Raw genomic sequence first — 71,571 nt, forward strand, 5'->3', positions numbered from 1 at the left:
GCATTACAAATTTTTCTGACTCATTTAAGCTATGAGGTATAAGCTATTCAGGTATTCAAATTATGATGAAAAACTGAAGAATGTTATATACATTGTGTCAAAATTTCCCCTCAAACAAAGGCACAACTATCTAGAAACCACTTGTCTATATTTTCATTTCCTCAACAGGGATACAAGCAATTGAGAAGGAAAAATTTCTGTTGCAAGAATACATTTTTCTCATTTCAAATACGCGTTGAATATACCAACTAGAGGATGACAATATTAAATTTAGATATTGATAATTCTGGGTTGAAATGTCTATCTATAGTTAATTAGGACAAAGAAGATGAAAACCTATTAGAAATGCTTACTTACAATATTACACTAGTTGAACAAACTGCAATTAGAGAAAAAAAAATGAAATCACTTATGTAGAAAAATCCTGTCAAATTATTTAAAAAGGGGTGAGATTATTTGGAAGAAAAAGTCACAGAAAAACAGACCGCTAGTGCAGAATTATAGAACTTTAAAAAGTTTGGAATATGTTTCATAAAAATAAATTCACAACTCAGCAATGACACCATTAACAAATTTTGTTTCTTAATATCTCATTGAAGATAAAAGATCTAATAATTTTATTTCAGTTAAGTTTTTATCAATATAAATTTATTCATTCAATATATTTATTTTGTTTCCAGTTTTTAAATAACATTATTTTCAGGAAAAGTTTATTTATATATTTATAAGCTATAATTTTACTGGATAGTTTAATGAACTTAGAGTGTTTTGTCTTTGAAATGTATTAACTATTTAGTTTTACTACTTCTTAATATTTTTCCAAAATGCATACAGAAATTCTAATATCAGTCTGCTTTTATAATCACCTTAGCTAACTGTCTTGTTTCATACCTTCCTATTTTTGTCCTTGCTACTTTCTCTGGTTAGAATGTCCTCCATGCTCTTTCGGCCTAACAAAGATGTATTTATCAACAAACTCCAGTTCCGATGAAGCATCCATTCAGAGGTGTCTTTCACCTGATTCTGTAACTTCCGTCTTCACCCTCCATAGCTCATCGGTTTTCAGCAGTGATCTCTTTGTGTGCTGTCCATTTTCTGTTCTTGTACACTTTATGCTGAATTATGATTTATTTATCTATCTACGTTTCCCTCCAGGCTCTGCGGTTCTTAAGAACAGGGACCTGTTCACTGTCACTGCATTTCATCCCCCTATCTCCAGGGTCTGCCACACCTCCAGGCAGAAGCCAAGCACACAGCAAACATAAACACAGCACATTCATTCCTTACCTGCTCCTGAGGACGGATAACCACTGTATTAAAATCGGGCCATTTGTCTACCAGGGCCTTCAGATTGAATGGGTTTCCACGGTTCATGTACATGACGGTCCCGTAAACCTGCCGTGTGCAGAGAGTGTGAGAGGGTCAGCTCATCAGGAAAGGACAGCAAAGTGCCTTCTCTGATCAGGACAAGGCTTATTTCCATGAAGTCATGGAATCTTATAGTGGAAAAAAGACAGATAGGGCATTATGTAAAAAATCTCCACGTGGAAGCTTTTATTTTTAACCTGAAATGAGAAATTTTTCTCCCCATCTAATATAAATCAAATTGCCAACATCTACTGGATCATAGAAAAAGCAAGAGAATTCCAGAAAAACATCTAATTCTGCTTCATTGATTACACTAAAGCCTTTGACTATGTGGATCACAACAAACTGGAAGATTCTTCAAGTGATGGGAATACCAGACCACCTTACCTGCCTCCTGAGAAATCTGTATGCAGGTCAAGAAGCAACAGTTAGAACTGGACACGGAACAACAGACTTGTTCCAAATTGGGAAAGGAGTACATCAAGGCTGTATATTGTTGCCCTGCTTATGTAACTCATATGCACAGTACATCATGTGAAATGCCAGGCTGGATGAAGCACAAGCTGGAATCAGTGTTTCCAAGAGAAGTATCAATAACCTCAGATATGCAGATGACACCATCCTTATGGCAGAAAGTGTAAAGAACCTAAAGAGCCTCTTGATGAAAGTGAAAGAGGAGAGTGAAAATGCTGGTTTAAAACTCAGCATTCAAAAAACTAAGATTATGACATCTGGTCCCATCACTTCATAGCAAATAGATGGGGAAACAATGAAAGCAGTGGCAGATTTTCTTTTCTTGGGCTCTGAAATCACCGTGGATGGTGGCTGCAGCCATAAACTTAAAAGATTGTTCCTTGGAAGAAAAGCTATGACATACCGAGACAAAATATTAAAAAGTAAAAACATCACTTTGCTGACAAAGGTCTGTCTAGTCAAAGCTATGGTTTCTCCAATAGTCATGTGTGGTTGTGAGAGTTGGACCACAAAGAAGGTTGAGCACCAAAGAATTGATCCTTTCAAAGTGTGGTGCTGGAGGAGACTCTTGAGAGTCACTTGACCAGCATGGAGATCAAACCAGCCAGTCCTAAAGGAAATCAACCCCAAATATTCATTGAAAGGACTGATGCTAAAGCTGGAGCTCCAATCCTTTGGCCACCTGATGTGAAGAGCTACTCGCTAGAAAAGACCCTGATGCTGGGAAGGACTGAGGGCAAGAGGAGAAGGGGTCGATAGAGGATGAGATGGTTGGACGGCATCGCTGACTCAGTGGAGGTGAGTTTGAGCAATCTCTGGGAGACAATGAAGTCTAGGGAAGCCTGGTGTGCTGCAGTCCATGGGGGCCCAAAGAGTTGGACACGACTGAGCAACTGAACAACAACAGATATAAATCATACATGCAAATGGCAAAATATCGGACAAATAAAGTTAGCGATCTTGACATCACTCTTTTTTTGGTAGGATTTATTGTTATCTTTTCACAGACTGTCTTCTAGTCACACCCATGTGCTATGCTTAGTCACTCAGTCGTGTTTGATTCTGCCACCTCATGGACCCTTGCCACCTCATGTTTGACTCTTTGCCACCCGCCAGGCTCCTCTGTCCGTGGGATTCTCCAGGCAAGAACACTGGAGTGGGTTTCCATGCCCTCCTCCAGGGGATCTTGCCAACCCAGGGATCGAATCCAGGTCTCCCACATTGCAGGTGGGTTCTTTACCATCTGAGCCACCAGAGAACTTCATGGACATACACAATTTTACAAACGCAAAATGATCAGATACATGATCTTTTCCCTCACTGAATTAATTGTGGAAGTACTTCTCTGTTCATAAATATAACAACATTTTAAATTATGTTCTAATTGCTGCAGAGGATTCCATTATATGGAATCAGACCACAGTTCATTTGTACATTTGCCTGTTAAAGGTCATTTCAGCTGTTTCCAAATTTTCATTTTAACAGATAGTTCTTCAAAAAGCATGCCTGCACAGACATCTTTGCATGCTGCTATGTTGCTTCGGTCGTATCCGACTCTGTGCGACCCCACAGACGGCAGCCCACCAGTCTCCCCCGTCCCTGGGATTCTCCAGGCAAGAACACTGGAGTGGGTTGCCATTTCCTTCCCCATTGCATGAAAGTGAAAAGTGAAAGTGAACTCATTCAGTTGTATCCGACTCTTCGCAACCCATGGACTGCAGCCTACCAGGCTCCTCCATCCGTGGGATTTTCCAGGCAAGAGGACTGGAGTGGGGTGCCATTGCCTTCTCCACATCTTTGCATGGGCACCTGCTATTTCCTTACATTATCCAGAAGGTAATTGCTAGTTGAAAGGTTATGGACATGTTTAAAACTCCTTCACATGTCTGCATAACCCCTTGGAAAGGCAATTTCCTCCCACCAATAAGCAAAGGCTACAGCAAAATGCTCAAGAGAATGGACTGTGGAATCTGTCGGCCTGAGTCCAGGCTTGGAACCCCAGCCCCACCGTGTGGCACAGGCTGTTGAGAGAGAGGGAACAGCAAGGCGAGAATGTGCGAGGGCACCCGAGGATCTTAAATCCTCTAGTTGTTTGGGGGTTGGGGAGGCAGCAGTGAACAAATTCTGCCATGGGCCTCATGACTCCTGTGGACATGAAACTTCTGCCAGTACCAGCATGGGAACTGCCAGAGACCAAAGTGAACAAAACAAAAAACAAAAACAAGTTATCCAGTTGAATGACTTCTACCATGGTTACTGATGACCAAAGACTTTTCAACATCTTTCCCTCCTTCTACTCTCCATCTCACGCGAACTACTGATGTTAGATCATGGAGAAAGAGGAGAAAAATCTATGTTCACTGGTCCGACCTGAATTTATTGTTTTCAGCCACGAATGGAGGCTTGAAAGAGAAACTCGGTGGAGTCTGGCAAAATACAGGCGTTTTTACGCATCGGCATTTGGGGGCTGCGCAACTACTTCACGTGCCTGTGTTTCGTCGCGCAGTCGCGTCTGACTCTGCAGCCCCGTGGACTCAGCCTCCCAGGCTCCTCTGCCCGTGGGATTCTCCAGGCAAGAATACTGGAGCGGGTTGCCATTTCCTACTCCAGGGGACCCTCCCGACCCTGCGTCTCCTGCGTCTCCTGCATTGGCAGGAGGATTTCTCACCACCAGCACCACCTGCGGAGCCTGTAAAAGCATTTTATATAATATACGATTCATTACGAGGTCTGAAAAGATGTGTGACTGTTGCTCTTTCTTACTCCTCTGGCTGAATTAAATAAAACCTGTTTTCTATTGAACTCGGAACATCGTGAGTCAGGCAACTACTCTAAATTGACTCAACTGGAGCTGACACACACAATAAAATGTACTGAATATTCAACACTTGGAAGGAAAGATGGACATTTTCTGAACTGAGACTCAAATATTGATTTCTAGGTTATAGTTCCATTAAAAGTACCTGGCAAACAGCCACTGTAGATTTGAACTAGGGCAAAATGTCCATCTCTAATATACAAGCAATGCTATTTTTTCATGAAAGGTGGGGACCCAAGAGGACCACCTTTTCTTAACACAGAGATGTTCCAAATAAGGGCCCTTAGGACCCTTAGGAAACCAACAGTTTTCTCGAAATGTTTGGAGTCCACTTAACTTGAGGAGAAAGTTTTAGGCTGAAGAATATTCAAAAATAGCTACTCACCATAAAAAATATCTTAAGCAAGTGTTCTTAAAACGTATAACTGATGCTATCTCCAAGAAAAATGGACTCTTTCTCTGAGAGGTTGCCTGGATCTTAGGGATTTATCAAGTGAAAGAAGTTCACTAAAACTAGGTAACAGAGATTTGTATTTAGTGGGACCCACTGAAGGGGGTGGTTTTTTAGTTTTAAATTAGTTGATCTGGAGCCATTTTCAGGCAGCAATTTAAAGACAGGGTGAGTTGTTTCATTAGCCTATTTCTCTCTTTTATAAAATATTTATTTAGTTGGTAGCCCCAGGTCTGAGCTGCGGCATGCACACCTCTGGTTGCTGCCTGTGCCCCTTTAGCTGTGACACGTGGGGGCCAGTCCCCTGGCCAGGGATTGGAACTGGGCCCCCTGCCTTGGAGTGTGGTGTCCGAACCACCGGACCATCAGGGAGTGCCCCCATTAGTCTATTTCTAACAAATGAAGCCATATGATCTAGAAATAAAATACTTCTAATATTTTCCACATTTATATACTGAAAGAAGGAGCAGAAAAATCTATTAGAGAGTGAGGGGGGTGAAAAATGCATTTCAGTTCAGTTCAGTTCAGTCACTCAGTCGTGTCCGACTCTCCGCGACCCCATGAATCACAGCACTCCAGGCCTCCCTGTCCATCACCAACTCCTGGAGTTCACCCAAACCCATGTCCACAGAGTCCTAATCTCAAATGTGTATATCTTGTAGGAGTGTCTGACGAAACAGTAGAAATCTAGTTTCTAATCTGACCAAAGAAACAAAAAATCTTTCAGGGAAAAACGATTGTTACACAGAACACACATACACGTTGCTGCTGCTGTGCAGTCACTCAGTCGTGTCTGACTTTTTGCAACCCCGTGGGCTGCAGCACGGCAGACCTCCCTGTGCTTTATGATGGCTTAGAGTTTGCTCAAACTCCACACAGACACGTGGTTGTGTTTAAATTCCACTGGAACGGACACCATCCCTTTCATTGCTAAGAAAAACTCAGGCGAGGGGCTCAGCCAATCAGTAGAGCTGCTATGGAACAGTTCTGGATGGGGGCATTTATGAGTATGCCCTATTTAATCCTAACGTTTCTGATTAACTGTACTAGGTGAACAGAGATCCCCAGTGTCAGCCTATCAAAATAGTCTGATGTGCAGTATGTTCAGAGAAACTGGGAAATTTAAGTCAAATAGAAATTGATTCATTGGTAATTTCAAAGGAGGCTCGTGATCTGGCAACTGCTCCTTTAGGGAGAAAAGCTAAAAATTAACATGCAGTCTTAGCTAATTTTGTAGGAGAGCTCTGGGCAAATTCCCAGTGCTATTATGGAATGTTTCTTGAAAAGGAGCAAGGGAACACTTCTTGACTCAGCTTGGCAATGCTAGGTCTCAGGCGTTCCTATGTTCATACCATAGCACTGCAGCTCACTGTCTGTGGGGGATCGGGCAAACCACTTCACCAAGCCTCCGTCTTCACAGCAGTGATGTGGGCACAACAGCGAACATCGTGCAGAGAGGTTATGCGCAGTAAACCCGAGGGAACATGCTCTAAGGCCTGGCACAGAATAGGTGCTCAGCAAACACTAGTCTCTCTTCATTCGCAGGAACTTCCTAGGCCTCACAACCCAAGCGGAAAGCTCCCCAAGAATTTGCTGTTCTCACCTTTAAGGACGTAGGAAGGCTCTTCCTCAAGGATTTCTCCAGCATCTGCAGCATCTGGGAGCCTTGCAATGGGAACATCGTGCAAGACACCTGAGCCTAGAGAGACAACCGGGAAACAGCCATGAGTGACAGGAGCTGGAGGAGATTCAGGAGCAAGAGTGGCCAGTTCTGTGCTGGTTGCCAGAGCCCTCTTCCGAGTCTCTCTTCTGTTCCTCACGTGTGCACAACGATAGTCTAATCATCTCTGGTTAAAAACCGATTTATACACATTGGTATAGAAAAACCACGCAAATACACAGTCCCATTTCCAATACCTAACAAAGAAATGTCTATTTTGATCCAAGTGTCAAAGAACCGGCTCGTTCATTCACATTGTGTTTGTTCTAATATCTTTGTTGGCATGTCGCTGACTGACAATACTGTGATCGTTTCTCCTGGACGATGACCCCGGCTTGTTTCTTACTCAGACAGAACAGTCACTCCCTTCTCTCTGCTCTCCTAAGTGCTTTGCATACCTGCATTACAAAACTAGTTACTCTGGGCTAGAGTTTACTTTTCCGGACTGTATTCTCCTCTGGCACGAGAACCTCATCTTATTTATCATCCTGTTATGTTTCTTGCACTCAGTTCAGTTCAGTCCCTCAGTCGTGTCCGAGTCTTTGACACCCCGCGGACTGCAGCATGCCAGACCTCCCTGTCCATCACCGACTCCCAGAGTTTACTCAAACTCATGTCCATTGAGTCGGTGATGCCATTCAACCGTCTCATCCTCCGTCATCTGGCACACAACATGCCCTCAGTAAGTGGGTGATGAGGATGATTTGATGCAAGAAATGCTGTATTTACCTGTTTAGTAACTCCACCTTCCAGAGCCATAGAGATTAATTAATCCAATCAACATATATGTATTGAGTACATAATATATGTACTGGACACGGGAAAGGTTTCCAGTTGCTTTGTACTAAGGTATGTCTTGAAGAAAAGTCCAGACCCTTGTCGTGTATTGGAGGATTTTTTTTTTTAATTTATTTATTTATTTTGGTTTTACTGGGTCTTCGTTGCTGTTCAGGCAGTGAGCCGGGGCTGTTCTCGAGTTGCAGTGCGTAAGTTTCTCCCTGTGGTGTGCGAGTTTCTCCCTGCAGTGCGCGGGCCTCTCCCTGCAGTGTGTGAGTTTCTCCCTGCGGTGCGGTGCGCGGGCCTCTCCTTGCGGTGCGCGGGCCTCTCCCTGCGGTGCGGGAGTTTCTCACTGCGGTGCGCGGGCCTCTCCCTGCAGTGTTTGAGTTTCTCCCTGCGGTGCGCGGGCCTCTCCCTGCGGTGCGCGAGTTTCTCACTGAGGTGCGTGGGCCTCTCCCTGCAGTGTGCGGGCCTCTCCCTGCAGTGTGTGAGTTTCTCCCTGCGGTGCGCGGGCTTCTCCCTGCAGTGTGTGAGTTTCTCACTGCGGTGCGCGGGCCTCTCCCTGCAGTGTGTGAGTTTCTCCCTGCGGTGTGCGGGCCTCTCCCTGCGGTGCGCGGGCCTCTCCCTGCAGTGGCTTCTCTTGTCGCAGAGCATGGTTTCTAGGGTGCGTGGGTTCAGTAGTCATGGCCCCAGTCTCCGGAGCACAGCCTCAGTAGCGGTGGTGCACAGGCTTAGTTGCTCCCTGGCATGTGGGATCTTCTAGGAACAGGGGTAACACCGTGTCGCCTGCATTGGCACGAAGAATCTTTACCACTGAGCCACCAGAGAAGCCCTAGTTGAAGATCTTAGGACCGTAAAAAGGATAGCATTCCTGAAGGCTATCTTAACATTTATCTGGAGGCATCTCACAAGGAGGTTACCCGAGTATAAGATGACCCCTGTGAGGTGAGGTCAGAACAGCCATCATTAAAAAGTCTATGAATAATAAATGTTGGAGAGGGTATGGAGAAAAGCGAACACTCCTCCACTGTCGGTGGGAATGTAAATGGCTGCAGCCACTATGAAAAGCAGTATCAAAATAGGGTTGCCCTCTGATCCAGCAATCCCACTCGTGGGCATATATTCAGACAAAATTGTAATTCAGGAAGATACATGTCCCTGCTGTTCATAGCAGCACTGTTTACACTAGCAAAGACGTGACAACGGCCTGAACGTCCTTCGAGAGATGAATGGATAAGGAAGATACGATATGATATATGCACACACACGCATATATTTATATATATATATATATTACAGTGGAATATTTTTCAGTCATAAAACAATGAAATAATACCATTTGCAACAACACAGACGGATCTAGAAATTATCATACTAAGTAAAGGAAGTCAGAAAAGTTAGAAAGTTAAGTCGCTCAGTCGTGTCCAACTCTTTGCAACCCCATGGGCTGTAGCCCACCAGACTCCTCGTTCCATGGGATTCTCCAGGCAAGAATACTGGAGTGGGTTGCCATTTCCGAAAGAGAAAGATAAATACCCTGTGATATCACCCAGAAATGAAATCTAAAATGTGACAGGAGGGAACTTATGTATGAATCAGAAACTGACTCACAGACGTAGAGAACTGACTTGCGGTTGTCAAGGCGGGGGGGTGGTCGGGAAGGGAAGGATTGGGAGTGTGGGATTAGCAGATGTGAACTATTACATATAGGATGTCAGGATAAAAAACAAAGTCCTACCATATAGCACAGGGCACTATACTCAACATCCTGTGATAAACTACAGTGGAAAGGAATGTGAAAAGGAATATATAAAAATATATATGTATTCAATATGTATAACTGAATAATTTTGCTGTACAGCAGAAATTAACACAACATTGTAAATCAACTATACTTCAGTAAAGTTTTTAAACAATCTGTGGGGTGTAATATCACCATATTTCCTGAAAAGCATGGGGTTTAGAATCATCCTTCAAGGACGCACAGGAAGCCACAACCAAGCTTGGTGGCTAGACTGAAAACAACTGAGCCTGAGATCCATAAATCAAGTAGACGGAAGGCAATGGGGACAGGAGTCTGGACACACTACAGGGCTTTGGACACGCTCACCATGAGCTGGCAAAACTGGGTGACAGGCAGCGTCCTGGGGTGTGAAATCCGAACCTTTGACTCAGTTATTCCCAGAAGAAGAAATTAACCCAAAGAAAACAATTCAAAAGGAAGAAAAAATGCTCTCAGCAGCAACTGATAAAGCTACGTGAACATAAGCAAGGATTGAACAAAAGCGCAGTGTGCAGCCAGAGGAAGGAAATATAAACTGTGATACACCTCCATGGCAGCCACCGCACTCCTCACACACAGGGACAGGCGAGAAGCAGTCAAAATAAAGTGAGAAAATGTGGGCCGCGAAACAGTTCATATACCACATACGTGGGCATAAATCAAAAGAGAACACGAAAAGATGGATTGTGGTAGTAGCAAAATAGGTGAATTCCTAAAGCAAGTTTATTACAGCAGATCTGTTCTGTATTCTTGTCCTTACTCATCGGCTCGCTTCCCCTCTGACACGAAGGACAACAACTTTCTTATCATTCGAGGAGACAAAACGCTGCCCATCTTCAAATGCGACCAGAGGATCGAACAGGGTGGTGTGCAGAGTGTCTTCACATATTAGGTGCACACTTAATGGGAAGTGCTCAGATCTTTCCTCACTCCCTTGTCATTTCAGATCTGGAAAATGCAAGATTTTTCTCATGGTGCTTAACAAGGTGCGTTTTCCAGAATAGGTGCCGGATACACTGTTCTTAGGTTGAAGCTATTCCTCTTCCTTATAGCTGTCCTCGTATTCGGAGCATAATACAACATGAGCGCTTTGATTTGTCTTACTAATGTAAGTGGAGAAGATGTCACAGACCCGTGAGTATCCTTTTCTTCTGGAACGGGTACTTACCTGGAAAGCTCTCTTCACACCAAGCTTTGCAGAAACAGCTGAAGAGGAGCACTCTCTGGATGATGAAAGTTCCCTTTGATGCAGTCAGTTGGCTGGTGTCTTGCTGAGTGCCTTTAGGGAGGTTTTCTGCAGAAATTGCTAAGCGGAGGCTTGCGATGCAGACTTTGCACTGAGGCAAACAGTCAGGAGCCAGTGTTCACGAAATGCAGGCCTTGCTGTCTGGGTCTCGATTTGTGGGAACTGCTCCTGAAAGGTTGGCAGGCTGCCCGCGTACCACGTGAGCGTCTCTTTCTGAAACCCCAGGCTGCTCTTTGCCCACAGGCCCTGCCGTTCCTCTGAAATCCACGCTGCGTGAAGCCAATAGGCTGGACCCGGGGCACACTCGGTAGACGGTACCTCCCTCCTCCCCTTCCCGCTCTGTGTTGCTGCTGTTGTTTATTTGCGAACTCACGTCCGACTCTTTTGCAACCCCATGGACTATAGCCCGAGCTCTTCTGTCCAGGCAGGAAACTGGAGTGGGTTGCCATTTGCTTAGTCAGGGGATCCTCCCCACTCAGGGGTCGAACTTGCATCTGCTGCATTGACAGGTGGATTCATTACCGCTGAACCACCAGGGAAGCCCTCTGCATTGTGAGGAAGATATTAGGAAAGAGAGTTCCAGTCTGATTTACATAGTTTGATCTCTCCTTTTACATATACGCAGAGCAGAAGATCATTCGCAAGAATCCTAAAGCTGTTGGGTCCCTCCTTTTCCTAGGATGAGCTGCGTTCTCTTCCCTGTCCATCCTGAGGCTGTAGCTAAACGTCCCCACAGTGGTTCAACTTGGCCCTGTGTTAGTTTCACTTTGATAGAAAAGGAACGTAAGGCTCAGTGTGGCTGAGTTAGAGAGAATTCAGTCCAGAGCCTTTCACTCCAAAGTGCCCTGGATCCCGCGGGAACACTTGTCCTACCATCTTCAGAAAGGAAGGTCGGGTTCGTAGAAAAGATAGTCCACTGGGTGAAACGACCAAGGAAGGATGTTTGACGTTATCTGGCTCTTTGTCCCTGTCACTGTTATCCTTGTTTACGGGTTAGTGGACAGTTTCTGTATAGAAGGAAGGAGTCACTCTGATCAGAGGAGCAGGGACAAGGGTGATTAGAAAGTCGAAGAAGCTTGTACGCTCCTTCAGTCCATAGACCAGCACAGCACATGCTTACACATGGTTACCTCTGCCTTCCTAGAATATTGTTGCTCCGTCTTGTCTCCTGCGGTTGAAGTTTACTAAATTATTCATTGCTCTTCCTCCAACGTTAAAGGCTGTTGAAGCACTTTTGTCTCAGAATGGCCATCATCAAAAAGTCTACAAATAACGAACGTTGGAGAGAATGTGGAGAAAAAGGAGCCCTCCTACATTTTGGTGGGAAGGTAAGTTGGGGCAGACAGCATGGAGGATGGTATGGAGGTTCCTTAAAAAAACTAATGGAGTGACCATATGATCCTGCAGTCCCACTCCTGGTCATGCATATGGAAAAGACAAAAAGTGTAATTCAGGAGGATACGTTCACCTCAGCGTTCATGGCAGCACTATTTACAACATCCAGGACATAGAATCAACCTGAATGTCCGCTGTCAGATGAAATGAAGAAGATGTGAAATGTACATATATACACACGTATAACGTGGAATACATATATATGGAGTGTTACTCAACCATAGAAGGAATGAAAGAACACCATTTGCAGCAACATGGATGGACCTAGAGATTATCATAGTAAGTGAAGTCAGCCAGACAGAGAAAGACAAGCACAATATGGTACTGCTTATACGTGAAATCTAATAAAAATACGATACAAACACACTTATTTATAACACACTCTCCAAACCGTAGACACACCAACTCAAAGCTAAGAAACAGCTCAGCCCCCCTTCTGAGAAATGCAGAGACCTGTGGACAGGATCCTGCACACCAGGGGAGAACGAGGCCAGCATACTGAAGCCAATAGGGAGACACACGGCACCTTCTCGCCATCACCTCCCAACCAGGCAGCACAGCATTTCAGGCTGGGAGGAAGACCCCAGCTTCCAGCTTGTCCCTGGGGACAGGAGAGGCCTGGACCACGGAGCCAGGGGCCTGACTTTTCAGCAGCAACTGGAGGGACTTATCTTTCCAACTCACCTGAATCTGAGTATCGAGAGGAAAGAGCCCCGTGTTTGGAAACACTGAGAACAAGGTGCTGGTTTGCGCCTGTGCACACTCACTGGTCCCGCCACACCACCCCGGGGTGCACAGCGCCAAGCAGGATTCCAGCTTTCCCCAAAAGCAAACACTCAGCAGTGTTCCCAAGGATGGAGAGAAATCCAACCACTTGTGTGCTGTTGGTAGGAATGAAAAATGGCGCAGACACTATGAAAACCAAGGCACCAGCTTCTCAAACACGTAAAACTAGAACTACGACATGATCCAGCAATTCTGCTTCTGTGTGTACAGACAAGAGAGCTAAGCCCGAGATCTGGAACAGCCCTCTGCACTCCCACGTTCGTTACAACATTGCTTACAATTGCCAAGACGGGGAAGCATCCCAAGTGTCACAACAATGGATAAAGAAAATGTGGCACATACCTACAACGGAATATTACTCAGCCTTGAAAAGGAAGAAGTGCAGCAATATATGACAACGTGGATGACACTTGAGGACTTCATGCTGAGTGAAATAAGCTAGTCACAGAAGGACAAGCAGTGCATGACTCCATTTACATGAGGTATCTAAAGTAACGCTGCTCGTAGAAGCAAAGAGTGGCGTGGCAGTTAGGAGGAAAGGGAGACAGGATGAGCTGCTTAGCATTGAGTATAAAGTATCCACTGTGTAAGATGAAAAAGCTCTAGACATCTGCTCTACGATACCGAGCTCACAGATAAAAATCCTGTCCCATACACTGAAGTATTTGTTAGGATCTCACATTATTTTTCAACTACAGTAAAATAAATACATAAAATTTACAAGTAGGGGGACAAAGCAGTCAGAGACACAAAAGACACATTTCATTGAGGGAACAACGAACTGCAGTTGGCTTCTTATCACTACGAAATAAAGCACTGCATCAACAACATAAAAAAGGCTCCAGGTAAAACATTGAAAAAATCCTACTTTCAGTGAAAATATCCTTCAAAATAAGCAGTTAATGTAGTTTATTACTGGAATCTGTGCTGTTTCACATTTTCAGTACTCGGGAAATCCCAGCGACATGATGATGGTCACAGATGTAACGTAGAAATCCTGTCTTAGACCAGCAGAGTTTCAGTTCATCTTCCTGAAATGAGGAAGTACTTCTTCCTCGAAGTATCGGCTTGGAGAATTTTTTTCTTTCCTGCCACTGACACATCCCCAGTGTTTCTTCTCCGATAATCATATCTGTGTTACACTAATTCATCAGAGCTGTGAGCATTTTGTTGTTGTAAGGTTTTGTGCTGTGCTGTGCTTAGCCACTCAGTCATGTCCGACTTTTGCGACCCCGTGGACTGTGGCCCGCCAGGCTCCCCTGTCCATGGGATTCTCCAGGCAGGAATACTGGAGTGAGTTGCCGTTTTCCCTCCAGGGGATCTTCCCGACCCAGGGATTGGCAGGCGGGTTCTTTACCACCGAGCCACCGGAGAAGCCCTGTATACACTCTAAACAGAGATAAATACGATGGTGCTGGAAACAATAGCGGCACCGCTAGAATAGGGAGTTGCATTGTCCTTTATTGATTACGGGCCCTTTCCTTACTAGCCATATGTGTTACAGAGACTCATGAACTTGTACAATAAGCCAGACAGAAATAGGAAGACTGCCAGATGATATCACTGGGACATGTTTTTAACATTTCTTCAAAGCATTGACTTTATTTTTTAATTTATTTCTTAATTGGAGGAAAATTGCCTTACAATGTTTTCTTGGTTTCTGCCATACAATAGCACAGATCAGCCATAATTATACATATGTCAACTCCCTCTTTATACATGGGGTCTTGAAAAGAAGTTGAAGTCATAAAAGCACAGAATAGCGTGGTGGTTGCCAGGGCTGGAATGTGGAGGAAGCAGGAAGGTCTGCAGGACCCAAAGGAAAGTCCGTGGGAACAGGGACAGGGACTCCGGGGTTCTGTTGACCGCGCCGCGCTCTCCCAGCCCCAAAGAGCGCACGCTGCTCCCCCGCTGATGTCGAGTCTGTCTTCCTGCCTGCCCAGCCCTCTGCTCTCTGGCCCCGTGTCCAGCCCGCCTGGCGCTGTCTCGGGGGGAGGCCCGCTTCACAGGGGCTCACAGTTCCACTGGTTCCACCCACGGGGGATGGCGATGTGATGCAGGTTGTGACTGATTCTCTGAACGATTTTGTTGGCTTTGTCCGTGTGGTTATATGCGGGGATGCCAAGCTGGTCCAGAGCCCGGGTGTGGACAGCCAGAATTTGGGAGATGAGCCCGCGGCCCCGGTACTCAGGCAGCGTGGCCCCCATCCGGATCTCTCCCGTCTGGTCCATCAGGGACCAGGAGGCAGGGGTCCCCTCGGGCCCCAGAAAGCAGAAGGTGGGGAAGGTCCGGATACAGCGCTCGATGAACCTCTGGCTCCTCTCATTGCCACCAAAATGCCAGAATTTATTCACCAAAGTGGCATGGGCAGGACCCATGGATGAGAGCTTAAACATCTCTTGGTTACTATTGAGATGAAGGGAAAAAAAAACAAACTCGTGAGTCACACATACTGTGAAGTATTATATATTTTTTTGCCCCCAAATTGTCTTCAGATGATGCATTTGAGAGTGCAGGGAAAGGTACAGATTCTGCAACGAGGCTCCCCAGATTCAGAATTCAAAAGCTGTGTGATTTCAAACGGGCAACATACTGTCTCTCTGCCTCCTTCCTTTATAAAGTGAGCCTATCAATTGTACCTTCCTCAAACACTGATATAAGAGCAGTGACACCATAAGCACATGGGACTTGCACCTACCTGCAGTGAGAAGTGCCTAAAAGTGAAGTATGGTTGCTGTCAGCAAAGCAGAGACTCGGCGTTTAATGAGGGCATGGATAATACCCCATTTTACCGATAAGAAAATTGGGTAAACAGAAAACAGACAAGCGCCCCAAAGCACATGCTAGCGACTGCGGGTGGAACCAGAGCTTAGGAATCATGGAATCGTAGGGTGCCGGTGTCAGAGGGTCCTGTCCACCGTGGGAGCTCAAGTTGAGGCGGGGAGTGATGTGGAGTGCAGACAGCCCCCGAGGCACGGACCCTGAGCCTGACGTTGTCTTCAGGCTGTCGGGGGCTTTGGGAGGGGTCTGGTGATGGGGAACTAGGGGATCTGTACACCCTCAACTGTCCACATGACCTGAACAAGCTATTTCATCATCCGAGCCCGTTTCTGTCAGGAAATAGGGAAAGTATCTCCTGTCTTGTCTGCCTCCGGGGTGGACAACAGAATCAAGTGAGACTGTAGATGGGGCGGTGTTTCCAGGTGTAACGTGGGATCGTGGCTCCATCGCTAAGTCATGTCCAACGCTTTAGTGCCTCCACGGATGTAGCACGCCAGGCTCCTCTGTCCTCCACCGTCTCCTGGAGTGTGCTCAAATTGAGGCCCATTACATCAGCAATGCTGTCGAACCATCTCATCCTCTGCCGCCCCTACACCCCTTCATGGATCACAGCCTTGTTGTGGCGAAGGGGCTTATGTAACTCAATGAACCTATGAGCCATGCTGTGCAGAACCAGCCAAAACGGACGGGTCATAGCAAAGAGATCTGATATAACATGATCCACTAGAGAAGGAAATGGCAACCCACTCTAGTGTTCTTGCCTGGAGAACTCCATGGGCAGTGATGTATGATGCTGTGAGTGAAGCTTTTCCAGTCATTTTAACACAGAGAGAGGGCCACAGGTCTGGGCCTCTCTGAAGAAATGGCATCTGAGAGCATGAATGACAAGAAAGAGGCAAGTGTATGACGATCAGAGGGAGGACATCATGGGAAGACAAAGTGCAGATGGAGTGGCCCAGAGCCACGTGTGCTGTCTGCGGTCAAGGTGCATAAAGAGGGTCAGAGCTGCTGCTAGGAGTCAGCAAGAGCAGCAGGGACAGTCCGAAGGTGACGCGTTCCAGGTCTCACAGGACCGTGGAAGTTCATAAAGGAGTTCGACTTTATTTTCTTGGGCTCCAAAATCACTACAGACGGTAACTGCAGCCACACACGCACGCACACACAAAATCTTTCTCATTGGAGGAAAAGCTATGACAAACCTAGACAGCATATTAAAAAACAGAGATACCACTTTCCTCACAAAGGTCCGTCTAGTCAAGGCTATGGTTTTTCCAGTGGTCGTGTATGGATGTGAGAGTTGGACTGTGAAGAAAGCTGATCGCCGAAGAATTGATGCTTCTGAACTGTGGTGCTGGAGAAGACTCTTGAGAGTCCCTTGGACTGCAAGGAGATCCAACCAGTCCATCCTAAAGGAGACCAGTCCTGGGTGTTCACTGGAAGGACTGATGCTAAAGCTGAAGCTCCAATACTTTGGCCACCTGATGTGAGGAGCTGACTCATTGGAAACGACCCTGATGCTGGGAAAGTTTGAGGGCAGTAGGAGAAGGGGACGACAGAGGATGAGATGGTTGGATAGCATCACCAACTCAGTGGACATGAGTTTGAGCAAACTCCTGGAGATGGCGAAGGACAGGGAGGCCTGGCGTGCTGCAGTCTGTGGAGCTGCAAAAGGTCAGACACCACTCAGCGACCGAACAGCAACAGCGAGCTGAGAAACCTCAGTGGCTTCTCCCAGTGAATGGACGTAAAACACATCACACCTTAAAAGCATCGACCTGGAAATGGATTGCAGGGGCCAAGAGTGAACACAGGGCGAGAAGTCGGGAGGCTACTGCAACGGTGAGCATGCTTTCAAACTCACAGGGCTGTGGGTGCGCCAATTCCAACAGGTAAGTTCTTTGTCTCCGGCAGGGAAGGAAGCAGTCTCCTCGCTGTCTCAGGCATCACGTAGAGAATGCACTGTGTGTGCTCGACCTTAACAGATTTACTGGCTGCAAGATTCTGTATCACCTCATTCAGACTGGACTGTGAACCTAGAGAGGGGTAACGTTAGGCGAGAAGTAACTGCCCTTGTAGATTCTCCGGGAAGCTTCCCAACAGACACGTCCAGGACTGAGAGTCAGCAACTTTGCTTCTGGTGTTGCAAGTGACCATGTGACCACGGCCACATCACTACCTCAGCCTGTTTGCTCTTACCCAATACAGAGATAACACTAGAAATACTGTGGAATCAAGGGCACGTGGTATTTAAAAAATCGTAGCCAAACTTGGGCTTCCTTGGTAGTCCAGTGGTTAAGAACGTGCCTGCCAATGCAGAGGTCACGGGTTGGGTCCCTGATCTGAGCAGATGCCTCGGAGGGACTAAGCCTGTGTGCCACAGCTGCTGAAGCCCGCTCTCCTGGAACTTGTGGTCCACAACAAGAGGAGCCAGGGCCATGAGAAGCCCACACCTCAACGGAGAGCAGCCCCTACTTCCTGCGACTAGAGAAAGCCCATGGGCAGCCACAAAGACCCAGCACAGGCAAAAAAATAAAAAAGCAGTAGCCAAGCTTGCATGTATACGGATGACATGTCCTGGTACTGGTCTGATACTGCATTTAATCCTTACATTAACCGCATGTATCTCATGCATGCTCAGTCATGTGCAACTCTTTGCAACCACAGGGACCACAGCCCGCCAGGCTCCTCTGTCCATGGGATTCTCCAGGCAAGAATACTGGAGTGGGCTGCTTCCTCCAGGGGGATCTTCCCAACCCAGGGATGGAACCAGGTCTCCTGCATCGGCAGGCAGATTCCTTACCACTGTGCCCCCGGGAAGCCCAGCCACAAGTTTAGGTACTTCTGTTACCCTCATTGTTTATATGTGAGGGGACTGAATAATAGATACGTTACACTACTTGCTCAGGATCATGAAGCAAGTAGTAGGCAGAACAGGGATGTCACCCACGGGAGTCGGATTCCAGCAGTGACGGGTGTCCCTGTGACTGGGGACGTGCTCTATGGCACACGGACTTATCATTCCAATCGTGGCTCAGTGGCAAATAATCCACCTGCAGTGCAGGAGACACAAGAGCCTCAGGTTCGATCCCTGGGTCAGTAGGATCCCCTGGAGAAGGAAATGCAACCCGTTCCAGTATTTTTGCCTGGAAAATCTCATGGACAGAGGAGTCTGGCGGGCTGCAGTCCCTGAGATTGCAGAGTTGGACACGGTTTAGCAACTAAACAACAAACAACAAGAAGGCCAGAGGGGGAGCTCTGCTCTCACACCCAATCACCCTAAGGGATCTTCACTATGTCTGCAAAATATATCAGGAATCCTCATCTAACCAGAACTTACTTTACTCACATGTCCTTAAAAGAACCGTATAGTTTGCAATGCTTGAATTCAACTCCACTGAAGAGGTAGATGGTGCTAGCTGAGACAGGGAGTGACCATCAAGCTGACTGTCCGGGGTCTAGTAGTAAATACTGATTGTAGGGGATGTACTCAGGATAAAGGGACGCTCCAGGTATAGATAGAAGCAGTCCCCGCAGTGGGCACATCCCAGATCCCTTACGTACTTTGGATCTGCAAATGTTGTTTCCAGTTGATGACATCTGATGTGGTAAGGGACTCTTGACAGTTCTTGAGATCCTTAGAATAGATTTGGTAGGTGTTGGTGTAATGATCAAAGTCATCTGCCATCTCCTGCATGGTTGGGTAATATAAATATATCAAACTGATCATATCCAGTGATCCGAATCCTCGTTTGGTATTTCATTATACAAACTAAATACCGCTGTTCTCCTTGGTGAGCCATCATCATCCCTGAGTCATTTTCACCATACGACCAAGTCAGGGATTTAATGAATGATTCCACTTGCAAGTAAGAAAAACTTGATGAAGGTATTTCTATGTTGCATGACAATTTCAAATCAACCAAACACTTACCAGTTTAGAATGCAATCTTCAGTGATTCTACAATCCTCAGGAGAAAGAAGGAATTTTGGTTAAAGACAAGCTTCCATTGCAAGAGTAAACATTACTCTGTTTCAAAGAGTCTTAGAACAAATGGATTATGAGGACAGTATTGAAATGGACACAGGTAACCTTGCATCTGGTCCCATCACTTCATGGCAAATAGATGGGGAAACAGTGTCAGACTTTATTTTGGGGGGCTCCAAAATCACTGCAGATGCTGATTGCAGCCATGGAATGAAAAGACGCTTACTCCTTGGAAGGAAAGTTATGACCAACCTGCTGCTGCTGCTGCTGCTAAGTCACTTCAGTCGTGTCCAACTCTGTGCGACCCCATAGACGGAAGCCCACCAGGCTCCCCCATCCCTGGGATTCTCCAGGCAAGAACACTGCAGTGGGTTGCCATTTCCTTCTCCAATGTGTGAAAGTGAAAAGGGAAAGTGAAGTCGCTCAGTCGTGTCCGACCGTTAGCGACCCCACGGACTGCAGCCTACCAGGCTCCTCCATCCATGGGATTTTCTAGGCCATAGTACTGGAGTGGCTTGCCATTGTCTTCTCCTAGATAGTATATTAAAAAGCAGAGACATTACTTTGCCAACCAAGGACCATCTAGTCAAGGCTATGGTTTTTCCCGTGGTCATGTATGGATGTGAGAGTTGGACTGTGAAGAAAGCTGATCGCCGAAGAATTGATGCTTCTGAACTGTGGTGCTGGAGAAGACTCTTGAGAGTCCCTTGGACTGCAAGGAGATCCAACCAGTCCATTCTAAAGGAGATCAATCCTGGGTGTTCATTGGAAGGACTGATACTAAAGCTGAAACTGCAATACTTTGGCCACCTCATGTGACGAGTTGACTCACTGGAAAAGACTATGATGCTGGGAAGGATTGGGGGCTGGAGGAGACAGGGACGACAGAGAATGAGATGGCTGGATGGCTTCACTGACTCTATGGACATGAGTTTGAGTGAACTCTGGAAGTTGGTGATGGACAGGGAGGCCTGGTGTGCTGCGATTCATGGGGTCGCAAATGGTCAGACACGATTGAGTGACTGAACTGAACTGAACCGAACCTTGCATTAGAATTCTCACATGTGATAAAGCTATGCAGAATGAAGACCCAGGATGCCTTTCAAATGTAAACTGCAATGCACTGTTTAAAAAATAATTCATATTTCAAAAAAAGCTAAAACACAAATTTTGCTCAAAGATTGTCTCAAAATTAACAAATAAAAGATGATGAGATTATTTTGAAGCTGAAGGAAGAAATCAAAGAACAACTACCCAACAAGGGAAGAATAGCTGGAAATTGTTGCCCAGAAATGCCCTTCCCATTAATACCACCAACAATCTGTTTTTTAAAGACTGCATAAAAAAGTGAATATTATTCCCTTTTTAGATTTCAATAATTAAAGTATCTTTACTTTTGTATTCTGTTTAATTTGGTACTTTTAAAAAAATCACCACAGATTTAAATTTTACTTCCAAACAATTCATCAAATGATAGTATATGGTTTCATATTTTTGCATGTGGGAATTTTTATACTTTATTTTCAATATGCTTATAACATTCATATTTGAAACAGATTAACAACTTAGTTTGAGTGATTTTTAAAAGTCTAGTTCAGTTCAGTTCAGTCGCCCAGTAGTGTCCGACTCTCCGCGACCCCATGAATCACAGCACGCCAGGCCTCCCTGTCCATCACCAACTCCCGGAGTTCAGTCAAACTCATGTCCACAGAGTCGGTGATGCCATCCAGCCATCTCATTCTCGGTCGTCCCCTTCTTCTCCCACCCTCAACCTTTCCCAGCATCAGAGTCTTTTCCAGTGAGTCAACTCGTCGCATGAGGTGGCAAAAGTCTAGTACTGAAAATATATTCCCAAATACAAGCATCATAATTTGTTCTTTTTATTTCCCTAACGTTATCATCAGAGAAGGAATTGGCAACCCACCCCAGCGTTCTTGCCTGGAGCATCCCATGGACAGAGGAGCCTGGTGGGCTGCCGTCCATGGGGTCACAGAGAGTTGGACACGACCGAAGCGGTTTTGCACACAACGTTGTCATATTTACGTTCACACACATTGGGGTGTTCCTTTCTCTGCTTAGAACACAGCCTCTGTTCTTGTCAAAAACCTATCATTCTTCAAAATTCCCTTTTGGCAAAACGTCTTCTGTGAAAGCTCTCTGCTCCTTGCCCCGCATTTGTCTCTTGGCCAGGGCTACTCCTGTATCTCAGATATATACGCTACACTGTCACACCTTGCTGCATTTGCTTTGCTTGTCTGCTTCCCTCCAGACTCTGAGGATCTTGAGCACAGGGACCTGCTCACTGTCACTGCATTTCGTTTCTGTATCCCCAGGGCCTACCACATTGCCTGGCACATGGTGGGCGCATAGCGAATTCAAACACAGATGCACGTTCGTTCTACCCCTGGCCCCTTACCTGCTCCTGAGGGCGGATAACCACAGTCTTAAAATCAGGCCACTTGTCCACCAGGGCCGTTAGGCTGAATGGGTTTCCCTGGTTCATGTGGAAGACGGTCCCGTAAACCTGCCATATCCCGAGAAAGCGAGAGGGTCAGCTCATCAGGAAGGGATGGTGAAGCCGCATGCTTGCTCAGGACAAGGCTTATTTCTATGAAATCAGGTTAAGCACCTAATAGGGCCTTCATTTTGGTCTTCAGTTCAGTTCAGTTCGGTCGCTCAGTCGTGTCCGACTCTTTGCGACCCCATGAATCACAGCACGCCAGGCCCCCCTGTCCATCACCAACTCCGGGAGTTCACTCAAACTCATGTCCATTGAGTTGGTGATGCCATCCAGCCATCTCATTCTCTGTCGTCCCCGTCTCCTCCCGCCCCCAATCCTTCCCAGCATCAGTCTTTTCCAGTGAGTCAACTCGTCGCACGAGGTGGCCAAAGTATTGGAGTTTCAGCTTTAGCATCAGGTTCTACTTTATTACTCCAAATGGAAATAGACTTTGGGGTCAAACAACGAGAACATTATATAGTGTGTGTATGTTAGTCGCTCAGTTGTGTCCAGCTGTTTTTGACCCCATGGACTATAGCCCGCCAGGCTCCTGTGTCTGTGGAGTTCTCCAGGCAAGAATACTGCAGTGGGTTGCCATTTCCTTCTCCAGGGGATCTTCCCAACCCAGGAATCGAACCCAGATCTCCTGCCTTGAAGGCAGATTCTTTACTGTCTGAGCCACCAGGGAAGAGCGAATATTTTATTAGTATATGAAATTAAAATTATCTACTAACACATTATAGAATTTAGTGTTATATCTTTCCGTTTTATTCCATTTATTTACACACACACATAGTTTTCAGGGTTCCCTGATGGCTCAGTCAGGGAAACTAAAGAAACAGCCTGAAACGAACGAGACCCGGGTTCAATCCCTGGGTCAGGAAAATTCCCTGGAGAAGGAAATGGCCACCCACTCCAGTATTCTTGCCCGAAAAACTCCATGGACAGAGAAGCCTGGTGGGCTACAGTCCACGAGGTCACAAAGAGTCAGAAATGATGGAGTGACTAACACACACACACACAGTTCTTAAACATGAATTTAATTACCTAATGCGTATTAATTTAGCATCTGTTTCCCCCCCACATACACACACCCACTATGCTATGAGCATGTTTCCACATTAATAAACACAAATCTATATGATCATCTGTAATGGCTGCATAATATCCATTATACCGAAGGACTACAAGAGAAAGCAAGAGAGTTTCAGAAAAACATCTATTTCTGCTTCATTGACTATGCCAAAGACTTTGACTGTGTCGATCACAATAAACTGTGGAACATTCTGAAAGAAATGGGAATCCCAGACCACCTGACCTGCCTCTTGAGAAACCTGTATGCAGGTCAGGAAGCAACAGTTAGAACTGGACATGGAACAACAGACTGGTTCCAAATAGGAAAAGGTGTACGTCAGGGTTGTATATTGTCACCTTGCTTATTTAACTTATATGCAGAGTACATCATGAGGAACGCTGGGCTGGAAGAAGCACAAGCTGGAATCAAGATTGCTGGGAGAAATATCAATAACCTCAGATATGCAGATGACACTACCCTTATGGCAGAAAGTGAAGAGGAACTCAAAAGCCTCTTGATGAAAGTGAAAGAGGAGAGTGAAAAGGTTGGCTTGAAGCTCAACATTCAGAAAACAAAGATCATGGCATCTGGTCCCATCACTTCATGGGAACTAGATGGAAAAACAGTGGAAACAGTGTCAGACTTTATTTTGGGGGGCTCCAAAATCACTGCAGATGCTGATTGCAGCCATGAAATTAAAAGACGCTTACTCCTTGGAAGGAAAGTTATGACCAACCTAGATAACATATTAAAAAGCAGAGACATTACTTTGCCAACCAAGGTCCGTCTAGTCAAGGCAATGGTTTTTCCCGTGGTCATGTATGGATGTGAGAGTTGGACTGTGAAGAAAGCTGATCGCCGAAGAATCGATGCTTTTGAACTGTGGTGTTGGAGAAGACTCTTGAGAGTCCCTTATACTGCAAGAAGATCCAACTAGTCCATTCTAAAGGAGATCAATCCTGGATGTTCATTGGAGGGACTGATGCTAAAGCTGAAACTGCAATACTTTGGCCACCTCATGCGACGAGTTGACTCACTGGAAAAGACTCTGATGCTGGGAAAGGTTGGGGGCGGGAGGAGAAGGGGACGACGGAGAATGAGATGGCTGGATGGCATCATCGACTCTGTGGACATGAGTTTGAGTGAACTCCGGGAGTTGGTGATGGACAGGGAGGCCTGGCATGCTGTGATTCATGGGGTCGCGGAGAGTCGGACATGACTGAGCGACTGAACTGAACTGAACTGAACTTCGATTTTACTGTGTCTTATTGCTCATTATTTCAATGTTTTCTCATTTTTAACAGTTTATTTTTCAATGAACATTGCTTTTGCATAAACCTTTGCAAATATGTCTGATGTTACAAATTCTAGAAGGGGAATTTCTGGGTCAAACATCAACTGTCGTTTAAATATTTCATTTTTCTTGCACACATCTCTGACACCTTCCATAAAGGTTAAGTGAATTCCGATCTATGTAAAAAGTAGAGACACAGCGTAGTGTTAACAGCATAAGCTTTGGTGGCCAAGGACCAAGGGCATCACTTATTGGGCAATTTTTTTAATCTTTGCAAGCCCCTGTTCAAACATTGGTGACCTCAAAACATTAAAGAGGCTGAGAAAGAGATTGTCCAAACTGGAAGCCACGTGGCTGTGGGGAGACGAAAAACAGCAATCCATACAGGGTAGACCTTAGGACCTAGATGCATTGAAACAAGATGCCTTAGCAGAAGGCGTGGAAGAATGCCAAAGGCCAGGGCCCGATGGAATGGTGACCGCTTCCGTGACAAAGGACTGCCTCTCAGCCTGTGCTGTCCTACTCTTGCCATGAAACGTTCATGCCAGACTAAGGGGAAACAGGGAGGAGGTGACCTTTGTTTTTCAAACTTTGACTTAACTGACATTTTATAAATTACATTTCTGCCATTAGCAGACGCTCAATATAGAAATTAAATGCAGTTTTAAGGAAAATAAAATCCATGCTTTTCCACATGATGTTTGGAACCAGTGACATTTATATACACATTTCTGTGTACACGGTAGCGTCATTTCACCGGAACACAGTGGCTCAGGCGGCCACCACAAATTGAAGGAACTGAAGCGAACGTGAAATAAACCTGCTTAGTTTCCTCTGCATGGGAGACAGATGGGCAGTCCTTCAGGCTGCGATACCCAGGTTTTTCTCTCACCTGAGGCTTATTAGCAACTAGTCAATGAGTCTTAGGTCATACATTTGTAACAAGAATAAATTTTACAAATATCCAAGATTTCTGCTTGTGGGGGAAAAGCTATGTCATCAAAGATTCAGGTGAGTAGAGAGGAAAAGATCCTCATTAAAACTGAGGATCTCATCTTGAGAGTTACTTTGCCTTACAGCAGAGTTGGGCTAAGACTAGTAGCGCCAAGAATTTTCTCCAAAAAGTTGGGATCCACATAAGACAAGAAGTGAATAACAATTCAAACCCCAGACATAGAGCATAAAAGAAAACAATTTAACTTGGAAAATTTTTCAAAGTAGACACTTAAGATAAAAATAACTCAGGCACCTAACTGATTTAGTTCCTCCTCCTCCTCCTGAAAAAATTCTTTTGAGGTTATGCTGAATACGTGGTATAGTTCCTGATATTCGGTAAGTGTTGAAGAAGTATTGGTTATTAATTTTATCATATCTTATTTAATCCTCCAAACATCTCTGCAAGGTAATGATAACCCTGCTTAGGGCTTCCCTGGTTTCAGATGGTGAAACATCTGCCTGCAAAGTGGGAGATGTGGGTTTGATCCCTGGGTCGGGAAGATTCCTTGGAGAAGGAAATGGCAACCCACTCCAGTATTCTTGCCTGCAGAATCCCTTGGACAGCGGAGGCTGGCAGGCTGCAGTCCATGGTCTCAAAGAGTCAGACACGACTGAGCGACTGACACACACGACCCTGTTCAAGCTTGAGGAGTGTCTCCCAAGGGTATTTACTTTCTGGTTTTACTCATTTTACCTGCAAGGGCACTGAGAGTTTTGCAGTGCTACCAGAAGACAATGAATTTGTGCGATCAAAGCCGTCTGACTCCTGACCCTGTTCCTCTCAAGAGCTCCCTACCCTACCCTCAGTGTAGCGTGCCTCCGGCCTGTGGCTCAGTCCACACGTGACCCCTAAATAAGGTGTCAGGGCACCAAGGAGAAGTTGTGTTCAACTCTTTGCCACCCCATGGACTATAGAGTTCATGGAATTCTCCAGGCCAGAATACTGGAGTGGGGAGCCATTCCCTTCTCCAGGGGATCTTCCCAACCCAGGGATGGAACCCAGGTCTCCCGCATTGCAGGCAGATTCTTTACCAGCTGAGCCACGAAGGAAGCTCCCCCCAAGCCCCTGGCCAGAAAAGGATAGAATATGGTGCTATTCCTTTCAGGTTTCCCATCAGCATGATCAGTATCATTAACTCTACTAAATTATACATCATATTCATGCTGCCCTGAGAAGTCTGGAGCTGTAATTCATCCATAAAAGTGAAAACATTTATTTTCAAGACAAGCCTGTGTGCTAACAGTTCATACTTAAGGTTTCTTGTTGTTGTTGCCTATTGTTTCTGTCTATCTTATCAATCGCCTTGATTTTTAATTCCAATTGTCCATTGCTAGTACACAGAAAACCAAGTTTTGTATTTTGTATATTCACCCTAAGGCCTTTGTTAAACTTAGTTGTACATCTAGGAGCTTTGGGATTTTGGTAGATTCCTTGAGATTTTTCTCATTAGACAATTATACCATCTGTGAATAAACACTATTTTATTTTTTTCCAATATGTATTTCTCTGGTTTCTTTTTCTTGTCTTATTGTGCTGATTAAGATATCTAGTACCATTCCCACCAGCAGTGGTGGGAATAAATATATGTTTCCCTTGCTACTGACCTTAGGAGGAATATTAACCCTTTCACTATTTAGTTTAATCTCAGGTATAGATTTTGCCAGTACGTTTTTATCAGGTCGGCATTCCCTCCTGTTTCTAGTTTGCTGAGAGCTTTATTTTTATCAGAAATATTACATTCTGTCAAACATTTTTCTGCATCTATTGAGAGAAGATCTATGGCTTTTCTCCAGTCTGTTGATAACAGTGAATTGAACTGATTGATTTCTGAATGTTGCATCTGCCTTGCCTTTCCAAGATGAACTTCCCTTGGTTATGATGTGTTATCCTTTTGATATGTTGATGGATTTGACTTGATATTATTTTGTTAATGGATATCTCTGTTCACAAAGAATATTGTTCTGTAGTTTTCTCTTTGGTATCAGGGTAATTCTGGACTCAGAAGATGCTTTGGGAAGTGTTTTCTCCTCTGCTCTGTTCTGCAAGGGTTTTCGTGGAAGTGATATTTTTTCCTTACGTATGAGGTAGAAATTGCCACTGACAATATCTGAGCATGGAATTTTCTTTGATGGAAGGTTTTAAATTACAAAATCAATTTCCCCAATAGATACAGGGCAATTTAGGTTGCATATTTCTTCCTCAGTGACCTTTGGTAATTCATGCTTTTCACAGAATATGCAATGTGAAATTTATGGACTTAGTATTGAAAATTGTTTTCACTGGAAGTGCCAAGTCTTAACTACTGGAATGCCAGAGAAGTCCCTAGACTGTTATTCTTTTTCAGTAAAAGCACTTAATGCTATCCGTTTCTCAGTTATCAGCTGCTTTAGTTGCATCCCAAAGCTTTTCATACATTGTATTCTTATTTTCATTCAACTAAAATGTTTTCTAATTTTCCTTGTAATTTAAACATGACTTATTTAGAAGACGTTGTATACTTTTAGAAATTCAGGTATTTTCCAGATATATTTCAGGGTATTTTTTTTTTAGTTTAATTCTATATTGTTCAAGAACAGACTTGCTATATTTCAATTCTTCTAAAATTTTTAAAAATACGGTCTATTTTGCTAAACATCCCATGTGCACTTGAAAATATTATGTGCCCTGCCATGGTTGTGGGAAGTATTCTGTAAATGTCAGTTTATTCAAGTTGGTTGATGGTATTTCATATACAATAAGTCCATATATGTATGTATAGGTTTTCTGCCGACTCTACAGATTACTGAGAGAGAAGTGTTGAACTCTTTATACCTGTGTGTTTCCCTATTTCTTCTTTCAGTTTTATCAGTTTTTGTCTCATGTACTTTGAGCTTCTGTCACTAGGTGTATACATTTCAGGCTTTCTTATATCTTCTTGGTGAATTGATTCCTTTATCATAATGCAGTGGCAGTCTTTATCTCTACTAACAGCCTACTCCCTTTGTAATATATATTATTGCAAGAAAAAACACTTCCACTTCTCTATGGTACAAGACCATTCCTTAAACATAATTTCCATCTCATTCAAAGTTAAACATCATCCTTGGGGTTTGACAAAAAACAGAATTTGACTGATTATTAATTACAAAGAAGAACCATAATGGATAACTTTTCATCAGGTACTTGATTGTTTGATAAGAATAAACATTGACTTTGCCAATTCTGGAAAAAAAAAGAAAACTTCCAGAGTTACATAACATGAGTTCAAAGGGCACAAGGGAAAGTTTTGGCATCATCACACAACAAAGATCACAACGGGTTCGAATCATCGCACTGCCACTCACTGCTGGCACGATCTTGGTCAAGTCACGGAACCGAACCTCCCTTTCGTCTTTGGTTCTACAGACACGGTACAGCTGCCCTGCAGACCGGTGTGGTAAACTAAATGAGCAGCCCGGCGAGTGAGCTTGGCACAGAGCAGGTGCTCAGGGATTCCTTGTTCTCTTTCCCACCTTTCCTGAAGCTGCTCCTAGCCCTTTTCCCCTTAAGAATGCTCCACTCTCACCTTTAAGGACTCAGGGAGACTCTTCCTCAAGGATTTCTCTAACATCCGCAGCAGTTGTGGGCCTTGTAAGTGGAACATCTTGGCAGGTCCCTTAACCTAAACAGAGGACCGACAGACAAGCCATGAGAAGTGCTGGAAGACACACAAAGATGCCCAAGTCCTTGTTTCCTGGGAAACAGCAATGGTTAGAAAACAAAACAGAACAGAACCCCCAACTCCCTTCGTGTTTCTGAGTGTCTTCCTGAAGGAGCTGCCCTTCCCCCTTTGGGCCTAAGATGCACCACGGCCCTCACGCTATCTGCGCCAAGGCCGGGTGCTTACCCTTCAAACCCCATCTCCAACAGCTCACACGTGAAAGTGAGCATGAAGACGCTCAGTGGTGTCCGACTCTCTGCGACCCCGTGGACTACAGCCCACCAGGCTCCCCAGTCCATGGGATTTTCCAGGCAAGAGTACCGGAGTGGGTTACCATTGCCTTCTCCAGGGGATCTTCCCGACCCAGGGATTAGAACCCGGGGCTCCCACGTTGCAGGCAGACGCTTAACCGTCTGAAGCACCAGGGAAGCTCATGCAGGTCAACGTAAAAAAACTCCAAACAAAAAGCCAAACAACCCCATTAAAAGGGCGTAAGAACTGGATTCTTTCCAACTCTGTTTCCTCTCGCTTCCTACATGGTTCGGTGGACGGCTTATCCCCACTGACCAATGGCAACAAAGTGTTCTAACGCCGAGCAAAGGTTATTGGCTTGACAAACATTAATCCGTCTCCCCTCCCACACACAGTCCTCTGCACCGGGACCCATCCTCAGCCCAAGCCAGCACTGGCATTCAGAATGATCCTCCGTGAAACTTTGCTGACTCCTTTCCATGAAATAACCCTTTCTGCCTGACCTTTCAGATGTTTGTAGATCTTACCGTCTGAGGGGGCTTCTGTTGAAATAATACCCTCTTCCTATTTCAGCACTCCTTTTCCCTCTTGAAATAATTCTTTCAAATAAAGACTCTCCTTTCCAGAGTCTGGCTTTGATTTTTTATTTAATGGTATTTTGGCATAGTTTCATTATAATTTAAATAGATTTTTGTGACTAGCCTGGAAACCTAAGTATTGATTTATTCATCTATGCAGTCATTCACTTATTCAATCACTCAATAAGGGTTAATATTTATTGAGAACTCAATGTATTCAATGAATGAGGTGTCACCTAGGCTAGGCTGAACTACATTTCCCAGAATTCCCTTCCCTTTATGTTTCCACTTAGGGTGGACACAGAGATTCTCTGGTAGCTCAGCTGATAAAGAATCTGCCTGCAATTCAGGAGACCCCAGTTCGATTCCTGGGTTGGGAAGATCCCCTGGAGAAGGGCTAGGCTCCCCAATCTAGCATTCTTGCCTGGAGAATCCCCATAGACAGAGGTGCCTGGCAGGCTACAGTCCATGGGGTCACAAAGAACTGGACACGACTGACTGACTAAGCACAGCACGGCACGGAGAGATTCCCATGGAAAACCTGGCTGTTGCTGTTCAGCTGCTCAGCAGTGTCTGACTCTTTGTGACCCCATGGACCGTAGGACACCAGGCTTCCCTGTCCTTCAGTATCCCCTGGAGTTTGCTCAAACTCATGTCCATTGAGTCAGTGATGCCATCCAACCATCTCATCCTCTGTTGCCTCCTTCTCCTCCTGGCTTCAATATTTCCCAGTGGAAAACCCGGAGAGCAGAATTAAAGCAGCGGGAATTTTGCAGCTAACCTCAGGGATTCCCAGGTGGCTCAGTGATAAAGAACCCACCTGCTAATGCAGGAGACTCAGGAGACGTTGGTTCGATCCGTGGGTCAGGAAGATCCTTTGGAGGAGGAAATAGCAACCCACTCCAGTATTTCTGCAGGAAAATCCCATGGACAGAGGAGCCTGGCAGGTGGCACAAAGTTGGACGTGGCACAGTAACTCAAGACATAAGGTGGTAGCTGGGCTGGAAGTGCTTCTCTGTCCCCTGGGTCTGTCACCTGGGACAGGGGAATATTAACCCCTTAGTGGTTTGCAAATGTTTTCTCCCATTCCATACATTGTTCATTTTGTTGATTCTTTTGCTGTGCAGAAACTTTTTAGTTTGATATAGCCCCGTGTGTTTATTTTCTACTTTCAATACTTGAGCTTTTTTTGTCATATACAAAAAAATCATTGCCAAGACCACGGTCAAGTTTCCCCCCATGTTCTTCTAGGAGGTTTATGATTTCAGGTCTCCATCCATGTAAGCCTTTAATCCATTCTAGGTTAATTTTTTGAAGTGGTCTTTGTATGTTGATTGTAGCTGCTGTGGGCAGTCACTGAGGCTGGCAGGAGTCACTGAAGTCCTGTAAATACATGTTTTCTTTACTGTGAGGTGAGGTGCGCTAGTCTCCTCTGTTGTCCTTTCCCACACAGGACCACAGAGTATTTCTTTAACTCAGTATCTGATTTAACAACTCTGGACTGTCTTCATCTTACTTAGGCCCTAATTCCAGAAGACCTTCAAAATCCAGGTTTTGTTCCTGCTTCAAAGTCTTACCCAAATCCCCCTTTTCTCTCTACTGACTCCCTTTAATTCCTCAATCCAAACAGAACAGACCACTCTCTTTTCTGTACTCCCCAGAGATTATGGACACATTTCAATCAAAACTTGTTGCAGCAAATTACAGTTTGCCTTCTAGATCATCAGTCCTCTAGGCAGGGTGGTAAATGACTTATTCTATTACTCTCAGTGTTTATCACACTGTCAGGCACACAGTAAGAACTCAGCGTTTACTGATTTAATGTATGACACGCTTGCATAAACATAATCGTCTCTTTAGTCACTCTGCTTACCGAGGGAAAGGACGCATTCTTTCATTCAACAGGTGTCAGTAGAAGAACCAACTACATTCTGGGCTTGGGCATCTCTACCAGATGTTTCTTTGAAAAAAAGGCTCAGACCAGAATAGAAGTACCTGTGCCATATCTTGGAAAATATCAAGACAGTAGAAGTGTATCGTTTCCAAACATTAATTAGACATCGCTAAGTTGCTTCAGTTGTGTCTGGCTCTTGCAGCCCTTATGGACTGTAGCCCGCAGGCTCCTCTGTCTATGGGATTCTCTAAGCAAGAATACTGGAGTGGGTTGCCATGCCCTCCTCCAGGGGATCTTCCTGACCCAGGGATTGAACTCCTGTCTCTTATGTCTCCTGCATTGGCAAGTGGGCTCTTCACCATTAGTGCCACCTGGGAAGCCCATTCAGACATTAGCTAGGAGCATTTCACAAGAAGATTGCATGAGAATAAAAGAAGTTGCATTTGATGCCAGGTTACTGGGGATAGAATATTAAAGTTCTGACAAGTGCATTTGGGAAAACTTTCTGCACTTGCATATATGCACACACACACACACACACAAAATTCACACAAATATAACGTTCAATAAATGCAGTTGAGTAAAACTGAGGAGATTCATTTTAGGGGGTTGCCAGCTTTGATAACAGCCAAAGTCCTGTGAAGCACAGTTTGAAACCTTTGACAAATCCATTCCAGTACTGGGAATTTATCCAAAGAAAACAGTTCAAATGAAGAAAAATACACTGAAAAGGTTTGAAAGCAATACAATATTAACTCACAGGGATGCACAGGACACATCTCAGTGTCCTGCTAGAAATATAATTCACGGAAATATGATCATTATTTTACAACTCTAAAACCCACTTTAACATGAAGGCTGTATCTTGCCATATGAGAGAGTCTTAAAGATGGACATGACACTGTAAAAAGAACTAGAGGCCTTTTTGTGTGCATATTTACATAAATCACAGACGGTAAAAATTTAGAAGGAAACATCAAATTATATAGGAGCATTATAACTGAGATTTTAAAAATTACATTTCTTTTTCATGGTTTTAAATTAATATTAATCTTATCTGGATTGTAGTCTGTTGACTACAGTCTACCTCGTCTTTTGGAAACTTTAAGAAGGGCACTTAATTTCCCTGGCCATCATTTATCCAAGGGCGGGGGTGGAGGGGTGGGGGTGGAATCTGACTACCGTATAACGTTACTAGGGAATTGAATAAGATCACGTTTGCAGACTATGTCTACAAACTGTTCCATAAATATCACCCAAACCCACATACTTCTTCCCAGAAGCTGTTACCTTTTCTGGCAGGCCAGCTATTAACAGGAAGCTCCCAAATCCCGCCACATTTATGCATCAATTCAGAACAAAAGCCTGTCCTTATCCAGAGAAAAGTTCTCACAGAATCAGGACACTACCCCGTACACAGTCCATGCCTGATACAGGTTTCTCAAAGGGAACCACTTCCTTTTCGCCTGGCATAACTCTCAGCACTCAGAAATTCTTATCCACGACAGCAGCAGCGCCTCGGTTCATCCGCTTCGGTGAGGAGACGGCCGAGGCGTCTCGGAGCAGCGACCCTCCTTGGCTCTCACCTGTGACACTGTCTCCCGCTCAGTCTCTGCGGAGATCCCCCCCCAGAAACAAGAGGCAGAAGGTCATTCGAGAAGATGACACGTGTCCTTTGGCTACTGTGGTCCTGAAAAGCGTGCTTACGGGTCTGATCCCCAACCTGCTGAGCTGAGCGTCTTAACTGAACCCAGGCACCAAGCTGCACTTCCGGCGGCTGTGTGTGGGGATCCCTCCTCCCAGGTCCCGGTTTGGCAGAGTGCCCCCCTGAGGCTCGTGTTTTTCCAGAGGTCTGAGCTGCTTTCTGATCCCAGAGGTCCTTCCAGTCCTCAGCAACTCTGACTGTGAGATCCCAGAGGCAGGATCTCTACATGTAACGCCTGCTGCGTTCCCTGCTGCAAAAGCAAGAGAGGGCGACTGTTTGAACTTGATGTAGAGAATCAGAGCTCTTTTTTTAACCGTAAGAAAGTACTTACTTGGAAAGACTAAAGGGCCTAGAAGGTACTCCCCACCCCCACCTTTAGGATAAGTTTGGTAAACCCCAAACGGAATAAACAGAAGGAGAACCACCCCCAGGCACATCATAATTGAACCATTGAAAATCCCAGATAGAGACAGAAGCTTCAAGGAAGTCACAGGAAACGCGCGTCCAACACAAAAGGGAGCAGAGGCACGAACTGGCTCCCTTTCAGAAGGTGCACGAGGTCGGGGAGACAGTGGTGTCACTGAGCTCAGTCCCACACTGCGTGCAGCTCGGTAGTCTAGTCAATCGAGACAACAGTCCCGGCAAGGAACTGACTATTCACAAGGCCAGCAGGCCAAATGGCAGTGGCTTGCGTCCCAAAGAACCATCTTGGCTGAGCCAGAATCCAGGCTTCTGTTCTACTTAAACGGGAGGGATTAAAATCAAACATTTCCTAGTTTGGATCAGCCGCTGGATGGGACGTGTTCATTTCTTCCTTCCTACAGTCATTCACAGGTGGGTCTGGTCACGATGTTTCCTGTGAGCTTAACAAAAGTATTTTAGCTTGAAGCTCATTATCTGGGAGGCAGAGATAATAGGGAATTATGCAAATGATACGTAATGCCCCATCTCTCATTCCCAGAGACACAATTTAAGCTTAAAGGTAGTACTGCTTTAGTGATTAAATTGTGATAGAATACAAAGGTTCTTCCCTGTTAGGTTTCTCCACTGTCAATGTTCATTCCACAAACGTGTGGGGAAAAGGATTTCCTGCCAAATGGGGCGACGAATATTTCTTAGAATCTTCAGTCAGTAGTAAAAGTCCTCTTTCCCTTTTTATCTGCAGCCGTGTGAATCTGCTAACACCCTTTAGCGCTCTGTCCCACCAGCATTACCATCTCTAGGGCTGACCTTCCAACTCCTGAAACAAGGCATGTTGGCACTTGGCTCCATCGTGTTGTCCCTGTTCTAGCCAGAAATTGCACGGACGCCACGGTGTCAGGGTTGGAGTCCATTTTCTTCACGCAAGTGCTGAATTTCTTAGCAACTTCCTCATCTCTCCTGGCTGTGAAGTGGCTCAGTGGGATCTGTCATTAAGTCCAGCAACTGGACATGTCACACCGAGAATGGAAGCTAGAAGGGCATGCCCAAGGATCTGCCCGTTCTTGGAGATACCTCCTTCAAATTCACCGGCAGCAACAGCAATCAGGTCAGCATCATCAGTCTCAGATGGCCCGTGATCAGGACACTACCCCGTACACAGTACATGCCTGATACAGATTTCTCAAAGGGAACCACTTCCTTTTCGCCTGGCATAACTCTCAGCACTCAGAAATTCTTATCCACATCCAACAGCAGACCTTTTTGATGAGGTCTCTGTGTCCTGGGGCATCAGTGATGGAACTTGCTGGTCTCAAATGTCCACAGGGAGATATCAATGGTGATATCATGCTTGCGTTCAGCTTTCAGTTTGTTCAAAACCCAGACATCCTCTTCAGAGACTTCCTGTGCAAGTGGGATACGCTTTCACCCACACTGAAAAAAACATCCACAGATACTAGTGGCTATCTTTTCACAGACCCAGGAGGGAGTGTGGTCAGTGAAGCGGGGAAGAGCTCTGTCTCCTTTTCTGGGGTTTTCATGAGCGCCATCTGTATAGGCTTAAAGTGCTGTCTGGTGTGACTGACGCCAAACTGTCTTGGTGAAAAACTTCAGGACAAGGTCTATCACCAGAAAGTTCAGCAGCCCATCCCGCACCATTTTACCCTGGGCTCCTGTGGGGAATTAGGCACCTCAAGCCCAAGGGAGCCCCGGGCCTTGTCCTCCACCACCGTGATCGTGTCTACCGCAGGAGAGGCTCTCAGCTGCCTCCTCTCTTCTGCTGCTTCGGCCTAGGGCGGTCAACCCTTCATGTTGTCTTTCTTGCCGTAAGCGCACCGTTCCTTCCTCAGTGGTGCCTTCCTGTCTCCAGGTTACCTGCCCTTCAGATGTTCAATGCTGCCCCCAGGGAAGCGGCGTGTTGCCTTGCATCTTTCTTCTGTTGTTCCCTGTTGAACACTTTCTAAGCAACGCCGACCAACTGAGAAATGTTCATTCTAAATGTAGCACCTAATCTTTGCGGCTTTCTTCTGATCGAGGTACCTGCTCAAAAAAGGTCCAATTTATCTTTCTAATATTTTCAGGGGCTTCCGGGTCTGCATTAGCATGGCATCTGGGTGTGTTAGTCGCTCAGTCATGTCTGACTCCTTACGACCCCGTGGACTGTAGCCCACCAGGATGCTCTGTCCATGGGTGTCTCCAGGTAAAAATATTGGAGTGGGTTGCCATTTCTTTTTACAGGGGATCTTCCTGACCCAGGGATCAAACCTGTGTCTCCTGCATTGGCAGGCAAATTCTTTACTGTCTGAGCCTCCAGGGAAGCCCTGTAGTCTTGATAAATCCTTTCTAAAACTTGAGCGAGGTCTTCATTTGTTTTGCTGAGTTTCTTGAATATTGTTCAAACTCTTTAGCTTTGGTCTCCCTTTTCAAAGCCCCGCCCTGATGCATAACAAGTGGTGCCCGAACAAGGGCAGTCTGCTCTCCTCAGGTCCCAGTGTGGTTCAGCTGTGGTTACTGCCAAGCATGCGTAAGGTGTCAAGGACCCTCCCTATAAGGACGGCTGTTGTCTCGCCACTTTAAGATGCCTGAGAAACCCAACAGGCTGGATGGACATTTGCATTTAGCCTCCCGTATAATATTGATGGGGTTCTCAAGAATACTAAAGTGGTTTGCCATTGCCTTCTCCAGTGGACCACGTTTTGTCAGAGCTCTCCACCATGTTGAAAGTGAAAGAGGACAGTGGAAAAGGTGGCTTAAAAATTAACATTCAGAAGACTAACTTTGGCATCCAGTCCCATCACTTCATGGGAAATAGATAGGGAAACAGTGGAGACTGTGACAGACTTTATTTTCTTGGGCTCCAAAACCACTGCAGATGGTGACTGCAGCCATGAAATTAAAAGACACTTGCTCCTTGGAAGAAGAGCTATGACCAACCTAGATAGCATATTAAAAAGCAGAGACATTACTGACAAAGGTCCATCTAGTCAAAGCTATGGTTTTTCCAGTAGTTATGTATGGGTATGAGAGTTGGACTATAAAGAAAGTTGAGCACTGAAGAACTGATGCTTTTGAACTGTGGTGTTGGAGAAGACTCTTGAGAGTCCCTAGGGCTGCAAGGAGATCCAACCAGTCCATTCTAGAGGAGATCAGTCCTGAATATTCACTGGAAGGACTGATGCTGAAGCTGAAACTGCAATACTTTGGCCACCTCATGCGAAGAGCTGACTCATTGAAAAAGACCCTGATGCTGGGAAAGATTGCAGGGGCGAGGGGAAGGGGATGACAGAGGATGAGATGGCTGGATGGCATCACTGAGTCAATGGACGTGAGTCTGAGTAAACTCCGGGAGTCGGTGATGGACAGGGAGGCCTAGCATGCTGCAGTCCGTGGGGTCATTAAGAGATGAACACGACTGAACTGATGAGATAACAGCCCTTGGAGAAGGAAATGGCACCCCACTCCAGTATTCTTGCCTGGAGAATCCCATGGATGGAGGAGCCTGGTGGGCTACAATCCACGGGGTCACAAAGAGTCGGACACGACTGAGTGATGTAACGCGCACACATGAGAAAGCCACGGAGACAGCCCTGCCCTGGGAGCGGCTCTTGGCCCAAACTGGCTGCCCTGTTGGGTCTTAGATGGTAATACCAGGCCAAGTCCCTGTGCCCCAGAAACTAACCCAGGGTTTTCTAGGCGATCCCTAGTAGGAGGGGAAGTCCTGAGCCCTGGTGTCAGGAATTGGGGCTGCTTAGGAAGCGAAGGTGGTGGAAGGGGTGGACGTATTAGCAGAGTAGCAGGAGCGGCTGAGACATCTAGTTCAGCCACAGGACTTCAGGTCTGAAGCACCGTATCCTCACACTCGTTTCCTTTGTTTTCTTCCTTTCCCTGATGTAACAGCCCACATGCTTGCACCTGAAGGATCTCATCATTCTTCCTTGCTTCTTCACAGAAGAGCCATAGGGGAGAAGAGCTCTGTAAAGCTGTAAACAGACATTGGTCCTTTCTAACCATTAAAAGGATACCCTTTTGCTTTGGTACCTGTAAGGTCGGACCCTGGTGGCCTTCTTGGCTTCCCCTTCCCGGTGGCTATCTTGTCTCCTTCTTCCCCTCTCCATCCCCCCGCCGGAGGGAAAAAGTCCCGCCAAACCGCTGAGGAATTTCTAACGTAATAACCCTCTGCCGAGATCTATCTCCTCCTTCCTGACCTCCAGAGTGACCAACCTGGTCTAGCTGACCACTCACAATCTCGCATTCCCGAGCTTTACCGTATCTTAGGCCTGTCCAGGTTATATGATGCCACTTCCTGCCCCGAAGGCATAAAAATCGCACCCTGCCTTTGTTCGGGGCAGAACTCCTCGTGGTCATTCTTGCGGTCAGTGGGTTCTGCCCGGGAGCGCACTGCCAATAAAGCCTGTTACTTTCCCTTGGTGTCTGGGTTATTTCCTTACAGCTTGAGACGCCCGTTTCCGTGACCTTACAGTACCAAGCAACCGGGTGGAATTTTAGGATGGGGCTTTTGGTGACTTTAAGAACCAAATGGAACCTTTCTCTTTTCCCTGAGAATATCCCACTCTTGGACAGGAGGAGCTTTTTTCCCCCCAGTCCTTTCCTCCATTTGACATCAGTAAAAGTTTTGAATATCACAAAATTGATTTGGCTGTAAAAGGAGAAAAGATTGCTGTTGCTTAGTCATTAGGTCATGTCTGACTCTCTTGCAGCCCCATGAACTGTAGCCGGCCATGCTCTTCTGTTCGTGGGATTCTCCAGGGGCAAGAATGCTGGAGTGGGTTGCCATGCCCTCCTCCAGGGCTTCTTCCCAACCTAGGGACTGAACCTGCCTCTCCTGCATTGGCAGCCGGATCGTTCACCACTGAGCCACCCAAGAAGCCCTGGAGCAATAGCACCAAACAAAAAGAGACGAGAACCCTTAAAGGACAAACAGGAAATCCTGGATAAACCTTCGGGTCTGGTCTTGTGGTTTTATATGTACCAACAGCACCGGAGAGCACAAACTATGCAGTTAACACGCAAGGTGGACAGTACGCGGTGCACAGGGCCCCGTGCTAACCCCACCTACACCCCCTGTGGCGATCCCAGCAGGCACTGCGGCCACACCTTGTTACAGTAAAGTATCTTCCTCTCAGTCGGGGGTTCGTGGCCCTCGTTAGATCGCTCACCCAAAGTGTGCCCGGGGGGAGTCTTCTTCAGGGACAGTGCAACATTCCCCAGTTTTAAAGACAAATTCAAGACGGACAAAACACAAATGGCACACAAATGTTAACCTCAGGAAAAGAAGGCAACAGAGAACAGAGAACTGGTTCACAAACTGGGTAAAAGTTCAGCAACTGATTCCTCTTTCCATGGGGTAACCCTCCTCAAATACAAATGAGACTGACTTATTCTGAAGAAAAAGCCCCTGCCAAGAGGAGATAAGGTTTATGGGTGTGCACACTGGCGTGGCCTACCCCACCGTAGGGAGTCTGACCTCTCCCCAGTGTGGATTCCTTAAGGGCCACCTTGGGGAATTCTGACGCAACGACTGTGTCCGCAGTTGCTAAGGGCCTCACCCAGAAGCCTCCCGGGGTGGCGAGGGGACCGGGGCATCTGGCCACAGGCAGCAAGGCCCCTGGTTGGCTCCCCAATATTTGTTACCTAGTTCAAGCTTGCACTGCTTGCTGTGTTGCAGCCACGTGTTCCGGGAAACAAACTCACTCAGAAGGACGATGCAGATAGTGGAGTGCAGTTTATTACACCGGCAGGCCCAAGGCAGAGTCTCCTCTTAGCCAAGGACTCCGACCAGTTTTTGTGAAAATCTTATATACCCTAAATGTACGTGCCCAAACCCACCTCCCCAAATTCCCTGAAACTAATCTGAACAAAGGAAAAGAAAGACACAATCAAAGTTAACCCATGTACCTCAAGCCTAGGGAGTTAACCGTGGACAATTATCAATAGGCCTGTGGTCACACCCCAATAAGCATAATAGAATTTATGATTCTATTTGGTTACACAGATAATTAGGGTATTCTTTTAGGCAATGGACAGTCTAGGTACGAGCCCTGGGGTTCTTCCATCCAGGGGGCCTGGTTTTCCAGTTGGTATGTTGTTTCCATAGATACTGGGCATAGAGCTCACAGTTCACAGTCCGTCCCAAGATGGAGTCCTGCTTTCAAGATGGAGCCTGTTCTGTTTCCTCCTTCATTAACACTGTATGCCAACAAATTGAGAAACAAGTTGTTGGGACAAGGAAGAATGACTTTATTCAGAAAGCCAGCAGACAAGAAAGATGATGGACTCAGGCCCCAAAGAATCCTCTTTCCTGAGTTAGGATTCAGGATGTTTTCATACTAAAAGGGAAGGGAGTCAAGTCAAACATTTCAAGGTTCCAATCAGACTCAGAAGGGATGTGTTCATTTGTTCCTTCCTGCAGCCACTCACAGGTGGGCCTGGTTGAGGATGTTTCCTGTGACTAAACAAAGGTATTTTAGTTTAACACTCCCTACCTGGGAGGCACGGTTCCCAGAGTTGGGCTATTATATATAATACAAGCTTACATGCAACATCCCTTTAGAGATTAATTTGCAGTAGTATACAAACGTTCTTCCCTAATACAATAGAAGGACATTTTTTAAATGCTGAAAGCCTGAAATTTCATATCAAACAGAATATCCTTGCAAAACACAATCAAAAAAAAGTTTCAGATAAACAAGGCATATCTGCCCTACAAGAAAAAAATTGTCTGTAAACCAAAAGGAAATTAAATTCAATGATATTTTGAAACTGCAGTTAGAGAGACTATTGACAATATAAGTGGTTTAAAGCTATGTTTCTTTCTTTTCTTAAATTCTTTACAAACAATTGACTATTTTAAATTCAAATATGGTAACTGTACAGGACTTCCCAAGTGACTCAGAGGTAAAAGAATCCACCTGCCAAAGCAGAAGACACAGGTTTGACCCCTGAGTCAGGAAGAGCCCTTGGAGTAGGAAATGGCAACCCACTCCAGTGTTCTTGCCTGGAGAATCACATGGACACAAAAGCCAGGCAGGCTACAGTTCACTGGGTCGCCTAAGGGTCGGACACGACTTAGAGACTAAACAATAAGAACATAATAACTGTATACCAGAGTTATAGTAAATGCAGAAGATGATACTCTAACAATAGCACAAAAGGGAGCAAATGGAATTGTTTTACCTTCGGTGTGAAATGGGATAGCCTTCATGAAAGATAGAACGTTGTGGAGAAATGAACTGACAACACGGAGTCAGTCAGGCCCTCCTGTCCCACTGTCTCACAGCCTCACCCTGCATTTTCACGTTCTGTAAACAGCGACACTGCTGACCTTGGGAGCACTGGGCCATGGGGCGCTTTTGTCTGTCTCAGTGTATCAGTAGTCTTTGAAGACTCGTTGCTGCTGCTGCTTCCTGGGGAGAATAAGCGTGTCTGCAGTCCCCACAGCTCCTCAAATCTTCTTCCAACTTCCCTGATCTGCAGTTCCGCTCAGTCGTGTCTGACTCTTTGAGACCCCATGGACTGCAGCATGCCAGTTTTCCCTGTTCATCACCAACTCCCAGAATTTACTCAAACTCATGTCCGTTGAGTCACTAATGCCATCCAACCATCTCATCCTCTGTCGTCCCCTTCTCCTCCCACCTTCAATCTTTCCCAACATCGGGGTCTTTTCAAATGAGTCAGCTCTTCACATCAGGTGGCCAAAGTATTGGAGTTTCAGCTTTAGCATCAGTCCTTCCAATGAACACCCAGGACTGATCACCTTTACGATGGACTGGTTGGATCTCCTTGCAGTCAAAGGGACTCTCAAGAGTCCAACACCACAGTTCAAAAGCGTCAGTTCTTCGGTGCTCATCTTTCTTTATAGTCCAACTCTCAAACCCATACATGACTACTGGAAAAGTCTTGACAAGATGGCCCTTTGTTGACAAACTAATGTCTCTGCTTTTCAATATGCTGTCTAGATTGATCATAACCTTTCTTTCAAGGAGCAAGCGTGTTTTAATTTCATGGCTGCAGTCATCATCTGCAGTGATTTTGGAGCCCCAAAAATAAAGTCAGCCACTGTTTCCACTGTTTTTCCATCTATTTCCCATGAAGTGATGGGACCGGATACCATGATCTTAGTTTTCTGAATGTTGAGCTTTAAGCCAACTTTTTCACTCTCCTCTTTCACTTTCATCAAGAGGTTCTTTAGTTCTTCTTCACTTTCTGCCATAAGGGTGGTGCCATCTGCATATTTGAGGTTAATGATATTTCTCCCAGCATTTGGCATGGACCAAATGTCTTATAAACTTCTCGGATAGGACCAAATACCCTGCAAGGGCAATGACAAGCGTCCTTGTAAGAGGGACACAGAAGGAGATTAGAATACATAAGAGAAGACTATGGAAAGATGATGGAAGTAGAGAGAAAAGGTAGAGTGAGGTGGGATCACAAGCCTGGGGATGTGGAAAACTTCTTCAGGCTCAAAAGGCCAGGACATAGATTCTCCCCTAAAGACTCCAGAAGCTGGCTTTGCCAACACTCTTATTTTTATCCCATAAGACCCATTTAGGGCTTCCCTGGTGGCTCAGAAAACAAAGAATCCTCCCGCAATGAAGGAGCCTTGGGTTCGATCCCTGGGTCAGGAAGATCCCCTGGAGAAGGAAACGGCCACCCACTCCAGTATTCTAGTCTGGAGGATTCTATGGACAGAGGAGCCTGCAGGGTTACAGTCCACAGGGTCACAAAGAGTTGGACATGCCTGAGCAACTAATGTTTTCACACTTTCACTTTCAAGACCCATTTTAAGTTTCTGACTCCCAGAAACTAAGGCAACAATTGTTGCTTTCAGTCACTAATGTTTTAAGTAGTTTTTAGTGCAGTCTAGTGGATTTGCGTGATTTGCAGTTTCGTGTTCATTCCAGGAGTGCAGCATGGCGACTCAGTTACGTGTTCACACATGTCCATCCTCCTTAGACTCTCTTCCCATGTAGGCCACTACAGAGTGTTGAGTAGAGTTCCTGCGCTCTACAGCAGGTCCTTATTATCTATTTTATATACAGCAGTGTGTGTATGTCAACCCCAATCTCCAAATTTGTCTTTCTCCTGCCTTATCCCCTGGTAATGACAAGTTTCCTTTCTGGATCTGTGCCTCTATTTGTTCAGTAGATAAGTTCATCTGTATCCCTTTCTAAGATTTCACGTATACGTGATAGCATGTGATATTTTTTTTTCTGTGTCTGGCTTACTTCAGTCAGTGTGACAACCTTCAGGTCCATCCAGTTTGTTGCAAATGGCATTACTTTTCTTTTTATGGCTGAGCAATACGCCGCTGTACATGTTTACCACAGCTTCTTTATCCTTCCTCTGTTGATGGACATCTAGGTTGCTCCCATGTCCTGGCTATTGTAAATAGTGCTGCAATGAACACTGCAGTGCATGGATATTTTTGAATTATTGTTTTCTCTGGATATATATGTCCAGGAGCAGGATTGATGGATCATACGGTAGCTCATGTCACTGGATCATCAGTCACTAAATTTGTGGTAATTTGTTACAACAATGATAGGAAGCTAATACAGCGTAGACCTAAAATCCTATTGAAAATATGAAGTTATGCTATACAACTCAACTCAACCAAGTTTCTGTGATAAAAAGCTATTCAGAAAACCAAACTTTCACTGATGGCCACATAATGTAATTCAGTACAGAACCTACCTCAAAGCACTTTTGAGGGCACCCAAGACCAAAAGCGATGCTGCTGAAGTGTTTTGAAAGATCCTTTGGGAAACTTTGTAGGAAGAAGAGGACACCAGAGAAGAGACTTTCAAAGGAGACGTTTTATTTTCAAACTAGAAGCGTGAAAAAGCGAATTCTTTCCTGAAAGAAGTTTTCTTCCAAGAAGAAAATGGGATACGTTAGTACTAGTGATTGACATTGGGTAATTTCAACTCTAAGACATTCTCACCGTAAAGGAGAAACATGACAGCAAAGAGCCGAGCTTCTACTGTTCTGTAATATACAAGAGAAAGGAGACAGAGCTCTTACAGAAGCATGGCCTGAGCAGGGCCTGAGCCCCAGATAACCGGATGTTGTTTGTTGCTCATGCAGACTACCATATCTGTTTGCACTGATGTTTTTTTTCCCCTGATAAGAAACACTTGAAATGGACAATAGTACCATCAACAATATTTCTTCGGGGTGCATTTCCACTGATGCCAGCCACAAAGAGCATTCTTGAACCCCAAACTGAGCAATATCCGTTGACTTTTTTCTTTATCTTCTGCCACATGGATATAAAAAGGCATGTTTTTTGAAAAAAAATATCCTATATTGTGACGACCCATTTGCCACATGTGGCCTTGGCCTCGGTATTTGGGGAAAGTGTAACCCATTCTTATCTCACAGGACTGTTCTGTCAGAACCCAAGAGATGGGGTTCCCTGCTGAACTCAGAATACCAAATGCTGCAAAATTCTGGAGGCAGCGTTCAACATATTTCAAGCTCTTCTCATTTTTCCCCATCTCCCAGTGCTCATTCACCAGCCTTGCATGCGAGACATCCAAGAAGATGGTCTGAAAAGTTTCTTTCCTGTCAGGAAAAAATGTACATTTATTCAGCCAACATTTAGAACACATCAGGATTGCATAAAATGTGACACCTCTCTTTCCTTAAGGATCCACAGCCCAGAGGAAGAAATAGATATACACTCACTCACAGACACACACACACACACACACACAACTATTTATATGCCTGTTCAAAATGTTCCCAAATAATTGAAAGTGAGACAATCCTCGGTCATTTATGATACATTTAATAGCAGAGAGTCAGCTAGATGTAGTATAGCATATCTCAAAAAGTCCAACCAAACACCCCAACAAAGGAGAATAACAGAATATGTTCCTAAAAGAGCAAGGACTGGAAGCCGTGAAACCTTCCATGTGGCTGAATTTTCTTTAAAGTTTCTTGTATCAAAAATGTGGGATTGAGAGGTACAAGCTAGGACGTATAAAAGGGATAGGCTACAAGGATATATGGTGCAAGGAAACATATTTATTATGTTGAGATGACTTTTAAATGAAATATAACCTAAAAAATATTGAGTCTCTATACTGTACACCTGAAATGAATATGATTAAATCAACTATACTTCCATTTAAAAAGGTAGATTTCAAATTATACTTCACAAAATATCTAAATACACAAGATACTGTTTCTTCCAACAGCTATTTCAACAAAATGTACATCACAGGGAGATGAGAGCCATGTTGATCTTATGGCTTCACGTGTCCCAAAACCCATCACCACACACCACTGCTGCTGCTGCTGCTAAGTCACTTCAGTCGTGTCCGACTCTGTGTGACCCCATGGACGGAAGCCCACCAGGCTCCCCCGTCCCTGGGATTCTCCAGGCAAGAACACCGGAGTGGGTTGCCACCTCCTTCTCCAATTCACATACCACTAGAGACGTACAAAAGCGCAGTTTCAGGAGCAGAAACATAGGAAAAAAGGACATCGGCTTTGGGGATTTTTTGGTGGTAATAATCAGGGTTTTAGCCCTTATTCTATTGTTGTACAAGTTACCCGAGACTGCAGTTTCTCATCTGCAAAATCAGAATAACATCTTCTGTGGGTAGGAGTGGTTGGTGCAGAAGGAAGATCTCAAAGAAGTTCTACCCCTTCTCAAGGAGGAAGAGTTTCCAGGAACTTGTCAGTTTCAAAGTCACTTCACGTTTGCCATTGGGTGGCGTCACAAGGGCTCTCAACTGTCTACACATAAGTGAGGCTTTCTCTCTCTCATCCTCAAACTGACTCTGGTCCTACTTCCTCCAAGATCTCCAGCATCCTCACCTGCCTTCCTCCTGTGCTACAGTTAAACCCAGAGGGGCAAGATACCCAAATATAAATTTGGGTTTAGAGGAAATAAAGAACTGCCTTAGGACAGGCACTTCATGCCAGATTTCCAGTTATAATATCAAGTAGTATTTAATCCCTGTTTACCATTTTTCCCCATGCAAAGATTTCTTTTTCAATTCTCATGGGAACACAGTTGAGCCAGGGCACGGTTCAAATATTATTGACTCTCCTGGCTAAATCAATTCTACGTCAAGAATTGACTGCTGTTATTAGTAATTTAGTTGTTGCTAAATCAATTACATGCCTGGGCCACTGACACTTTCAGGTTCTGAGCCAGTCCTCTGGAGCTGGCACGGTGATCAGCACTCAGTGGGCCCGTGAGGACAGAACACTGAGAGAAACTGTCTCTATGCCAAGCCGCGGCACCAGAGCCCACAGAAGCGCCTGTAGTGCAGGGCCTCCTGTGCCCCCAGCTGCCTATTCAGTGTGTATTTAGATTTTGTTTATTTTTTGATGTAGCGATACAATTATTAAGCATAAATGGATATCAGTGGAAAATAATTGTCTCCTTTTTCCCTGATTCCTTCTCCTTCTCCTTCTCCAGAGGCAACTAGTGCGAGCGCTGTGATGAATTTATGTCACTCTCCAGAGGCATCGTTCGGAAGTTTAGATGTGCTCCACTGTGATGACACGCTGGCTACACGGTTCTGCCCATCTTAGTTGCTGCTGATGTTGCTGCTTCACTAAGAAGTTATTTTTGTTGTTGCTGTTGCTTCAGAATATATTTTTGGAATTGTTTCCTTATTAGTTCACAGCGGGCTGCTTCATTCTTGTTAATGGCTGTATATTATTCCAGCGTTTCAACTGTACCATAGTAAATCTATCCATGTCCCTACGGCAGGATGGGTTTTTTCATATGCTATGCTATCATATGTTCATACATCATGCACACCATCCAATTTGGTAAAATCTTCCATTTAATGCACATATTATTTTACCCAGGTGTTTCAATTTTAGGAGTTCAGTTTTCAGTAATACATATACAACTTGTGCGAGGATCTATTTGTGAAGACATTTATTGCAGAATTTTTGTTATCAGGAAGAACTGGAGAGAAATCAAGTGTGTAAATACAGAATTGTACATCTCCCTCTTATGGTAATCTATGCAGCTGTCAAAATAATTGAAGGATGCTTGTACGAGCTAACGTGAAAGATGATATATATATAACACATTGCTGAGTGAAAAGAGTAAATTGCAGTATAGTCATGCACATGTTGTTGAGAAAAAAACTAACAAAGCAACTCACACATACAGAGTTCCAACAGCAATGCTAAGAGTCTCTACACATGGACAGAAAGAGTTTGGAAATGCACGTTGGCAAGCCTTCACTGTTTACTCTGCATATTTGTATCCTTTGCATAGGACTTCCCTGGTGGCTCAGTGGTAAAGAATTCTCAGGAGATGCACGTTTGATCCCTGGGTTGGGAAGATCCCCTGGAGAAGGAACTGGCAACCCACTCCAGTATTCTTGCCCAGGAAACCCATGGACAGAGGAGCCTGGAGGGCTACAGTCCATCGGGGTCACAAAGAGTCAAATACAACTTGGCGACTACACACACACACACACACACACACACACACACACACACACGTACTTTGCATAGTATGAAGTGTTCTTTTATATTTTTTTTTGGTCAAAAAATGAATAGTTTCAGTAAAAGTTTTTCAATTCCACCGTGACGTCCAGTATTCTTCCGGGAGCAAACTTGTGAGATCTAAGGAAGTTGATATGTGGAAAAGAACCTTCTCTAACGAAGTTCCTGCCCACGCTCAGCGAGCATTCCCTAACACAGTTCCCTTTCTTACCTGTGCAGCTCTGAACACCGTTATAATTTAGCCTCAGATCCTACATTTACAAGTCTGGCCCATAGGGCAACTGAACTATTCTATACGAAATTTCAGAAGCAAAAGGTAAAAAGCTCACCTTCTCTCTTCAAGCACTTTAGGAATTTTTAAAAACTTCATCAAATCCATCTTGTCACCACTCGATGCCGCGAGCGCTGGTTTTTCAAACACAAAAAGGATGGTTCTCAGATAATCCACCTGCACTGATTTGGAAGCTGCGACTTTTTGCAACGCCTCGCCCAAGCTCTCTTGACAACCTGGGGAGAGGAGAACAGCAAGCATCATTTCACCCCCTTTCACAGCCACTGTAAGTTAACTGGGACGGCTTCGGCTTTAATTTAGAGCAATTACCTTGGATCTGGAAGGCTTGTTCCCAGTTGATGACCTGCGGGCACGCTAAGACTTCCTCTAACTTGTCAGGCGCTTTGGTGAAGACGTGGTAAGTGTTGGTGTAATAATCCAGGTCATCCTTCATCTCCTGACGTGACAAGCATCAACCACATTTACACAGTGAGATCATTCACAAAATGTTTTGCCTATGTGCAGAGTACTAGAGACTCGGAGAAGGCAATGGCAAGCCACTCCAGTACTCTTTTGCCTAGAAAATCCCATGGATGGAGGAGCCTGGTAGGCTGCAGTCCGTGGGGTCGCTAAGGGTCGGACACGACTGAGTGACTTCACTTTCACTTTCACACATTGGAGAAGGAAATGGCAACCCACTGCAGTGTTCTTGCCTGGAGAATCCCAGGGACAGGGGAGACTGGTGGGCTTCCGTCTGTGGGGTCACACAGAGTCAGACACGACTGACGTGACTTAGCAGCAGCAGCAGCAGCAGCAGAGTACTAGAGACTAATTTGTTGGCTAGGCTCTGTTGGTGGCGGTGCAGGCAATGTCCTTGGACTCCCTTGTAGAATAAGCCACTGGAAGGGGCTCCTTCCTGGGGGTGCCCTCGAGTCAGCTGCCTTTGGGACGACGGGCAAGTAGTCACAGTGTCTGAGGTGGGAAGTGCAGCAGAAAGAGCGCGTGTTAAAGGCCTAAAGAGTGGGGGCCTGAGGGGTAGAGGGATGCACGCAGAACAGGGCTGGGGTCCAGGCTCGTGCTCTCTGAGAAGGTGACACCTCAGCTAATTCTGAAAGTGAACTCCCAGGTGGCGACAGTGGCAAAGAGCCCGCCTGCCAGTGCAGGAGATGTAAGAGACGTCCGACGTAAGAGACGTCCGACGTAAGAGACGTCCGACGTAAGAGACGTCCGACGTAAGAGACGTCCGACGTAAGAGACGTCCGACGTAAGAGATGTGGGTTCAGTCCCTGGGTCGGGAAGATCCCTGGAGGAGGGCACTGCACCCCACTGCAGTGTTCCGTCCTGGACAATCCCATGGACAGGGGAGCTGGCGGGCTACAGTCCCTAGGGTCACACAGAGTCAGAAATGACTGGGCCACTGACCCTTTCAGGTTCTGAGCCAGCCCTCTGGAACTGGCATGGTGATCAGTGCTCGGTGTGCCCGTGAGAACAGAGCACTGACGGAAAAAGTCCCTACGCCGAGCCATGGTGCCAGAGCCCACAGAAGCACCTGGAGTGCAGGGCCTGCTGTGCCCCCAGCCGCCTGTCTGCCCCCTGCTGCTAGCTCGCCGACGCTGTGTTCTAACACTCCTGATGACTCTCTCTATGGGTAAGGGCGACGGGGGCTGTTAAAGTATCACTACTCCGGGAAGGATGGGATTCACTACCCATACTCCCCTGAAAGATGAAGACACTCTTATGAAACAAACATGCCATCTGCTATTTCACAAACCTCTGACAGAGTCATTTTTGTCAACTTCACCTTCTGTGTTCGGAGAGCAGCGGTCTTACACCTCACACAGCACTGCTCAAAGCACTGTCGGATTGCGGTTATTGAGTCACAGGGAAAGAAAAACACTTCCTGGTCATTTCCAACCGCAGGCATCTAGGTTGAGGTGAATGCCTCTGACTGGAGTCTTGATGGGAGAGAGCTGACTGAATGGAACTCTAGAGCAACTCACAGGTCCTGGACTGTTGGCTCTGCGGTCTACTCCTGCGCTTTGCCTCACCTTCCTGCCCTCTCCTCCAAGCTGCTGCTGCTGCTAAGTCGCTTCAGTCGTGTCCGACTCTGTGCGACCCCATACACAGCAGCCCAGGCTCCCGCGTCCCTGGGATTCTCCAGGCAAGAACACTGGAGTGGGTTGCCATTTCCTTCTCCAATGCGTGAGAGTGAAAAGTGAAAGTGAAGTCGCTCAGTTGTGTCTGACTCTTTGTGACCCCATGGATTGCAGCCTACCAGTCTCCTCCGTCCATGGAATTTTCCAGTCAAGAGTACTGGAGTGGGGTGCCATTGCCTTCTCCATCTTCTCCAAGCAACCCTTCCCAAATCTGCATGAATCAGGTGTGTCAAGATCCTTCCCCTCCCCACCCCCGCCCACCGCCGGCCCCTAGCTGCAGCCCCTCATCCCCGTCCTGAGGGTGAGTGACCTGACCCTCAGGAGCCAGGGGTCTTACCTCCTTCTGAGGCCGTATGATGACTGTCTGATACTCTGGCCAGGCGTCCACCAGCACCTCCAGGTTGAACGGGTTTTTGTTTCTAATGTGGAAAAGGGCGCCATACACCTACAAGAGCAAAAACAAAGCAGGAGAGGATGAAAGTTTTCTTTGAGACAGAGTCTTGCCTGTGGCATGGGAAGTAAAAGCAGGAGTTAGGAGGACTTGATGGGGACATCCCTGCTAGTCCAGGGGCTGAGACTTCCAGCCCCCAGTGCAGCGGGCCCAGGTCGATCCCTGGCTAAGGGTTACATGCTACGGTGAAAGGTTCCACATGCTGCAACTGAGGCCTGGGGCCAAATAAACGTTTTTTTTAAAAGAAAGACTTGAACCGGCAGGACTAGTGCTTCCAAGATGGCTCGTTGGACTATTCGTCCAAAGACATACTGCAAAACGGTGCAGGAAGGATCCCCAAAAATCCAAGTTAATAACAAATGAACTGGCTTCTCTAAAGTATTCATTTATTTTTTGAAAACTACATACTATTGATATTTTTCCTATTTTAAATGTTAATACCATGCCATTTATTCAGCATCTGTTGCTGCTGCTGCGTCACTTCATGTCCGACTCTGTGTGACCCCATAGACAGAAGCCCACCAGGGTCCCCCGTCCCTGGGATTCTCCAGGCAAGAACACTGGAGTGGGTTGCCATTTCCTTCTCCAATGTGTGAAAGTGAAAAGTGAAAGTGAAGTCGCTCAGTCATGTCCGACCCTTAGCGACCCCACGGACTGCAGCCTACCAGGCTCCTCCATCCGTGGGATTTTCTAGGCAAGAGTACTGGAGTGGCTTGCCATTGCCTTCTCCGATATAGTCACTAGCTGTCTGTTAATGAAAGAAAGGAATATATCAAATTTGTGTCAAATGTGGAGAATTCACATATTCAAATGTGGATATGATGTGGCTGCTGCCTTCAAGTCTACAAGAGCACAGAGATGCACAGTCTAATCTTAAACGGAGCATGTTCTGACGGGTCTGTGTACACGGTCAGGTGGGGGCTCGAACAGGCAAAGTCACTGCCCGCCCAGAAGCGGCGGGAGACGCACAGGAAAACCAACGTGGAAACCGGACCATGAGAAATAAATAAACCTGGTGAAGCAAAGAGAAGAGGAAGACAGGCAATTTCTGTTAGGAGAAGGCGCGTGATTGGAGGCTTGAAGGTGCTGAGATTCGATCCCACCTGCTGAACTGTGAGGGGTCAGTGATCGAAACGCATAGTACATCTTCCATGTTGGGAAACGAAGAGACGTTTTTGATAAACATTTGTATATCCAGTTAAGGAGTATGGGCTTTATGCTTTGGGCATGAACTGCCACTAGCATTTTTTTTTCAAGGGATAACATAGCTTTTTTAAATTTTTTGTTTTAATTTTAATTGGAGGCTAATTACTTTACATTATTGTGCTGGTTTTGCCATACATTGACATGAATCTGCCCCGGGTGTACATGTGTTCCCCATGTTGAACCCCCCTCCCACGTCCCTCCCCATCCCATCCCTCTGGTTCATCCCAGTACACCAGCCCCGAGCATCCTGTATCATGCACTGAACCTGGACTGGCGATTCTTTTCACATATGATAATATACATGTTTCAATGTCATTCTCCCAAATCATCCCACCTTTGCCCTCTCCCACAGAGTCCCAAAGACTGTTCTATACACCTGTGTCTCTTTTACTGTCTCACATACAGGGTTATCGTTATCATCTTTCTAAATTCCATATATATGCGTTAGTATACTGTATTGGTGTTTTTCTTTCTGACTTACTTCACTCTGTATAATAGGCTCCAGTTTCATCCACCTCATTAGAACTGATTCAAATGCATTCTTTTTAATGGCTGAGTAATACTCCATTGTGTATATGTACCACAGCTTTCTTATTCATTCATCTGCTGATGGACATCTAGGTTGCTTCCATGTCCTGGCTATTATAAACAGTGCTGTGATGAACATTGGGGTACACATGTCTCTTTCAATTCTGGTTTCCTCGGTGTGTATGCCCAAGAGTGTGATTGCTGGGTCGTATGGTAGTTCTATTCCCAGTTTTTTAAGGAATCGCCACACTGTTCTCCATCACCACTAGCATTTTAAAGCAAGGGAGTGATATGATCATATGTGTGTCATATAGATACTCTGGTTATCAAGTTACAGGTGACCAATAGCTTGGGACAGTTAAGGAAATCCACTAAATACAGCAGCAGAATTGATTCAAAAGATATTGTAGGGTCTTTCCTGGTGGTCTAGTGGCTCAGACCCTAAGCTCCCAATGCAGCGGGGAGCAGATTCGACCCCTGGTCAGGAAACTAGACCCCGCATGCCGCAACTAAGACCCAGCGCAGATAAATGAACAAAAATTAATTTTAAAAAGGTACTGTGCATGTATGACTGAGTCCCTGTTCTGTTCACCTGAAACTGCCATGACATCGCTAATCAGCACTGCTGCTGCTGCTGCTGCTAAGTCGCTTCAGTCGTGTCCGACTCTGTGCAACCCCGTAGACAGCAGCCCACCAGGTTCTGCCATCACTGGGACTCTCCAGGCAAGATCACTGGAGTGGGGTGCCATTGTCCTCTCCAATGCATGAAAGTGAAAAGTAAAAGTGAAGTCGCTCAGTCGTGTCTGACTCTTCACGACCCCATGGACTGCAGCCTACCAGGCTCCTCCGTCCATGGGATTTTCCAGGCAAGAGTACTGGAGTGGGGTGCCATTGCCTTCTCCGAGTAATCAGCTATACCCCAATACAAAATGAAAAGTTTTTTTAAAAGATACTGAAGAATCCCCAGGGAAGTAAAGGAGGTGCTTGGCCATGGGTGTTAAGACAGTCCGGGCAGAAGGAATCTGGGACTTGTGCCTCCAATTGCCCTGGAGCGTCCTGAGCCCGAGTCTGTCTTCTTCACACCAAAGTCCTCTCTTCCCCCATCTCCCCTACTCCCTTACCTTCAAGGACTCAGGCGTGCTCTCTTCCAAGGATTCATACAAAATCTGAAGTTGCTGGGGTTCACGAAGCACAAGCATCTTGCGTAGCACCCAAGCCCCTTCCCTGAGGAAGACAATCTGAGGAAAGAAACACACCAACAGAAACCCCTGGAGATCTGAGACAGGCATCCCGGAAGAGCAAGAAGGAGGAGTCCCCGAGGACAGCCATGCGCTGCTCGAGGTACAATATCGAATCCAAGGATGTGCCCAAGTACCACCTGGCAAAACCCAGAAACTGGAACTGTATGTTATCAACCTTGAGAACAGAGCAAACCTTGTATTCAATAATTCCACTTCTAGGAACTCATATCAAGGTGATAATAGTAGACACCTATAAGAATGTAAATATAAGAAAATTTGCCATAGTATTATGATACTGTAAATTTATAAATGATCCGAAGTCCATTATAGGAAATTGGTGAAGTTAATGATGGCATATCCAAACGATGGCTCACCAGGTAGCCATTAAAATGATGTCTTCAAAATGGATTTAATGACACAGGAAAATATCCAAGTCATAAAATAGAGATGTGATATAATCCCAAATTAGTACTCACCTCAGATTCATTCTGAAACAATGTAGTATATCAGTAAGACACGCTTATGAACATTCTTCAGTCTCATACACACAAATATCTGGCTGCATGTATAATTATATAATATATATTCCATGTACTCGATCAAGGAATAGATGATACTTAAAGACATTATACAAGAGTAGCCATATTTTCTAAAAATTAACAAATACAAGAAATTGCAAGCAATTTTGATGGCTTATAGGAGAGGCAGCAAATTTTTTAAAATCTTAACAATCCTGAAAAATCCAACATCCTGTGTATGTGTGTACGTGTGCTCAGTCATGTCCAACTCTTTGTGACTCCATGGACTGCAGCCTGCAAGGCTCCTCTGTCCTTGGAATTTTCCAGGCAAGAATACTGGAGCAGGTTGCTATTTCCTTCTCCATGGGATCTTCCCAACCCAGAGATCGAACCCATATCTCTTGCATCTCCGGCATTGGCAGGCAGATTCTTTACCACTAGCGCCACCTGGGAAGCCCCATATGTGTGTGGGAAAAAAAGTGAAAGTGTTAGTTGCTAAGTTGTGTCTGACTCTTTGTGACCCCATGGACGGTAGCCCCTCTGTCCATGGAATTCTCCAGGTAAGAAATACTGGAGTGGGTAGTCATTCCCTTCTCCAGGGGATCTCCCCGACCCAGGGATCAAACCCAGGTCTCCTGCACTGCGAGCGGACTCCACCGTCTGGGCCACCAGGGAAGCCCATACGTGCATATAGCCAAAACAAAACAAATGGAAATCATGGTCAAGAACATGATCGCTGGAGTAGGCAGGTCACTTTACCTGAATGTCTCTGAGCTTCACTTTCTTTATCTACAAAAGAGGCATAATAATAGCTCTTTTGTAGGCTGTTTTGAGGATTATGTCATCACAAAATGTATGTGATATGTTTTGCAAAGTGACAGATGGTATGCTTGTATGTGTGTGTGTGTGTAAGTGTGTGTGTGTGTGTGTGTATATATATATATATATATATATATATATATACCTGAGGGAAAATTAGAAGATCTTCAAATTCAAGCAAGGGAAAATAAGATTTGAATGACTTCTGATGTTCATTAGCAAAAGTACAGACTGGGAATACACACAGGGATTCCCCAGCATTGCTTAAGACAAGGTTTAGATGAAAACCCTCATTTGGAAGGGGTATTTATCCACACGGGTGAGCTCAGCACCCAGAGACGAAGGCAGAAAAGACAGACTGAAACAAACTAGGCTTAGATTTTCCAGGCTTAGAGCAGCAAAAAAGATAAGCGGCAAAGTAAATATTTGAGAATGAGGTGATGACACTCGAAACTGAATTTGTGGGATCTTGGTGAGAGAAGGGGCTTCCCTGATGCCTCAGATGGTAAAGAACCCACTGCAGTGCAGGAGACCCGGGTTCCATCCCTGGGTTGGAATGGTTCCCTGGAGAAGAGAAGGGAATGGCAACCCATAGCAGTATGCTTGCCCAGAGAATCTCCATGGACAGAGGAGCTTGGCCGGCTACCGTCCACGGGGTCGCAAAGAGTTGGACACAACTGAGCAAAACTAACACCTTTACTTTCAGGAGAGAGAAAGAAAGAAGTAAAACAGGAGACAGGTCCCACCAAGTGGGAAAGATGTCAAGAGCGTAGGATGAATGTACTTTATGAGGTTGAAAGAACAGCAGTGGCAATGGACGGGGGAATATATTCATAGAATAGGGGGTGGAATGAGGGATGAGGCTGTTAGAGGTGAGGGGTCAGGGGTAGATCAGCTCTGGATAGGTGGCTGTAGGCTTTGAGTCGACAGAATAGGAGTCGGGAAGGGACTGGGAGCTGCAGGTGTCAGAGCCATCAGCAGAATGTGGCAGGCTTTCGAGGGAGAGAAACATCTGTGAGTCAAGTGCCGCATATATCAATAAGCAGAGCGAGGTCTGGCAAAAAGCAGCCTGAAAGAGTAAAGCTTCATCTTAGCCGCGTGGCCCAGCACTCAAAGGAAGACATTTGCTATGCAAGTAACACTTTCAAAGCATGGATTGAAGACCAGGGGTATGCAGACTTTCTTATTTACTCAGGATTCCTATGGGTACCTGGAGGGTGGCAGGGAAAGGCACGGGTCGATCAGTAGTTTATAATTCAGGGAAAGGATCCAAGAAGCCTGACAGTTCAAAACACTGGCTTCGTACTCAAAATACTTTATTCTCAAAGGACTTTCTAGCTACAGGGACCTACAGTTTTCTTGAGAAATTCGTTCTCAACCCTGGGACCCTGGTGAGTGCTCTTCCAAGGTTTGCAGGGGGGAAATGAGTGAACAAATACACATTCTCTAGAATCGGGCTTCCCTGGTAGCTCAGCTGGTAAAGAATCCGCCTTCAATGTGGTAGACCTGGGTTCAGTCCCTGGGTTGGGAAGACCCCCTGAAGAAGGGAAAGGCAACCCACTAAAGTGGGTTGGAGAATTCCATGGACTGTAAAATGAATTAACAAATACACATTCTTTAGAATAGGATCCTAATTAGTCGAAAGGCTGAGAAGAGACAAGACTTGGGCGGTCTAGAACAATTCTCCTTACCTGCAGCTTCTCTGTAGCCTTGTCTGCGCAGCACCTTCTGCAGTTGCTCAGCGTGACAGTGGAGAAATGTCTCTAAAGGCCACAAATAGTCTCACACACAATAAATCCCACCTGATTCACGTTGTCCCTGTTGAGCATAAAGCTCCAAGTTGTGGGTTCTTATTGAGCAAACTGGATGTCCTGTTTGTTTACATGAATGAAATCAGCGGCTTTGTGTGCCAGAGGAAGACTGGGAACATGTTCCGTGCCAAGCAGATTCTACATTTATAAGTTTCCCACCACAGGTTCCACACTAGAGTTTGTAGCCAATTGGCTAATCCAAAGCAGTAATAATAAGGTAATTTGCAAAAATGACCTAGCTGCAGCAATATTCAAATACATCATTTGGGCAAACAGAAGAGGGAAAATTTGGCTTCGCTCTGAAATACTCAGCCTTGTGACTATCAAGCTCTTATGAACTCAGCACCTCCAGAGATTCCTTGCTTCCAATTCAGGTGGCACAGATTTGATCCCTGGTTGGGGAACTCGAATCCCTCAAGCTATATGGCATGGCGAAAAATATATATATAGATATATAATTAATTTTAAAAGTTAAATTAAATTTTAAAAATTCCTAAAAGTGTTTGATCTACTTTAACATTTTGGAGACCCTGAAATAGAGGAAAGGGATAATAAGTCATCAAAATCGTACCCATTTTCTGGAATGTTGTAAACCAACTTGAGACGTTTTAATCATTCAGGAAAAGAGAAAGGCAAATGTCATTGTCCCACAAACAAGGAAGATGATGTTGAAAAGCAACATGTTCCCTGAGGTCACAAAGCTAGCCAACGTTAATGCTTCGAGCTGAAGCCAAAGACCAGGATCTGTTATGAAACTATGATTCTTCAGTAAGTGACCCGTCACCCCTGGCAAGGTCATATCTCCTTACAAACCTACCGCATTCACTTCAGGCAACATATTAAAAACCACTAATGAGGATTTAGAACTCGCTATCTACATGCTTGCTGAGGAAGGCACCATTTCTTTTCTTTTCCCTCTTGCCTATTTCAGTAACTTCATTTTTTGAATCAATATTGTTCACACAACCTATGAAAGAATTTTTACATATTTGCAATTTTGTGTGATTAACTTGTTAACAAAGTTGCTCACAGTTACACAGTTTATTAATTCAAAAATTGTTTGTCTACTTCATGCCAGGAAATGTAAATTTTTTATGTAGTTAAGATCGCACTGTGGATAGTTGAGGCCTGAACAGTTTTGAATATCACACTAAGTATTTTGAATATCACACTAAGAGGTATCTGTCTGTCTGTCTGTCTGTTCAGTCGCTCAGTCGTGTCCGACTCTTTGCGACCCCGTGGACTGTAGCCTACCAGGCTTCTCCGTCCATGGGATTCTCCAGGCAAGAATACTGGAGTGGGTTACCGTTTCCTTCTCCACTAAGAGGTATAACCACATTTAAAGTCACCAGCAGTTCAAGATCCTCCAGCTGAACAACTTTCGCTGAGAGTTCAGAGGTACAGAGTCTGCTCCCTGACCCAAACTCGTGAACTGAGAATCTGGCTACTCTCTTGAATCAGCTAGAGGAACTTCTTTAGAAATTCTGATAGAGAGCAGATATATCAGGAGGTCTCCCAGCACAAGTGTCCTACTGTCTTTTTAGAAGCTGGCAGAGAAGACTCTGGAGAAGGAAATGGCAACCCACTCCATGTTCTCACCTGGAAAATCCCATGGACAGAGGAGCCTGGTGGGCTACAGTCCATGGGGTCACAAAGAGTCGGACACAACTTAGGGACTAAGCCATCACTATCAGAGAAGACCCTGGTTTTTGAAAGACTGTATAAAAACTGCCTTAAGGTTTGAAAGCAAGAGGAGCTCCAGGTGAATTCTCTAAGAAACCAGGAATATACTGCCAGCCCAAAGCAGTGCGCAAACATGCCATCACCATCGCAAGGTGACCTTGAAGGAGTCCACTCTAATGTATGTCAGGGTTGAGTGACCCTTTGACCTTTGAAAAGTGAAGAGAAAGTGAAAGTGAAGTCGCTCAGTCATGTCCAACTCTTTGCGACCCCGTGGACTGTGGCCCACCGGGCTCCTCCGTCCATGGGATTCTCCAGGCAAGAGTACTGGAGTAGGTTGCCATTTCCTTCTCCCAACCCCGGGATTGAACCTGGGTCTCCCCCTTTGTAGGCAGATGTTTTACCATCTGAGCCACCAGGGAAGTCCACCTTTGACCTTTAAGTCCCTCCAAAGTACGGGATGCTTAGGGACTTTTATAGACGAGTGCTGACTGCTGTTCAGATGTGCACTCCTTCTTAAGGCAGCTGCTGCATCTCAGTGTCACACTGCCAAGGGTTAAGGCCAGGACATCAGTGTGAAAGCAGAGTCCCAGAGACCCCTGAGACACTGCGAGAGAATGCAGCGGGGGAGTGTGCACAGCCTTCCACAGCCACCCCACCTTGCAATCCCCAAGCTCCAAGAGAGTCGGAGCTTCCCAGAGGTTCAGAGAAGCCCAGTTCACTGCCTTTCATCATGGTATTAGGCATATTAAAGATGTGATATTAGTCATATCAAAAGTAAGACAGATAAAAGCAATTTTAAAATTCAGTTCAGTTCAGTTCAGTCGCTCAGTCGTGTCCGACTCTCCGCGACCCCATGAATCACAGCACGCCAGGCCTCCCTGTCCATCACCAACTCCCGGAGTTCACTCAAACTCATGTCCACAGAGTCGGTGATGCCACCAGCCATCTCATTCTCCATTGTCCCCTTCTCCTCCCGCCCCCAACCTTTCCCAGCATCAGAGTCTTTTCCAGTGAGTCAACTCGTCGCATGAGGTGGCCAAAGTATTGCAGTTTCAGCTTTAGCATCAGTCCCTCCAATGAACATCCAGGATTGATCTCCTCTAGAATGGACTGGTTGGATCTCCTTGCAGTATAAGGGACTCTCAAGAGTCTTCTCCAACACCACAGTTCAAAAGCATCGATTCTTCGGCGGTCAGCCTTCTTCACAGTCCAACTCTCACATCCATACATGACCACGGGAAAAACCGTAGCCTTGACTAGACGGACCTTGGTTGGCAAAGTAATGTCTCTGCTTTTTAATATACTATCTAGGTTGGTCATAACTTTCCTTCCAAGGAGCAAGCGTCTTTTAATTTCATGGCTGCAATCAGCATCTGCAGTGATTTTGGAGCCCAAAAAAACAAAGTCTGACACTATAGTGGCTTTATTATATAGCTTTAAATGTGTTGTTATCGTTGTTCAGTCACTCAGTCATGTCTGACTCTGCAACACCATGGACTGCAGCACGCCAGGCCTCCCTGTCCATCACCAACTCTCAGAGTTTACTCAAACTCGTGTCCATTGAGTCGGTGACGCCATCCAACCATCTCATCCTTTGTCGTCCCCTTCTCCTCCCGCCTTCAATCTTTCTCAGCATCAGGGTCTTTTCCAATGAGTCAGCTCTTTGCATCAGGTAGCCAAAAGTATTGGAACTTCAGCACTAGTTCTTCCAATGAGTATTCAGGGATAATTTTCTCTAGGGTTTACTGATTTGGTCTCCTTGCTATCCACCTGTACATTCCATATATTTATGCCTTTGGCAACAAAAAAAGAGCAAGGGTTACTACCTTGGAACATGTGTGAGTGTTTTGGCTCACAAGACCAGCAGAGGACTTATGGAACGTTAATTCAGAGTGGACTCTTGACAGGGTATACTTGATAGTGAATATTTTGTTTCAGTTCTGTCAGCGTCCCTGTATATATCATCTCATTGGGAAGTCACACCGGAAGACCAAGTTTGGGACTCTTTGTGAAAGTGGGGCCAATCACATGCTCCCCCCACCCCATCCCACTGTCCATTCATGATGGACCTGCAGAGCCCCCAAGGCTAGGGGAAAGTTCAGGCTAGACAGCCGGGAGGGGCCACAGATCGGAGGGGAGAGAGGTCACTGGAAACGCAGCCTGAAGTTGACGCAGGTCAAAGCTGAGTAGTATGGATGTGGTGCCTATAAAAGCACAGCTCACTGCCACCCTCCAGACAGCCCAACTTTCCTCCAGAGACCAGGCTACCATAATCGTTTCAAGAAGTTAGCCTGTGACTAAGAGCAAAGAATAAATATAATGCAATGTTACCCTGTGACTAAGAGCAAAGAATTAATATAATGCGATGAGTGGGTTTCCCTGGTGGCTCAGTCAGTAAAGAACCCGCCTGCAAAGCAGGAGACCCAAGCTCAATCTCTGTGTCAGGAAAATCCCCTGGAGAATGGAATAGCAACCCACTCCTTGCCTGGAGAATCCCATGGACAGAGGAGCTTGGTGGGCTACAGTCCATGGGGTTGCGAAGAGTCGGACACAACTGAGCGCCTAACACACAATGGACATCGGAACCACATTGGTCCCAGAAAGCCCTGAGGCAGTGATGCAGAAAACCCTTTGTTCCGCTCCCAAGGATAGGTGCGTCAGAAAAGGTGACTTGAAGTGTCTTCGGAATGACCACTCTTAGATGACAGATTGTCCTTTAAGGAAAAAGGCAGAGGGTTCTGGGTAGAGCCCTAGCCCTCTGCACGCTGTAAGCCTGGGCTGAGCTCCAGAGAGACTCCAGAGCTGATGGTGAAGGCTGCTACAAGGAAGGCTACTCTGGCCAAGGGATCAGAAAACCTTGCAAGTCCAACATCCCTACAAACAGAAGGCCAGTTCAGCAGGAAGCTGCACTCCCTGCCAAGACAGCGTGTAGAAGTTCAGGTGGCCTGGAGGCAGATTAAAAGTAGCACTGGCACTGGAATTAAACAAGGAAGTACAGATCATGTGTTAGCCACTGCCTCACCTTCAATAAACCGTCTTTAGAGCTTTAGTTCAGAGAAGGCAATGGCAAGCCACTCCAGTACTCTTGCCTGGAGAATCTCAGGGATGGGGGAGCCTGGTGGGCTTCCGTCTATGGGGTCACACAGAGTTGGACACGACTGAAGTGACTTAGCAGCAGCAGCAGCAGAGCTTTAGTTTCTCCATCTATAAAATAAAGGTGACTTGGGCTCTTGGGAGTACTAGATATAAAATGTTGTATATGAAGGTAGCTAATAGGAGTGGCTTGATAAAAGCTGATTCTTACCTGTTTCTAGAAGAAACTTTTAGCCATTTGTGACTCTAAATTTTGATTCTTGAGATGAAATCTCCAGATGGTTTAAAAAATCCCCTTGCAGTGCAGGACACGTGGGAGATGTAGTTTCGATCCCTGGGTTGGGAAGATCCCCTGGAGGAAGGCATGGCAACCCACTCATTCTAGCCTGGAGAATCCTATGGACAGAGGAGTCTGGTGGGCTACAGTCCATGGGGTCACAAAGAATCAGACGTGACTGAGGTCACACAAGCCTGCAATCTAAGGAAACAACTGGCTATTACAAAGACATGAAAGCAGGGAAGATTCATCACAGAAAAATTAGGAAAAATGAAAAGTCAGAAAACCATTTAAATGTCCAACCTTTGAAAAGTGGTTAAATACGTTATGCTGTACCCAGTCAGCGGTATTAACAAACCTGTCCCGTGTCAAGAGAATATGTTCACGAATATGTTGTTAAATGAAGGAAGCCGATTGCAGAATAATATGGAGAGTGTATCAGTCTTGTGAAAATGTTGTCTATATGATTTTCACTTCTCATCAAGGACTCCCCTCTGGATCTTGTTCCATGATCAACACGTTTCCCCTCCCCCAAGACTAAGCAACTGCCTACACACGACTGGACCCCACATACACACACAGGTCCTGAGCACAGCTCAGCTCTATAGAAGAAATCTGAGGACAAACCTTTCCCTCCCGCTGAAGGACAGGACCACCTCAACGTGTGTGGGGTTCCGGACAAGAATACAAGTCCACATACCATAAAGATTCTGGCTACAAAAAACCTGTTGTATCAGGGATTTTGTTGTTGCTGTTGTTGCTACATCATGTCCAACTCGTTTGCAACCCCACAGCCTGTAGCCCACCAGGCTCCTCTGTCCATGGGATTCTCCAGGCAAGAATACTGGAGTGGGTTGCCATGCCCTCCTCCAGTGGATCTTCCTGACTCAAGGATCGAACCTGGGTCTCCTGCATTGGCAGGCAGATTCTTTACCACTGAGCCACCTGCGAAGCTATACGGTCAATTATTCTATGACAAAAGAGGCAAGAATATACAAAAGGGAAAATACACCCTTTCAGTAAGTGGCCTTGTGGAAACTGGACAGCTACATGCAAAAGAATCAAAGTGGACTACTTTCTCATCCATATTTAAAAGAACTCAAAATGAATCAAAGACTTAAACATAGGATGTGAAACCATAAAAATTCCTAGAAGAAAACATAGGCAGTACACTCTTTGACAGTGCTCTCAACAATGATTTTTGGGTATGTCTCCTCAGGCAAGAAAAACAAAATAAAAAATAAATAGGACTATATCAAACTAAAAAGCTTTTGCACAGTAAAGGAAACTATCGATAAAATGTAGAAGCAGCCAACTGAATGGGAAAAAACATTTTCTGATGATAAATCTGATAAAGTGTTAACATCCAAAATACATAAAGAACTCATGCAACTCAACACCAAAAACACAAACATCAACATGAATCAGCCATAGATTTCACATTGATGGGTGGTTGGCAGAAACCAACACAATACTGTAAAACAATTATCCTTAATTAAAGATAAATAAATTTTAAAAACCGAATTTTCTTTACACATGTATTATTGAAGTGTAGTTGACTTACAATGTTTCGAGTGCATAGCAAGGTGATTCATTTATACATACACATATATTATTTTTCAGATTATTTTCCATTGTAGGTTATCACAAGATATTGATTATAGGTCTTTGTGCTATACAGGGAACTTTTGTTGCTTGATAAACAAACTGATTTTAAAATGGGCAGAGGAAATAGATACTTTTCCAAAGAGAAAATACAGAGGGCTAGAAGATAGAACGCTCTAAATCACAAATCATTAAAGAAATGGAAATGAGATATTATCCTATACATGTCAGAATGGCTGTCATCTAAGAGACAACAAATAAGAAGAGTTGGCAAGCGTGTGGGGAAAACTGAATCCTCATACATTGTTAATAGAAATGTAAATTGGTATAGCCATTTTGGAAAATGGTATGAAGCTTCGTTCAAAAAGTTTGAAATGGAATGATCATACGATCCAGCAGTGCCACTTATGGGATTTTTCTGACGAAAACAAAAATACTAAACCAGAAACATATATGCACTCTTATGCTCATGTTAGCTTTATTTACAATAGCCAAGATATGGATGAGATGGTTGGATGGCATCATTGACTCAATGGACATGGGTTTGAGTAAACTCCGGGAGTTGGTGATGGACAGGGAAACCTGGCAAGCTGCAGTCCGTGGGGTCGCAAAGAGTCTGACACGACTGAGTGACTGAACAGCAGCAACAACGATATATGGAAGCAACCTAAGTGTCGATCAATAGATGAACGGATAAAGAAAGTGCAGCATATATACATGTATACACACATACATATAAATCAGTCACAAGAAGAGTGAATCCTCACCATGTGCAAAAGCATGGATGAGCCTGCAAGGTATTATGCTACATGGAATAAGTCAGAAAGAGAAAGACAAATATTGTATGATTGTACTTATTTGTAAAATCTAAAAAACTAAATGAATGCGCAAACATAAAAAAACAGAAACAGAATCATAGATACAGGGAACTCTGGTGGTTTGCCAGAGTTGGGAGACGGGTGAAGAATGTGAGAAATAGATGAGGGAGATTAAGAAGTACAAACTGCCAGTTTCAAAAAAAAAAAAAAAAAAGAGTCCTAGTAATGAAATGTGCAGCATGGGGAACGCAGTGAAAATGTAATAACTTTGTGTGATGACAGGCGGCAACTAGACTTGTTGTAGGTACCATTTCATAACTCAGAGGAGGATCAAATCACTATTTTGTACATATTGGAAAAGACCCTGACGCTGAGAAAGATTGATGGCAGGGGGAGAAGGGGACGACAGAGGATGAGATGGTTGCATGGCATCACCGACTCAATGGACATGGGTCTGAGTAAATTCCAGGAGTTGGCGATGGTCAGGGAGGCCTGGTGTGCTGCAGTCCATGGGGTCGCAAAGGGTCGGACACGACTGAGAAACTGAATAAAAACAATCTTGTGCACCTAACCAACATAGTGTTGTCGATCAATTACACTTCAATTAAAAAGTAACAATAAAATAAACTGAAACAATAAACAAATAGGAATAGCCAGTGAGGTTAGAGGAAAGCCAAGATAGTGTATTGTCTTAAAAGCCAAATGAAAAAAAGTCATCCGAGGATGTTCATCATGTCATGAGTTGTTAAGAGATTAAGATGAAATGCAAAAATGGATCATTGGATTTAATAACACAGAGATCGCTGATGATTTTGACAAAAGACTTTCAGTGAAACCATAGCAGTAAAATCCAATTAGATAAGATTCAGGAGCGGGATTGGGGATAGTGTGTGTAGACCGCATTTTCAGTGAATTTTTTTTCAAAGGGAACAAAAAAAATTGGGGAAGTAACTGGAAGAAAGAATGAGTACCAAGAGAAGGTTTTATTCTTTTTACAACAGAAGGATGCATCACGTAACGATGCTGACAGCACACCCAGGAGAGGCGAAAGGTGACGCAGGAGAAAGATGTGACGTTCCTTGAAGCAGTGTCCTCAGGTAAACAAAAGGGAGCGAGATGTAACGCTCACGGAGGCGGGCCGGCTTCAGACCACGGCACGGCCTGTTCATCGGTGCTAACCAGAGAAGGAGCACTGTGTGAAGGGCGAGTTTAAACGTAGGAATTTATGGCAGAAGCAGTCGACGGTCGTCCTCTTCTGAGAGTTTAAATGTTTTTAGTGGACTCAGAAGTAAGGTCATTTCCCAAGAGGGAATGGGGGAAGAGGTGTGGGTCTGAGGAGAAAGGCGTCACGGAACAGTCACCCAAGCAGGTACTAAATGGACGTGTGAATGAATGCACAAAGGACAATCTGATAGCCTGGCAGGCATGAGAACGCACCGGAAGGTGTGTGGTCATGAATTTGAAATAAGACTATTCAGTGTGAATGTGTGATTTCCCAGCCACATTCAGCTGTACAAGTCTAGGCTCAGGATAGGAGGCGAGCGGCCTTCCATCAGGCTTGTGGTTTTGCCCGTTGAGTGAGAAAATGGTGTGGAAAGGGGTGAGGTGACTGACGGGAGATGACGGGGAGTGATCATAACTTACGCTTACGGAAAGGGAGCAATGGGATGTGAGAGTGGATAGGAGAGTAAAAGGCACGCAGTTGTGTCCAACTTTGCGACCCCACGGGCTACAGTCCCTGGAATTCTCCAGACCAGAACACTGGAGTGGGTAGCCTTCCCTTCTCCAGGGGGGTCTTCCCAACCCAGGGATCGAACCAGGGTCTCCCTCATTGCAGACAGATTCCTTACCAGCTGAGCCACCAGGGAAGCCCAAGAACACTGGAGTGGATAGCAGTGTCCCTTCTCCAGGGGATCTTTCTGACCCAGGAATTGGACCGGGGTCTCCTGTGTTGCAGGCGGATTCTTTACCAACTGAGCTATGGGGGAAGCCCGAAGTGGGTGAAGCAGAGGGTAAAAGTGACAGGTCTGAAGGGCTTGGCAGGGCTGCCATGATATTAGAGTCTGGGTTCTTTGAGGAATGAGCCGAAACGGAGGTAGCTGCTAGACATCGGAAAATACAAAGTCATGATTGTGGAGGGCGTATTCAAGGCATATGGGCTTCCCTGGTGGCTCAGATGGTAAAGAATCTGCCAGCAATGGAGACCCAGGTTCAATACCTGGGTCAGGAAGATCCCCTAGAGAAGGAAATGGCAACCCACTCCAGTGTTCTTGTCTGGAGACTCCGATGGACAGAGGAGCCTGGTGGGCTATAGTCCATGGGGTTGCAAAGAGTTGGACACGACTGAGCATCTAACACTGTGAATATGACTATTTTTGTTAGTTTGTTTGTTGTCTTGTTTGGCATTTTTGTCTAAAATGATTTTGAAGCAACGTCAAGTTTAGACGTAAGCTGAAGAGCTCTTATGAGTATATTCTTTTCGATTGTTTGTATTTACATGGGGAAGAGGGAAGAAAGGCTGAGAGACTTGGTTTGCTCTAGAGTTGAGACAGTTTCAAGTCCAAAGTGAAGGGCAATGGCCCCAAACCCAATTAACCTTGCCCAGAGCCATGGATTCAGACAGTAATCATGGAGAGTTTGGGGAAGCTCATTACAAGAAAAATACTCCATGACTTATAAATATTAAAAATTTCTTGTTGCTGAAGGAACAAGATGGCAGAGGAATAGGACGGCGAGACCACTCTCTCCTCCACAAATTCATCAAAAGAACATTTGAATGCGGAGTAAAGTCCACAAAACAACTTCTGAATGCTGGCAGAGGACATCAGGCACCCAGAAAAACAGCTCATTGTCTTCGAAAGGAGGATTTTTTTTAAAACCCACAGATTACCCACCAAACGGTAATTCCCAGTGGAGAAGCAGCACAGACGCCTGCATAGGCTATTAGCAAGCGGGGGCTGGGCAGGGAGGAGCCGGCTGAACTGCTTAGAGAGAGGACTGGGCTTGAATGATGCAAGAACAATCTGAGAGAACTGGAGCTAGCAAAGCAGACTGGGATAGCGTCCCCACGAAAAGGCGGAAAGCTCTAACCTAAGACTCTGCCAGCCCCACTCACAGAACAAAGGACTGAGCAGAGTGAGCCAGCTGCGATCGGCCCATCCCCCATCCCCCACTGAGACAGGCAGGGAAGGCAGCCAGAGCCAGAGCGGGCAACCGCGGCCCCAGAAAGGCATTCGATACCAAACTGCAGGCAGGCTTCATTGCTAATCAAGGCTACTTGGGCTCGGGCCAGTCAATATCCACCTGAGAAGGTGCACCGGTTGTACACCCAGAAAACCGAGTGGCAGGGACTCGGTAGGCGATAAGTCGCAGCGACCGTGCTCACCAAACACCTGGTCACCTGAGCTGCTCGGACCAGGGAAGGCACAAAACGCAGGCCCAACCAAGTCTGCACATTTGTGGAGCACCTGAGAACCTGAACTTGAGCCGCTCAGACCTGGGAAGTGCACACAACCCAGCGCCGGCCTCGGACAGTTCCAGGCAGAGCAAACTAGAGCCTGTGCAGTGTAGACTGGGACAGCACACGCGCTGTGAGCGAGGGCAAACCCAGTGTGGCCGAGACGCTACGAGCACTCCTCACAGACGCCAGAGATATTCGACTGCAGTGTTCCTCCCTTCCCAGAACAGGACTGAACAACTGAGCCTTAAAAAGTGTCCACCCACCCCCTAGTATCAGGGCGGAAATTAGACACTGAAGAGACCAGCAAACAGAAGAAGCTAAAACAGAGGGAACCACCTTGGAAATGACAGATAGAGTAGTCTAGAGGCTACTCCAAAAATAAGACCAAAAACCAGAGGCAAGAGGCTAAAGCCCGAATCCTGAGAACACCAGAGAACTCCTGACTCCAGGGAACATTAATCAATAGGAGCTCATCAAACGTCTCCATACCTACACTAAAACCAGCACAACCCAAGGGTCAACAAGTTCCAGGGCAAGACCTACCACACAAATTCTCCAGCAACACAGGAAAATAGCCCTGAATTTCAATGCACAGGCTGCCCAAAGTTACTCCAAACCCACTGACATCTCATAACTCATTACTGGACACTTCATTGCACTCCAGAGAGAAGAAATCCAGCTCCACCCACCAGAACACCGACACAAGCTTCCCTAACCAGGGAACCTTGACAAGTCACCCGTCCAACCCCACACACAGCGAGGAAACTACATAATGAAGAGAACTTCACAAACTGCCAGAAGAGGAAAGGGCTACCCCAAGCAAAGAAATATAAGCAAGATGAAGAGGCAGAGAAATACCCAGCAAGTAAAGGAACAAGATAAATGCCCACCAACACAAACAAAAGAGGAAGATATAGGGAATCTACCTGATAAAGAATTTTTAATTTTGGTGGTGAAAATGATTCAAAATCTTGAAAGCAAAATGGAGTTATAGATAAATAACCTGGAGAAAAGGATTGAGAAGATGGAAGAAAGGTTTAATAAGGATTAGAGGAAATAAAAAAGAGTCAATATACAATGAATAATGCAATAGATGAGATCAGAAACACTCTGGAGGGAACAAACAGTAGAATAACAGAGGCAGAAGACAGGGTAAGCGAGCTAGAAGATAGAATTGTAGAAATAAATGAAACAGAGAGGAAAAAAGAAAAACGAATTAAAAGAAATGAGGACAATATTAGAGACCTCTGGGACAATGTTAAACGCTCCAACATTCAAATCATAGGAATCCCAGAAGAAGAAGACAAAAAGAAAGGCCATGAGAGAATACTTGAGGAGATAATAGTTGAAAACTTCCCTAAAATGGGGAAAGAAATGATCACCCAAGTCCAAGAAACCCAGAGAGTCCCCAACAGGATAAACCCAAGGCGAAATACTCCAAGACACATATTAATCAAATTAACAAAGATCAAACACAAAGAACAAATATTAAAAGCAGCAAGGGAAAAGCAGCAAATCACACACAAGGGGATTCCCATAAGGATAACAGCTGATCTTTCAACAGAAACCCTTCAGGCCAGGAGGGAATGGCAAGACATACTTAAGGTGATGAAAGAAAATAACCTACAGCCCAGATTACTGTATCCAGCAAGGATCTTATTCAAATATGAAGGAGAAATCAAAAGCTTTACAGACAAGCAAAAGCTGAGAGAATTCAGCATCACCAAACCAGCTCTCCAACAAATGCTAAAGGATCTTCTCTAGACAGGAAACACAGAAAGGGGGTATAAACTCGAACCCAAAGCAATAAAGAAAATGGCAACGGGATCACACTTATCAATAATTACCTTAAACGTAAATGGGTTGAATGCCCCAACCAAAAGACAAAGGCTGGCTGAATGGACACAAAAACAATACCCCCATATATGTTGTCTACAAGAGACCCACCTCAAGACAAGGGACACATACAGACTGAAAGTGAAGGGCTGGAAAAAGATATTCCATGCAAATAGAGACCAAAAGAAAGCAGGAGTAGCAATACTCATATCAGATAAAATAGATTTTAAAACAAAGGCTGTGAAAAGAGACAAAGAAGGAAACTACATAAAGATCAAAGGATCAATCCAAGATGAAGATATAACAATTATAAATATTTATGCACCCAACATAGGAGCACCGCAATATGTAAGACAATTACTAAGAAGTATGAAAGGGGAAATTGACAACAGTGCAATAATAATTCAGTTCAGTTCAGTTCAGTTGCTCAGTCATGTCTGACTCTCCGTGACCCCGTGAATCACAGCACGCCAGGCCTCCCTGTCCATCACCAACTCCCGGAATTCACTCAAACTCACGTCCACAGTTGGTGATGCCATCCAAACATCTCATTCTCTGTTGTCCCCCTTCTCCTCCCGCCCCCAACCTTTCTCAGCATCAGAGTCTTTTCCAGTGAGTCAACTCGTCGCATGAGGTGGTTTTAATACCCCACTTACATCTATGGATAGACCAACTAAACAGAAAATTAACAAGGAAACACAAACTTTAAATGATACAATAGACCAGTTAGACCTAATAGATATCGATAGGACATTTCACCCCAAAACAATGAATTTCACCTTTTTCTCAAGCGCACATGGAACCTTTTTCAGGATAGATCACATCCTGGGCCATAAATCTAGCCTTGGTAAATTCAAAAAAAAGGAAATCATTCCAAGCATCTTTTCTGACCACAATGCAGTAAGATTAGATCTCAATTATGGGAGAAAAACTATTAAAAATGCCAACATATGGAGACTGAACAACACGCTGCTGAATAATGAACAAATCATAGAAGAAATCAAAAGAGAAATCAAAATATGCATAGAAATGAATGAAAATGAAAACACAACAACCCAAAACCTCTGGGACACTATAAAAGCAGTGCTAAGGGGGAAGTTCATAGCAATACAGGCACACCTCAAGAAACAAGAAAAAAGTCAACTAAATAACCTAACTCTACATCTAAAGCAACTAGAAAAGGAAGAAATGAAGAACCCCAGGGTCAGTAGAAGGAAAGACATAGTAAAAATGATAAATGCAAAAGAAACAAAAAGACCATAGCAAAAATCACCAAAGCCAAAAGCTGGTCCTTTGAGAAGGTAAATAAAATTGACAAACCACTAGCCAGACTCATCAAGACACAAAGGGAGAAAAACCAAATCAATAAAAGTAGAAATGAAAATGGAGAGATCACAACCGACAACACAGAAATACAAAGGATTATTAGAGAATACTATCAGCAATTATATGGCAATAAAATGAATAACCTGGAAGAAATGGACAAATTCCTAGAAAAGTACACCTTGCCAAAACTGAACCAGGAAGAAATAGAAAATCTGAACAGACCCATCACAAGCACGGAACTAGAGGCTATAATCAGAAATCTTCCAGCAAACAAAAGCTCAGGTCCGGACGGCTTCACAGCTGAATTCGACCAAAAATTTAGAGAAGAGCTGACACCTATCTTACTCAAACTCTTCCAGAAAATTTCTGAGGAAGGGAAACTTCCAAACTCATTCTATGAGGCCACCATCACCCTAATCCCAAAGCCTGGTAAAGACCCCACAAAAAAAGAAAACTACAGGCCAATATCACTGATGAACATAGATGCAAAAATTCTTAAAAAAATTCTAGCAATCAGAATCCAACAACACATTAAGAAGATCATACATCATGACCAAGTGAGCTTTATCCCAGGAATGCAAGGATTCTTCAATATCCGCAAATCAATCAACGTAATACACCACATTAACAAACTGAAAAATAAAAATCATATGATTATCTCAAAGATGCAGAGAAAGCCTTCGACAAAATTCAACATCCATTTATGATAAAAACCCTCCAGAAAGTGGGAATAGAAGGGACATATCTCAACATAATAAAAGCTATATATGACAAACCCACAGCAAACATTATCCTCAACAGTGAAAAACTGAAAGCATTTCCCCTAAAGTCAGGAACAAGGCAAGGGTGCCCACTCTCACCACTACTATTCAACATAGTTCTGGAAGTTTTGGCTACAGCAATCAGAGCAGAAAAAGACATAAAAGGAATCCAAATTGGAAAAGAAGAAGTAAAACTTTCACTGTTCGCTGATGACATGATC

At 45.1% G+C, this 71,571-nt stretch overlaps 3 protein-coding genes across 3 annotated transcripts in view; all 3 read right to left on the reverse strand.

The window, feature by feature from the left end:
* LOC129554877 (glycine N-acyltransferase) overlaps positions 1-10,845 on the reverse strand; it is a 15,686-nt gene extending 4,841 nt beyond the window's left edge. Inside the window, exons 1-3 of the mRNA XM_088843353.1 lie at positions 10,560-10,845; positions 6,715-6,810; positions 1,288-1,395 (exon numbers count right to left, since the gene is read on the reverse strand). Coding sequence (XP_088699479.1) covers positions 1,288-1,395; positions 6,715-6,792 — 186 coding nt within the window. The 5' untranslated portion in view covers positions 6,793-6,810; positions 10,560-10,845. The remainder of the gene's footprint in view (positions 1-1,287; positions 1,396-6,714; positions 6,811-10,559) is intronic.
* A 3,751-nt stretch (positions 10,846-14,596) lies between these two features.
* Positions 14,597-29,084, reverse strand: LOC129554875 (glycine N-phenylacetyltransferase). The gene is made up of 5 exons (XM_055424180.2): positions 28,995-29,084; positions 22,001-22,108; positions 19,161-19,287; positions 17,461-17,632; positions 14,597-15,224 (listed from the first exon to the last, which is right to left on the reverse strand). Exons 1-5 carry the CDS (start codon positions 29,070-29,072, stop codon positions 14,822-14,824), a joined length of 888 nt encoding a protein of 295 aa, XP_055280155.2. The 5' UTR covers positions 29,073-29,084; the 3' UTR covers positions 14,597-14,821.
* Positions 29,085-43,796: 14,712 nt separating this feature from the next.
* On the reverse strand, positions 43,797-56,574 carry LOC129554878 (glycine N-acyltransferase-like protein 2). The gene is made up of 6 exons (XM_055424184.2): positions 56,372-56,574; positions 53,224-53,340; positions 50,255-50,362; positions 48,092-48,218; positions 47,820-47,997; positions 43,797-44,565 (listed from the first exon to the last, which is right to left on the reverse strand). The coding sequence occupies exons 2-6, from the start codon at positions 53,299-53,301 to the stop codon at positions 44,157-44,159; spliced, it is 900 nt and encodes a 299-aa protein (XP_055280159.1). The 5' UTR covers positions 53,302-53,340; positions 56,372-56,574; the 3' UTR covers positions 43,797-44,156.
* Between the last annotated feature and the right edge of the window lie 14,997 nt (positions 56,575-71,571).

Source organism: Moschus berezovskii, chromosome 14 (assembly GCF_049115385.1).
Source record: "Moschus berezovskii isolate FMDL1 chromosome 14, NW_MosBer_1.0, whole genome shotgun sequence".
Classification (NCBI taxonomy): domain Eukaryota; kingdom Metazoa; phylum Chordata; class Mammalia; order Artiodactyla; family Moschidae; genus Moschus; species Moschus berezovskii.

What these genes read in the sequence shown, in the direction of transcription:
- LOC129554875 (XM_055424180.2), bottom strand. Translation starts at nt 29,072, where the DNA reads ATGTTCCACTTACAAGGCCCACAACTGCTGCGGATGTTAGAGAAATCC. An exon ending in TTATCCGCCCTCAGGAGCAG is followed by an intron (nt 19,288 to 22,000) that starts GTAAGGGGCCAG and finishes CCAACCATGCAG; the next exon opens with GAGATGGCAGATGACTTTGA. An exon ending in ATTGGCGCACCCACAGCCCT is followed by an intron (nt 15,225 to 17,460) that starts GTGAGTTTGAAA and finishes TCATCTCAATAG; the next exon opens with TAACCAAGAGATGTTTAAGC.
- LOC129554878 (XM_055424184.2), bottom strand. Translation starts at nt 53,301, where the DNA reads ATGCTTGTGCTTCGTGAACCCCAGCAACTTCAGATTTTGTATGAATCC. An exon ending in GCACGCCTGAGTCCTTGAAG is followed by an intron (nt 50,363 to 53,223) that starts GTAAGGGAGTAG and finishes TTGCTCTTGTAG; the next exon opens with GTGTATGGCGCCCTTTTCCA. An exon ending in ACAAGCCTTCCAGATCCAAG is followed by an intron (nt 47,998 to 48,091) that starts GTAATTGCTCTA and finishes TCCTCTCCCCAG; the next exon opens with GTTGTCAAGAGAGCTTGGGC.